General features: G+C 48.0%; 4 protein-coding genes and 1 long non-coding RNA gene across 6 annotated transcripts in view; 2 read left to right on the forward strand and 3 right to left on the reverse strand.

Annotated features, from left to right (window-relative positions):
• Positions 1–1,750, forward strand: part of Gm46963 (predicted gene, 46963) — a 23,438-nt gene extending 21,688 nt beyond the window's left edge. The window contains exon 4 of the mRNA XM_017321863.1: positions 1,663–1,750. Within this exon, the coding sequence (XP_017177352.1) occupies positions 1,663–1,733 (71 nt within the window). The 3' untranslated portion in view covers positions 1,734–1,750. The remainder of the gene's footprint in view (positions 1–1,662) is intronic.
• A 315-nt stretch (positions 1,751–2,065) lies between these two features.
• Asprv1 (aspartic peptidase, retroviral-like 1) lies at positions 2,066–3,602 on the forward strand. The gene has a single exon (NM_026414.2). The coding sequence runs from the start codon at positions 2,066–2,068 to the stop codon at positions 3,083–3,085; it is 1,020 nt and encodes a 339-aa protein (NP_080690.2). The 3' UTR covers positions 3,086–3,602.
• Positions 3,603–20,935: 17,333 nt separating this feature from the next.
• On the reverse strand, positions 20,936–43,126 carry Mxd1 (MAX dimerization protein 1). Of its 2 annotated transcripts, none has more exons than XM_006505670.4 (6): positions 42,828–43,126; positions 42,430–42,526; positions 36,963–36,992; positions 26,977–27,091; positions 25,334–25,493; positions 20,936–24,968 (listed from the first exon to the last, which is right to left on the reverse strand). In XM_006505670.4, exons 1-6 carry the CDS (start codon positions 42,898–42,900, stop codon positions 24,763–24,765), a joined length of 681 nt encoding a protein of 226 aa, XP_006505733.1. In that variant the 5' UTR covers positions 42,901–43,126; the 3' UTR covers positions 20,936–24,762. The 2 variants fall into 2 exon arrangements, with proteins under 2 accessions (XP_006505733.1, NP_034881.2); NM_010751.3 differs by having other exon boundaries at positions 20,936–24,971; positions 42,828–43,051.
• Gm38850 lies at positions 27,846–36,956 on the reverse strand. The gene is made up of 2 exons (XR_869220.1): positions 32,347–36,956; positions 27,846–32,200 (listed from the first exon to the last, which is right to left on the reverse strand). It is a non-coding gene; the product is annotated as a predicted gene, 38850 (long non-coding RNA).
• A 5,934-nt stretch (positions 43,127–49,060) lies between the features above and the next one.
• On the reverse strand, positions 49,061–58,383 carry Snrnp27 (small nuclear ribonucleoprotein 27 (U4/U6.U5)). Its single transcript, NM_025665.2, has 6 exons — positions 58,339–58,383; positions 56,748–56,868; positions 55,483–55,595; positions 54,799–54,878; positions 50,114–50,178; positions 49,061–49,472 (listed from the first exon to the last, which is right to left on the reverse strand). Exons 1-6 carry the CDS (start codon positions 58,370–58,372, stop codon positions 49,418–49,420), a joined length of 468 nt encoding a protein of 155 aa, NP_079941.1. The 5' UTR covers positions 58,373–58,383; the 3' UTR covers positions 49,061–49,417.
• Between the last annotated feature and the right edge of the window lie 2,565 nt (positions 58,384–60,948).

Consider the following 60,948-nt stretch of genomic DNA (forward strand, 5'->3'; position numbering starts at 1 on the left):
GCTCACTCCCCAGGACGTCAAGCCTATCCACGAGCATTTCTCTGGCAGAAGGGGCTTCCCGGTCCTGTGGGTGGCTAGGCCCTGTCTCAGGACACGTGTGGTTCATTGCACAATTGCCTCAGAGACCCACCTTCTCCTTTCCAGCAATCAATTCCACTCCCTTGGGATTCTGGTATGCCACCCTGGCCCCACCTCAGTCAGGCAGCTGTGATGAGAGGTGTTTACCAAATGCATCTCTGTTGGCTCACCGGGTCAGGCGGGAGGTGCTGAGGGGCTTGCCGAGTGGTGGGGACCCTGGGGCTGTACAGAGGCAGGACAGAGGCCTCAGCTAGGTGCTGAGTGAATGATGGATGGTCTGAGAGACAGGGGCAGGCTCAGTCAGGTGCAACAGCCACAGGTGACCCACTGACTTGTTCTGACCTCCCACTCTGTGACTGCATATAGCTGGCCTGGGGCCCTGCAGAGCCCACCCTGTGTCCCAGGATAAGTTTCTAAAAGAGCAAGAGACAGTCATGAATGTCCAGTTGGTGTGCCCTAGCTTTGGTTCATTACAGGAGGACTTGTGAACAAACATAAGAGAGTATAACAGAACATGTGTTCAGCCAGAGGTATGTTCTCATGCCGGGGCAGGGTAGAGAACTCCTTGGAAAAGATAACATATGAACACTGACATAAAACTGGGATCCTTCTACAGTCCCTGTTTCATGCACAGGCCAGCTTGAGCCCTTGAGCCCACAGATTTACTCTGTGATTGTCGGGGACACAGTCAGGACTGTCCATGACCCCAACAGTGGAGGGGGTAAGGTGTCACCATGGTAAGCTCCTCTGGCCAGAGCCACCCAGGCCCTCTCCACTAAGCACAACTCCATTGAATCTCGGCTGCTTTTCAGATGAGGTGTGTGAGAGAGAAGGGTTGGAGCCCAGGGAGCTGGGAGGGAGGGTGGGAGCTCTTGGAGGACCTCCTAGAAGGCAGGGAGGCCACAGAGAGAGGATACAGTACTCAAGGAGCTGGGCACAGGGCCCGTGGAGACCTGGAGTCTGATCCTGAACTCAGGACGTCGCTCCCTGAAGTTCAAGATTTCTGCCTACCTACTTCTGGTTCCCATAGGCAGAGGCCTAGCCCCACCGTGGGCTGCCTCCAAGTTAGGAGTGCCCAGTAAAGAAGATGACCACAGTAAAATATGCTTATATAAAAGTGCTATGTATGAGGGAGGGTCCTAACTCACTTAGAACCAATCTGTGGCCAGGATGGTGAGGGGGGCCCTTCTGTGAGGCTGAGGCAGAATAGTCGTAAGTTTAAGGCTAGCCAGAGCCACACAGGAAGACCCTGTCTCAAAAAAGCAAAATAGATAGATGATAGACATGCAGATAGCTAGATAGATAGTAGATAGATACATGATTGATAGATCTTAGAGACAGGTAAATAAATAGCAGATATAAATAGGTTGATATATGGTATGATAGAAGTTGGAGACAGATACAGATAGGTGGATACCTAAGGATACATAATAGATGATAGATAGACACGCTATGAATAGGCGATTGAGACAGACAGGCAGACAGAGGTATACATAGGTAGGTAGAAAGGTGGACTACGGGCAGATAGGATGATAGATTTTTATGCTTTTTTGACTCTGGATCCCTCTCTGTTCTCTTCTCCAGGGAATTGTACAGGATCCGCAGTTAATTTAGAATGTATGAGTCACCTTATCAGTGCAGGCTGTGAGAGATGAGTGACTGCAGATGCCTTCTCTTTGCCCCAAGCAGTGATGGGGTGAGGCCAAAGGGGTCCCCTCTTCTGAAACAGGTAGAGACCTGCTTTCTGTCTCCTCTTCTCTAATGATAAACATCTGAATGTCATCACACCTGTATCCTCATCTGGGCTATTCTAGGGCATAGGCTGGGGAGGGTCCCGAGGCTCCATCCCCTGACCCGGGCTGTCTTACTCACTGGGTGGGCTGGCAGGTGTCCCGTAGGTACTGAGGGTGAGGCACCAATCCTGCTAGTCAGGCAAGATGCTGGCAGGAGGGCGGGGCTAGGGGTGGAGCTTCTAGAACAAAGGAGAATGAGGAACCCTGGGGGCCCAGGTTGGGCATCAAAAAGGCCCCTGCAGAAGAAGCAGAACACAGCCTGCCTCTGTGCCCAGCAGCCAGCCAGACACTTTGTACCGGCTCCCTTCAACTCGTCCAGGCAGGGCAAGAACACGGCCCAGCCGACAGAGCCCTCGCTCTCCAGCGTGATTGCGCCCACACTCTTCTGTGCGTTTCTTTACTTGGCTTGTGTTACTGCTGAACTTCCAGAGGTGAGCAGAAGGATGGCCACCAGCGGAGTCAGAAGCAAGGAAGGACGCCGGGAGCATGCCTTCGTCCCAGAACCTTTCACTGGTACTAACTTAGCTCCCAGCCTTTGGCTGCACCGCTTTGAAGTCATTGATGACCTCAACCATTGGGATCATGCCACCAAACTGAGGTTCCTGAAAGAGTCGCTCAAGGGAGATGCCCTGGATGTCTACAATGGACTCAGTTCCCAGGCCCAGGGCGATTTCAGTTTTGTGAAGCAAGCCCTCCTGAGGGCCTTTGGGGCCCCTGGGGAGGCCTTCAGTGAGCCCGAAGAGATTTTGTTTGCCAACAGCATGGGTAAGGGCTACTACCTTAAAGGGAAGGTTGGCCATGTGCCTGTGAGATTCCTGGTGGACTCTGGGGCTCAGGTGTCTGTGGTTCACCCCGCCTTATGGGAGGAGGTCACTGATGGTGACCTGGATACTCTTCGTCCTTTTAACAATGTGGTCAAAGTGGCCAATGGGGCAGAGATGAAGATCTTGGGTGTGTGGGACACAGAAATTAGCCTGGGCAAGACAAAGCTGAAGGCCGAGTTTCTGGTGGCCAACGCCAGCGCAGAAGAGGCTATTATTGGCACAGACGTCTTGCAGGACCACAATGCCGTGCTGGACTTCGAACACCGCACCTGCACCCTGAAGGGGAAGAAGTTCCGCCTGCTCCCTGTCGGGAGCTCCTTGGAGGATGAGTTTGACCTGGAGCTTATTGAGGAAGAGGAGGGGTCTTCTGCACCGGAGGGCTCCCACTAAGAAACCCCATTTCTTGTTCCCAGCATTGGTAGGGGGACTTTGTGTTGGGGGGAGCAGATGTCCTGGGGGGTATCATCCGGCCTAGCCAGTCTTTACACCGGTTCTCAGTTTCCCTCCTTCTACAGGGGCCTTGCTTTGCCTTTGTTTGGGGAGGGAGGCCAGCTTGGTGGCCTAAAGCAGTGTCCCCAAGGTCTGCAAAGACTTCCAAGGCTGGCAGGAGCTTCTGAGGAAGCCAGGAATGTCAATCTTGAGAGAGGACCCTTTTAGATCCCCTGAAGTATGGCTCAGTCACTTTCACGTCCCCAAGCCTGCTGAGCTGAGCCTGGTCTTGGCTAAGACCCTCACAATCCAGATGCTTGGAGGAGACTGGCAGCTGCTCTGGGAGTCCTCCCTGAGTCCTCCCACCTGCACAAGGATGCTCCCTCCTGTCCTGTCACTTGCCTTGAATCTCATGGAGCCTGTATCAATAATTCAATTATTTCAAAACACCAATAAAGATCTGTTCATGGAAAAAAAATGTCATGTGCTCGATAGTTGTGACAGAGTTGGGAGGGAGAGGAAAACACAATCCTCGAATGCTTGGCCTGGGGAGGCAAAAGAAAGCAAGCAGTTCAGTGGGGTCTTGGGTTTTCTAAGGTGGACTGCAGATATCTGAACTTCTAACCCTCTCATCCTTCTAACGCCTTCCGATTCTGCTGTTTCAATCTACAATATTAGCATTCGAATTGTCCCTTATGCTCAAATGTGACCAAGGCTATCTTGTGAGGTCTTTGGCTTGGCGATCAAGACATTTCTGCCAAACAAATAGGTTCTTACTGGTGCCCAGGGAGCCTGGCTTAGAGGTAGAAATAGGGCCAGGAGACAGGCATGGGCGTGTGACGGGACCCTGGGAAGGTCTGGGACTCTGGCAGCTGGGGGCAGCTTGGCTATGGGGTAGCTCATTTGGGGGAGGGGATGGGAGGGAGGTGAGGGCATTCCTAAACCTGGGGTGGGTTTCATCTCTTGTTCAGCTTGGGTTTTCTGCCAACTCCCAGCCTCCTCTGAGACTCTGAAAACTCACCAGGCGTTGGGGAGTGGATTGGGTGCTCCAGAGAGGAGCAGATGTGTCCTGAATTGTGGAGCCCACGCCTTGAAAGCTGAGCCCAGGAAGCTGGCACAAGGCCAGAAGTTCAGTTGTGCAAAGGGTCTGTAGCCAGTCCCCTGCTGGGACTTGGGGGCAGAGTTTTGGGGATCCTCTGTTTTCCTTGGTGATATTGGGAATTGAACCTAGGGCCTCACACGATGCTAGGCAACTGTTTCACTACTGAGCTATACCTCCCACTACCTTCTAAAACACCTATTATATTCCAATGTAGTGGTTCGTTAAATGGCCTAGGCTGGCCTTGAGGTCATTCTGTAGCTCCAATGGGCATTAGACTTGTCATCTTGCCTGAGTTTCCTGAGCACCTGGGTTAACAGGCCTGTAGCACACACCTGGCTGCTGTTTTCCTGCCAGGCCCCTTTTTTCCAGGCTCAAAGGAGTGGCTGGCTGCTGGCTCCACCACCTGTGGCCCTCTGAGCAGGAGGCAGGAAGCCTCTTCCTGAGAGCTAGATGTCTTCTGAGCCAATCACAACAGCAATGCCATTCTCCTTGGCCTCTCTTCCCTGGTACAAGGCTGACTCAGGATCTAATTCCTAGGGTTCACTAAAGCCTGCCTCTGGGCAGCCAAGCCCAGAATGAACTGGAATTAGCCCCAGAGCATGGGTGTACAGGTGTGGACAGGAAGCCTGGACCACAGAGGGTGGTCGCATTGAGGACCTAGGCCCCGCCCCCTCATCTCTCTGGAGATCTAAGGAACGTTGGTGTTGTCCTGGGCCTAGCCTTTGTCTCTAGGGCACAAACCCAGTGGCACCTCCCATGACCTAGTTTTCTCTAGGTCCTTCAGATCCTACTTGCTTCTTTCTAGGCCAAAGGAAGGTGGGTGAAGAGTGGGTGGAGGTGAGAAGGGGACCTAGGAATTGGGTAGCTGGGCCAGAATTCTGGGACATTAACTCAAAGTGTCCCTGCCCTTCTCTTACCCAGAAAGGGGCTGAGCTCTGTGCTGGGTAAATTCTTGTGGGCGTCCCTGCAACTTGTGATGATACTATACCTTGGCCTTGAGTAAGAAGGGCCTGGGCTGGCAACTCTCAATGAGGAGACCTCCCCCTCATGCCCCTGAACTCCCCGTGCCCACCCACACCCAGGAAGGGCCTTCAGAACAGCCACCATCAAGAAAGGAATCACGTGGTGCAGGAGGCCTACCTGGACTAAAGCAGATGTTTCATAGGCGTGAGACTGATTAAATGTGGTTGATGGCGGAGGCTGTGGCTGTGGCTGTGGCTGTGGCTGTGGCCGTGGCTCTGCTGTAGAACCTTGCCTAGCATGCAGAAGGAGGCCCTGGGTCCAATCCTCAGTATTCCGTAAGCTGAGTGTGGCGATACCCACCTCTAACCACAGCACACAGAAATCAGAACCAGGAGAATCAGTGGTTCGGGGCCAGCCTTGCTACAAAACCCGGAGTTCAATCTAGGCTGCCTGAGACAGGGAGGTCCTCAGACTACAAGAAGACCAACTTGCTTTCATGGACCAAATTCCAGGGCTGCTCTCCAGGGATCGGGACCCAGGTGCCCAGAGCAGAAGCAAGAAGAAAAGCCAGTGGGTTTGGCCACAATCCTGGGAGATGCATTTACAATTCATTTACAGGTTGTCCAATCCTGGACACGGCTGGCTTCCCAGTGGAGGATGGAGTGTGGAATGAAGAGGAAGGCTGAGATCTGGAGACATTGGGAGGTGCTGGGGTGAGGAGAAGCTTGAATCTTGGTGGTACACCAGACTCGCACGGGGAGACTGGCAAGAACTCACCTGCTCTTTCAGTGTGCAGCTGCCTGGACCAAATTACACTGGTGCTTTGTCTTGTGTGTGTGTAAGTCACAGCAGATACGCACATCAGGCCTGCCTGGCATCTTGACTAACATAGACTCTCTGGCTCCACCCAGACCTAGGCTAGAGCACAAAACTTCAGTGCCCCAGCCTGGGCCACCCTTCATTAAGGAGCCATTGCCTTACCTGTTGAAGATTCCTCTGATCACAGCTCCACCTGCCAGTCACACCCCCACACACACACACACACACAAGTAGGCTAGATCGTGACGAGTGCTTTATTCGGTATATGTTTAATGTTTTGTAGAACTTTTGGAATAATCTCAGGGTTACAGAAAAGTTGCAAGAAAACAAGTTCACATCGTTACTCGTGTTAACTTTATTATTAACTTTAGAATTAACTTTATTAGTCTCCCCCACACAGAGGAGCCATTGGAAGACTGCAGCTCAGAAATACTGTTAGCTGCTTATTTAAAAAAGACTTTCTCCATATAAGCATAACAGTTACCAAAAATCAGTAAATCATATATGTGTGTGTTTGTGTGTGTGATGCACATGCACGTGGTGGCCAGAGATCGATGCTGGTTGTCTCTCTCCACGTTATTGTAAAACTTTTACTACTACATTTTATTTTTATGTGAAGGTATTATAGAGCTAATTCTCTACTTCCGCCACGTGGGATCTGGGAAGTGAACTTCGGTTGTCAGACTTGGTGGCAGCACCTTTACCTGCTCAGCCATCTCATCTATTCCACATTATTTTTTTGACACAGTCTCTCACTGAACCCAGAGTCCATTGGCTAGACTGGCTGCCCAGAAAGAAGATCGTGAACTTCCGGTCCTCCTCGCCGCCATACACCCAATGTATGATTTATGCTGTTCTGAGGATCAAACTGAAAGCATTTGCATCTAGCTAGGCGTTCCACAACCTTAGCCTTTAGGTCACCTTTCATTTTTGTGAATGGCAATTCCTGAAGAGAGGCTCCGTCTTCAAAGGCCAGATGACTGCTTAAGACTTCAGTGACTCGGGGAGGTCGGAATGTTGTAGGAGCAGAGCCTAATTAAGATTTATCTTGGGCTATGTTTTGCCTACTAAATAGCCATTTCATCTCTCCCTCTGTCAGACCTAAATCCTCTGGGACTAACAGATAAAAAAGCTTACCTTAACCCTAGTTTCCTGCCCATCAAAGGGCTAAGAGTTTCACCAGACAGCATCGAGGCTTGTAGCTGAGATCTCTCTGCTCTGCCAGCAGCGCCCACTTCATGTTTCCACCAGTGTATGTGAAGGGTCTTGATCTATGATTTTCTTTGCTCTGTTACTATGAAATCTTCATGAAACTGCTTCCACACTGAAACATGGAATTTGTGCCCCACTCATATTTAGCTCCAGAATAAACTCTCTCTCCATCCTCTTTGAGGTAATAACAATATTTTTGCCTTGAGGATAACTTGTCACTTGCTTAGGCTACCCCCATTTTCATGACTTTGAAATGTCTAATACCCTGGCTGGCTATTTCGAAGCATGGCCTTCACCTTGGCTAAGTCTGCTGTTTTCTCATCATTATGAATTTGGTGGGAACACCCAGGAGAGATGGTGTGCCTTAGGCATCATGCAGGGATGTAGGCGCTCCTAGAGCCTGGGATACTGGCTTGTTTGCTTGCTCAGGGTACTGTCAGCTAAGTTTCTCCACCCTTGGGTGACTACTTTTCCCTGTAATGAGTCAGTACCCTATAAAGACCACCTGAGGCTCCGTAAATGTTTCTCGGTAGATATCTCGGTTTAGTGATCCTGCAAGCTGGGCCACTTTCTGTGAGGACGTCCCAGTGGGGATTTTCCAGCTCTGTCCTCCTTTTCCTGCTGGCACAGGGTTTCCCCACTGACAGATTCACTCACGGGTCCCTTCCATTGCATTGTTCAGCTGCACCTGTCTGACCTGGACTTATCCTTAGGAGGTATCCCTGTTGATTTTGATGTCTCAGTTGTTTCAAATTTGGCTGGGGGTTCTCTCCAAATTGGCTTCTGTCTTCTTGGAACATTTTCCAATTGCAATTGGAGCCCTCTTGGATGTTGGTAACACAGCTATAATCCTACATGGTGAGGCAGGGGCAGGAGGATGTCTTTGTGGTCAGCTGGGACTACATAGCAAGACTTTTTTTTTTTTTTTTAAATAAAAAGGCAAGCAGTTGTCCCAGAGTTACCATGAGAGTCTCTGTGTGGGCTTGCCCATTTTGCATAGTACTAGTTATACAGTGTCTTAGTTAGGGTTTACTGCTGTGAACAGACACCATGACCAAGCTAAGTCTTGTAAAGGACAACATTTAATTGGGGCTGGCCTTACAGATTCAGGGGTTCAGTCCGTCATTATCAAGTGGGAGTCAGGCATGATGCAGGCAGAGCTGAGAGTTCTACATCTTCATTTGAAGGCTGCTAGCAGAATACTTGCTTCAAGGCAGCTAGGAGTAGGGTCTTAAAGTCCATGCCCACAGTGACACACCGATTCCAATAAAGCCACACCCCCAAATAGTACCACTCCCTGGGCCAAGCATATACAAATAATCACATACACATATACCCTTGCCCACAGCCCTCTGCTCTTCTGTCATTTTCTTTCAGATGCTGGCCAGAGCACGCTTTCTATAACGTGACCTCCATGCCAGCTTAACTCCCAAACACAGCCTTTCCTTTTTCCTCTCTCCATCTCTCTTCTCAGGTCAGCTGCTGAGACATACGATTTGCCTGCTTTGGAGTGGTTTTTCTTTTAAACATTAATAAAATTGTCTGAGAGCTTCAAACAGTACAAAAAAGTACATACACAAACAACAATGACAAGAAAGGTCCTGGAGATGTGGCTCAGTTGGTAGCATTCTCGTCTAGCACGCACAAAGCTCTGGGTTCGATCTCCAGCACTGCCTAACAGAGGACAAGGCAGGGTACTTCTATAATCCTAACACTTAGTAGGTAGAAGTAGGAGGGTCAGAAGTTCAAGGTCATCGTCTATATGTTAGTGAGTTCAAGGTTAGCCTTTGATATATGAGACACTGCTTCAAAAACAAAAATCAGAGTCCTTATTTTTCAGTACAAGGTGTTCCAGGTTCTGTCCTTGCCTAGCATATTTTTTTCCGAAAAGGCTTTGCTCCTTCCTTAGGGTCTGGTATTCAGACGCCAGAATCTAGGATCACTTCCTCTTTGCCTTACACACTAACCCTAGGTTTTCTTAGTGGTCAAAGCCAAAGAAAAACATATAACTCACATAGCATATTTATTGATTAGGAATTATTATGATTAGCCAAGCCCATCTTTAATCCCAGCACTCAGGAGGCAGAGGCAGGTAGATCTCTGAGTTTAAGGGCAGCCTGGTCTACAATGTGAGTTCCAGAACAGCTAAGGCTACACAGAGAAACACTCTTTCAAAAGAAAAAAAAAAACCAGAAAGAACATCTCCTCCAAATGTGTAGGAGGGCTGGGTCCAGCCCCTGCATGCTCTGGTTGGTGGCTCAGGCTCTGTGAGCTGCCATGGACCCAGGTTAGTTGACTCCATAGGTCTTCTTGTGGTGTCCTTGATGCCCCAGCCTGCTCAATGCTATGCCCAACTCTTCCACAAGACTCCCCAAGCTCCATCTGATGTCTGCCTGTGGGTGTCTGCATCTCGGTTTTCATGTGGATCCCCTAACAATTGGAGGGGAAGCTGTCTCTGTTGCGTGCCATTGGATCCCCTTCCCCAACTGGACTGCGTCACCAGGGAAGTGGGAGAGGATGTGCTTAGTCCTGCTGTGACTGGATGTCCCAGGGTGGGGTGGTACCCAAGGGGGACCTCCCTTTCTCTGAGGAGAAGGAGGGGGTAATGGGGGGGATTTGTAAGGGTGGGACTGGGAGGAGAGGAGGGAGTGGGGTTTGTGATCAGGATGTAATAAATAAATAAATAAACAAGAAAACAAAAAATATTATTAACTGTGTGTATTTGTGTCTTCATGTGGGCATGTGCACAAATGTATATATTCCCAAGGAGGCAGAAGAGGGTATTCGATCCCCCAGAGAGCTCCTATTGGTTAAAAGCCACCTGTCACAAGTGCTGGGAACTGAACCAGGGTCCTTTGCAAGAGCAGCAAGTTGTGCTGACCATTGAGCCACTGTTCTAGCCCCTCCCACGGTATAGTTCTGTATTTCTTTCTGTATCTATCAGGACTATGGGTTCCCATTGACCCAGTGCAGTTATCTCCAGTGTCGTCCATCTTTCTAACTCTTTCCTTTCTGTCTTTGTAAATTCTTCTGCTCACAGGGAGGGACCAGGTTCCAGGTTAATCTGCTCAACTCTGAAATACTGACAGGAGTTTCCAGATTGCTCGCCTCAGTCTATGAAAAACCGACCCAGAAGCAATTAATTTCACTTCCTTGGTGCCTCAGGGCATGGGTGGCCCTGGGCAGCAAACCCAAGGTGGGGTGACAAACTCTGAATGCAGTCACGAGACAGGAGCTTGGCCTCACGTGCACAGAGCTTGCTTCAGGGCCAACTCCCAGAGGTCCCTTATCAGAAGCCTGAGACTACTGGAGCCAGACCAAAGGGCACAAGTGCTTCTCCTCCCAGTGGGTGCTCCAGAGAGTGACCTGGCCTGGCCTGGCTGGTCCCCTGCCACCACAGAGATGGCAGAATCAGGCAAATCCACTGGTGCCAAGCAGCCTTGGGTTAGACCTTCCTGGCCAGATTTTGAGGGGGCCACTGTGACTGTCACTCATTTAATCTGCCCTCAGGGAGTTGGGTCAGAGGGGAAGCAGCAGGCCTTGTGAGACTCCCCATGTTTGTGTGGGAGTTGGGGACCAGCAAGGGCCACATTGCCTGCCTGCGGCTCCTTAGAATAGACTTTTACAAGGACCAGCCAGGTTTCGACCAACTGAGAGGTGTGAGAGGTTACTGGAGGAGGGCAGAGACCAGTGAGGCGGGCCTCCTGTGTCCTTTGAGGACATTCCAGGTGGCCGTGGAGGTAGACAACATTCAAACAAAACCGGTGTTGTAAATCATTTCAGATTTTTTTTTGGCATAAATAAAAACAGAGCTCATACCATAAGTGCAGATGTCAGCAGTAAGTGACCCAGGAAGTAGTAAGATGGGTAGGGTAGGGGAAGGGATGAAGAAGAGAGCTAGAACACTGAGATGAGGGGGGCAAAGGTCCTGCCCTCAGCCTCGAGTTTATTCGAGAGGGGAAGGAAAGTGACTTTATCTTAAAGCCAGCACTGGCTTTTGGCACAATAGATAAAGAACCCATCAAGGCCCTGCTGCTGCCCCACTGAAGAATCATCAAACAAGGGCAGAGGCAGCATTAGCTCGTCATCTTTGCTATCCCATTCCACTGTACAGTCCAGACACTCAGGAAAGACTAGACAAGGCCTGATGGAGGAGGTCATCTGCTTGGGCAGATAGTCTGTTGGGAGAGACAGGATAATGAAAGAAGCTATTTGATGAGGGAAACCTTCTCAGGGGTGGCTGTCTGATGAGGAGGCTGTCTGATGAGAAGGCTTCTGATAGGAATGGCAGTCTGATGGAAGAGGCTTCTGATGGGGGAGGCTGTCTGATGGGGGAGGCTGTCTGATGGGGGAGGCTGTCTGATGGAGACTGTGCTGGCCCAGGTTCAGGCTGAAAGGCTGGCAGGCAGTGGGCAGAACTGTTGTGGAAGAGCACTCAGGGGGCCATTTACAGGTGGCGAGGTCCTGGCAATGGTGGCTCCTAACCACAGCAGTGGATATGCTGGCTGGAGAATGTTTCTATTCTCACAAAAACATCTCCAGAGATGTTTTACACACACACACACACACACACACACACACACACACACACACACACACACCAACAACTGGGGAAACTAATACAGCAGGGGCTATTGTGATTGGTATTGCTCAGATGTGAAGGACCCCACAGCCTTCAAGCCAGTCAGCTGGACACGTGGACAGTGAGAGTAAAGAGGCAAGAGCTCAGGCCGCTTGCTTCAGGCCACAGACAGGCCTGGGCCAGTAAATCTCAGATGCATGTTAACTGTGGCTGGAAACATTTGCTTCTAATTAACTTATGAAAATAGAAAAAAAAATCCCAACAAACCAAACAAGCAGAGGAGACATAACTGGCTTTAAAAATCAACCCATAGGGGGAAAATCCCTAGTATTGTCCCCAAATTCCAAATCTTTTCCTTTAATGGCTTCTTTTTATTTCCATGTTAATTCTTTAAAGGTTTAAATTCTTTTTAGTGGGTTTTTTGTTGTTGTTTCTTTGTTTTCAATGATTGAAGCCATAAGTGCTCATCACAGGGAAACTAGAAAAAACCGAGCCAGTCCAAAAAAAAAAAAAAGGAAAAAAAAAAAAAAGAAGAAGAAAAAGAAAAAAAAGAAATAAAAAGAAGCATTAAGAAAAAAATTCCTAAAAAAAAAAAATTCCTAGCATTTGGAGGCTGTGGCAGGAGGATAGCTATGAATCTATTGCTAGCCTGACCGTCAGAGTGAGACCCTGTCTCAAATAAATAAAAGCAATGGGTAAGCTTGTGAGGAGCCGTGTATCCATGCACCCTCTGTAGGTCAGACATGGCAATTCCCCTTCTCCTCTGTAAACATTGTCTGTCTGTTCATTTGGTCTGTCTTTTCTTTCCTTCTTTCTAGATAGGGTCTCACTATGTAACTCAGGCTGTCCTGGAACTTACTACTGTATAGACCAGGCTGGCCTTAACTCCCAATTCTTCTGCTTTGGTGATAGGATTGCAACACACCCAGTCAGCCTGCCTACCTGCTTTCCCTTCCTCCTTCCCCTCTCCCTCTGTTTTTCCCTCCTTCCCCCCTCTATTTCTCCCTCCCTCCCTCCCTCCCTCCCTTCTTTTCTTCCTCCCACCCTCCCTTCTTTTCTTCCTCCCTCCCTCCCTTCTTTTTCTTCCTCCCTCCCTTCTTTTCTCTCTCCTTCCCTCTCTCTCTCCTTCCCTCCCTCTCTCCCTCCCTCCCTCCCTCCCTCCCTCTCTTCCTTCCTCTTCCCCTCCCTCCCTCCCTTCCTTCCTCTTCCCCTCCCTCCCTCCCTCCCTCCCTTCCTCCCTCTCTCCCTCCCTCCCTCTACTTCCCTCCTCCCTCCCCTCTTTGTTCTGTTCTTCTTCATAAAAAACACTATGTCGCTTTCTGTTTTTGAAGCTCACCCCTTAACCCACCCTCCCGTTGGGGACACTTAGGTGGTTTCCACTACTTTGCTGTTTCAGACCAGTGAGAAGGATTGTGTCCCCAACCACCTGTGACACAGACAAAGCTCACGTGCTAAGTGGAAGGAGCTAGACACAGTGGACACAGTGACTCCACTTACACAATTTCCCAAAAGAATTATGCAAAATTAAACCACAGTGCATAGAGCTGCAACCTCAGGAGGCAAAACAGCGAGGCAAGAAATGATAGCCGCTCTCTGGTGAGCCTGCGTGTCCTGCAGGCTGGTGGGAGTTCTCGTGGGCAGGGCACTGACGGCCTCAGGAGGCTGCAGTCTCGGTTCTCCACACTGCTGTATCTTCCTTTATGTATGCACGCGGCATCACACTAAATGTTAACTTTTAGATCTGCACCCTCCCCACCGCCCAGCTGTCCTCAGACTTTTGGGCCACTCTCCTGCCTCAGCTTCCTGAGTTCTGGGATCCCAGGTATGCACCATGCCAAGCAAGTATTTACTTTTTAGTAAAAGCCTCACTCTCATTGTTTGGGTCACATGGTCATGGAGACTATGGCCTATCTCAGGGCTGAGCCTGAGGTCTCTTCTGAGGGCAGTGTTGCCGGGCACGGCCTGGGCACCAGGCTTTGTTCTGGGTGCTGGGCAGAGCCTCTGGGGCATCCCTTCTGTGATCAGAGCCTTGCTGGAATAGTCCCTTGAGAAAAACGCAAGCTGCCCTGTGAAGATAAGAGAGAAGCATGACTCAGAGTATGGGGAGAGCAGACAGAGTGATGGGCAGGCCAGGAAGACCGTGAGTTGACAATTGTACTGGCATTCAAATAAAATGAGGGAGGAGAGGAGGCGGCTGTGCAAAGGTCCTGTGGTGAGGCTCGCTGGAAATTCCAGGAAGAGGATGGAGAGGGGACGAAGGGGCCTGGAAGAAGTGTGGTGGCTACCTGCCTCTGAAGACACTGGCTGCTCTGCCAAGGGAACGACACTCTAAGCCTCTGGGAGGCTTAGAAATGGAGACAATAAGATCTGAGGCCTGGTCTGAAGAACCCCAGACAGTAGACAAGCCCAGGCAGAGTCAAGAGGCCAGCAAGAGGCTTCAGGAAAGATCATTTGGTCTTAAGCTGTGACTCGTAGCCTAGGGGCCAGGCTCATGGCCAGCACCCTCATGCCAGTCTCTTCCTATAGTCAAGGGCTCCACTCCTTCTCTCCCTGGAGATGGGCACTGAACTTGCAACACACAGCAGACTCTCTCTCTCTGTCTCTCTCTGTCTCTCTGTCTGTCTGTCTGTCTGTCTCTCTGTCTGTCTGTCTCTGTTTCTCTCTCTGTCTCTGTCTGTCTGTCTCTCTGTCTCTCTCTCTCTGTCTCTGTCTGTCTGTCTGTGCCTCTCTCTGTCTCTGTCTGTCTGTCTGTCTCTGTCTCTCTCTCTCTGTCTCTGCCTGTCTCTCTGTCTGTCTCTGCCTGTCTCTCTGTCTGTCTGTCTGTCTGTCTCTCTCTCTCTCTCTCTGTCTCTCCTCCCATATGCCACAGGGGTCTCCTCTGGTCTTGTCTAAGGTTCCCTCACTGTGTTCTGTCAAGAACTTTGTAAGAGGTTGGAGATGGTTCAGTTGCTAAAGTTCTTGTCTGCTATGTGAGCACTAGGGGGTAAGCTCAGATTCCCAGAACCCAGAAAACATTCAGGCAGCGTTAACACCCGCAGCGCAGGTGAGTCAGAGGCCAAGGGAACTCCCAGGGTTGCTGGCAAGCTAACCAAGCCAATGGGCGCGTGAGCTCCAGGTTCCTCGAGAAACCCTTTCACAGACATCAGAAAAGTATCTCTGGCCTCCAAGCACACGAGAACACACATGCATGCATAGTTGCAGACACACACATGTGAACATGTACACCGTCCTTACCCCCACACCCCTACCTCCCATGGTGGACAGCAATTGAAGACACCTGACGTGAACCTCTGGCTCCCCCGGGCACAGGTGTGCACACACAGTGAGAAAAGCATACAACCTTTGGCTCCTGGGGCTTTGGGGTTTTGGAGGTGTGACCTGGCCTCCCTGGGGTAGCTGATATGGGAAGGTGTACCCCGTTTCCAAGGTGATATTGATCATGGCAGGGCTGGAGCAGGAGCCCACTTGTGGCCTTTCCTGAAGATGCCTGCCTCCCAGGCAACGGACGTGAAGAAGTGTTGACACTGCCTTCTTTTCCCTCGCTATTTGAGATGTGCAGCCCAAGTTTGCCTTTAATTCATAATGTAGCTGAGGCTGGCCTTGAACTCCTGACGGTCCAGCTTCCACATCCCAAGTGCTGGGATTACAGGTGTATGCCACCACACATGCCTTGTAAGTGACTTTCTAACACTTCTAACAGCAGAGCCAAGGCTGGCTCTAAGACAGGACTCCACTGACTGGCCTGCAGCCCAGGGAGGCATCGTGCAGCTCCTGGGGTGGGGTGACGGGTTGTTCCTTTTTGCTTCTGACAAGTGGCTCTGTCTCTCTGGCCAACTTAGCCACATTCCTAGTCTCTCTGGGAATCCACCCTCCAGGACCCCCCAGGAACTCCCAGGACCCCCGGGAGCTCCCAGCCTTACTGCCGAACCAGAGTTTCTTTCCTGGGCAGCTCCCTTCCACAACTGAAACAAAGCAACAAAAGGTCTCACTCGCCAGACACGTGACCCCGACTGAGTCATGTTATCAGCGTCACAATCCTTAGCTTAGTAAAAAGAGAGAGACCACAGCTCTCTCGTTCACACAGCGATCCTTGGTCTCCACAAGGGTAGATCTAAAATAACTCAAAAATTACATATCTTGAGCCTGGTAAGCCTTTAACCCCAGCAGAAACAGGAAAGCAGAGACAGGCAGGTCTCTGTGAGGTTGAGGGCAACCAGGTCTGTATCCTGAGTTCCAAGACTATAGTGACATTCTGTCTGTCTCCAAAAACCTAATTAAATAAAAATAAATTTAAGCTGGGCAGTGGTGGCCTGCGCCTTTAATCCCAGCACATGGGAGGCAGAGGCAGACCGATTTCTGAGTTTGAGGCCAGCCTGGTCTACAGAGTGAGTTCCAGGACAGTCAGGAAACCCTGTCTCGAAAAACTGAAAACAAAAATTAAAATTAATATATTAAAATATATGTGTTATATTAATATATTAAATGGGAAAATTCAAAATAAGAATTAAGATCCGAGAAAAGATGGGGGGAAAGTATTCACATTACAGGGCCTCAGGCAATTCCTGAAGGACAGGTGTGCATCTGGCCAAGCAGGAGGAGAAAGATCTGCTTCCTGAATCAGCTTCTCACACCTCAGTCAGTTCTTCAGGGGACGCTCCAGCATTTCTACACAGAGTCCTGGCCCAACCCTGAGGGACCTGAGGGAAGGACCGAGAGAGCACCTTTCTCTTCTTCCTCAGGCTCTGGCCAGCTCACCTTTGTCCATAGCTGCTCCCTCTGGGTCCCATGATGATGTTCCCTCTCATCTCCGTTTGCACTTGGCTGAGCTAAGGCCTGCAGTTCTTCATCATCTCTGCCCCTGCAGCCGCACATCCCTGGGCTGAAGAGACTTCACTGAAAGTCCACCTAGAGATGCAGCCCGAGTAGGCGTTTCCTGAGACAGGGTGAGACAGGGCCCTGCTGGTGCAGTCGTCCAACCTGGGGCCACCCAGTGTGGGCTTCTGAGAAGGCCTTTGTCCTCACCCCACCACCAGTGTGCTACACTGCCTGGCTTCTGGTGGAGAGAGACTCCTTTTGCCTTTCTGAAAGTCTCAGAGGTGAGGTCTCACCTGACACCGTTCCCCTCCCCACAGCCAGTGCCCAAGGTCTGTCCCCAGTCACCCTCTCGTCCACTCCTTATCAGTTTAACCAACCATCTTCTGTTCACTGTCACCTAAATGGCAGAGTCACAATGGTGTATTTGAACACCCCTCCAACCCATACATACACACACACACACACACATACACATACACACACACACACACACACACACACACACGCACACACGCACCATATAATTTCCCCTCCATTCTATTTCTCACCCAGGTTTGACATAGTCCGTTTCTGAAAATTCAAGTGGGCTGGGGATGGCTTTGTGGGAGAGGGTTTGCTCAGCATGCGTGAGGCTCCAGGCTTAATTCTCTAGCACCTCAAATGAAAACAGCATATCCCTGAACCTGAAGTGGTGTACGTATGTGGCCACGTTCAGATTGTGCTTGGCCGGGGTCACATGGCTCACCTGCGTGGTACTGTCTGTCTGGAGGCTCAGAGATGAGGCCCTGGCCTACTTCAGCTTGCATAACCCAAGTGTCTGAAAAGAGCTGGCTATTACTCCCTCATTACAGTCGAGTCCAGCACTCAAGACTCCTGGCCCAGGTCCCCAGTGGGGAAGGCAGAGCAGGTCTTGGGGCCTGGAAGTCTGTGTACTTGACTGTCATACAGACCTGGTTTTTATGTCTGAGATCTAGGTCCTGAGGGTCTCTTGCTCCCTTGGCCTGTCTGATTGTATTGTGCCTGAGGTCAGATTGGCTCGATTCAGTGCAACACCCATCTTTCAGAATGGGACTATGGTGGAGGTGAGGTGACAGTCCCTCAGTGTCCCGCTTTTCCCCACATGAGCTTTCCAGCAGGCACGTGTTAAGACTCCCATCCACCTTGGCCTCTGTGCATGGCTGTGTTGTTCAGCCTGGGGTAGTGTCATACCTCAGACTGTCCCTTCCTAGTGTCCCTGACAGTTCACAGTCTCCATTGTCACCCTCCCCTCTGCACAAGGGGAGGTCACACACCCATCCAATCCATTTCTGTCCACAGCCCTGGTGAGGCCTTGGCTTCTGTGCTGGCTCTGGCCCTTTCGACTCTTTGGATTGGTCAGTCCAGGGACCACTTGCTCCCTGCTCTGTGTCTGCCAGGGGCCCTGCTCTGGGGAGCCTTCTACCAGTCTACCAGTCTGGTTCTCCTGTTCTCCCCGGGGGACAGAGCCAATGTGGCCAATATCTCAGGATTCTTTTCTCTTGGCTTCATGCACACCGTTCCTTCAAACTCAGCCAGTCATCTGCCTCAGTTTCCCCAATGACCACCCATGGAGCAGCAGAATCGTGGGTGGGCAGTGTGGATCGGCACCTGTTCACTCTGGGAGAGCCCACTGTGAACTCTTAGCTATTGGAGCAATAGACAAGGGACAGCCTTCCAGAAGTTTCCTCAGAAGGGCCACAGTGATATCTCAGAACAGACCAAGGTAGTGCTTGCGAATGGGGACTCTAAGGCCCGTGGAAGCTGATGGCAAAGCTGGTTTGAATAGACATGTGTTCCCCCTGCCCTGGGGTCCCATTGCCAGCAAGCCCTCGTAGGATCTTCTCAGATCAAGTTTTCATGGAGGGCAACACCAGCTCTTGGAAATCTCTGGGTTCTCTGCTTCATTTGTGGGAACCTGAGATAGAGAACAGCTTACCTTGTTCAAAGCCTGCAGAAGACAGATGCTGTCGAGGGACTTGCTGACAATGGACCCAGAGAGGGCGGGAGGGGGAGACACGTTAAGCTTCCACTTGTCATCACCCTTGCTGTGTATGTGGGGCAGATGTCTCTCACACCCTGGTCTTTATATCTGTGAAATGGGGGGGATGTAGCACCCACCTCCCTAGATGGGCTGTGAGTGCCTGATTGTCTGAGCACCCTTGGCACACACTGGTGCAGGGCCTGCCTCCATAAATGGGTGGAGCTGGAAGCAGCACTGTCTTGGTGTGGTGGGGGCTGTTTGGGGTGAACGTTGCTTCTCAGCCATCTCCAGTTCTGAGAGTCGTCTCTGGGGTTTCACTAAGCCTGGCGCTAAGGAACCCCACTTTTGTGGGTGCTGGGTTTAGTGTAGAAGCCTGGTCAGAGGTGGTCCCAGAGTGACACTCAAGGATGTACTGTTGTGAGAGACACACATTCTAGGCCAATCTCCCAGAGGAGAGCTAGCAGGAAACTCCCTTTCTTTCATGTTGTAGAGGCTTCTGGGGAACCCTAAAAACCTTTCTGAATCTTTTGGTGTTTTTTTAAGAATCAGAAGTTAAAGGTTAAATTGGGTGTGGTGTTGAACACCTGTCAATTGCAGCTACTCAGGGGCCAACTGGAGCCACAGAGTGAGGCTAAAAGAAAAAAAAACCCAAAGTAAAACAAAACAAAAACTCATTATTAAGGGCTGGCTGGAGGTATCTCTCAGAGACAGAGTGCCTGCATAGTACGTGTGAAGACTGAGTTCTATCCCCAGGATTACAAGAGAAAAAAGGGAAGAAAGGAGGGATGGGGAGGGGGCTGTTTTCTTCACCCAGAACCGAGTGCCACTGAGTGAGAAAGGACACATGGGGGAGGAATCAAGTCCCAGGTCAGGCGCCCTAGTAGGGCACTGACTGAGGGCTAGGCTCTAAGTCACTAGCTCACTCCTGTCTCCAGCTGTGGGATGGAACCTGGCTCAGAGGTCTGTTGTGTTTATGTGAAGAATGTAAATGACCAAGAGGTGTTACCCATAGTGGACATTGCAGGTCAGCAAGACAGTTTAGTAAAGTGGCTTGCTGCCAAGCTGTGTGACCGGAGGTTGAATCACAGGACCCGCCTACATGATAGGAGAAAGCCAACTCCTGCACAGCATCCTCTGACCTCCATGTGCATGCATGTGTATGCTGGGGCACATGTGTGTACACGCTCACACACATACAGAACAAATAAAGGAAGGTGTTTGAGACAGGGTCTCTCTAGTCCTGGCTGTCTATGTAGCCCAGGCTAGCCTAGAAAGCTCAGAGAGATCCACCTGCCTCCAGAGTGCTGGGATCAAAAATATGTACCACCACACCTGGTAATAAATGTTTTTGTCTGTTTTAAAGAGAGATTGACATTATAATCTGGATGCTTTCTCCTCCTGTAGATAGCTAAACTGCAAGTCTCTCCTATGGTTCTCCATGGTGTCCAGCCCGGGTATAGAGACTCTTCCCAATTGACTCTCCTGCGCAGTGGGCACCCACCCTCTCCAGCGAGCTCTCCTTCCCCAGGTGCTTTTCTAGTTCTTGGCTGTGTGGCCTCAGCACAGTGCCCGGCTCACCAGGTGCTTACAGAAAGCATGGCAAGGAATGTCACGTGGGAGGGGACACAGGTGCTCTGGCAGGGCCAAGGAACTGGCCCACGATTAACTCTTAGCAAATGACCCACTGAACTGGGTGTGGTGATACATATCTGTCACCTCAGCACTTGGGAGGTCGAGGCCAGGGGATCAGGAATCCAAGGACATTCTTTTTCTAATTAATTACTTTAGTGTTCTGTCTGCATGTATGTGCATCAGATGCACACACACACACACACACACACACACACACACCTGGTGTCTACTGAGGCCAAAGAGGATGTTGGATGCTCTGGGTCTGCAGTTAGAGATGATTATAAGTCACCATGTGGATGCTTAGGAATTGAGCCTGGGTCTTTTGGAAGAGGATCAGGGTTCCTAACCACTGAGCCATCTCTCCAGCTCTATTCTGGACTCCTTGGAAAATCTAAGGGCAGCTTGGGATATATATTCTCAAAACATCAGAAAGAGAGGAGAGGAGAGGAAAGAAAGAGGGGGAGGGAGGGAGAAACAGGGAGACAGAAAGAGAGTGAGAGTGAGAGAGGGAAAGAGAGGGAGAGAGAGGGAGAGGGAGAGGGAGAGCGCGCGCTGAATGGTGACACTTTCAAAGTCATCACCACAGAGTCTCAGAGTGAACTTGCCATGAAATTAAAAGAAACAAGAAATTTCATCAACTCAATCCTTCTCGTGGAGTCTGAGAAATGGGACACAGGAAGACCAATGTTTAATAATGAAATAATTTATTTGTTAATGGACGGACACATAACTTTACACACAGCATGGAGTCTCTAAATCATGATGGCTTCTAAAAACACGTGTACTAACTGCAGCCCCTCCCCCCCCAGCACCATTCTCCAGTCTCAGCAGAGGTTTACATTGGCACCATATTTACAGAAAGAAACATCTGGAAACGCGCTTCCCATTCTTCACCCGCGGCTCTCCTGCGGAGGCCGTCCACCTTTAGAAAGATAGTCCCCCAAACTAGCCACTCACAGCAACATACCAGAGCACCAATTCTAGGGACAGCGGTAGAGGCAAGCTTGGTTTTTTAGATCAAAGCTAAAAAGAAGAATGCCCTCTTCAACCCACTGCCCTCCTAGGCAGAGTAAGAACTCAAAGGAAGACATCCAGGCATATCCCAGCACAGAGCGCCTTCCTGATTCTCACCGTTTGATTTTGAGATATGCTAAACAGTCAATTTCTTTGGCCATCCACGAGTGGAATCTAATGGTGCCAATCAACTATTTCTTTTAGAAGCCCACAGTTAAAGAAAAGTATTAGAAGTATTGATGGATCACATCTCACACCACCTCAACCCAGGATCTCTGAAAACAAACCATGCTGCAGACTACAGTGCTCTGGGCACACAGCATGAGAGAGGCCAGCACACGGCAAAAGGCGCTGCGCTGGCTTCTCCCAGAAAGCACTAAGTCAGGAGTAGCAGCCATTGAAGTACCAAAGAGACAGAAAAATAGCAGGACACACAGAGGGATGGTCAAGCAGGGAGACAAAACACTGTAGCCAGGAAAGAAACAGAAAGCAGGATGTGGCTGATAAATTACAGACCACAACAAAAGTGGTATTCCTGCCAATACAGCGTGGTATAAAACCTTAATGTGTCTATATATGCTCTTCAAAAAATAAGTTCTCTCTTGAAGGGGCAGGGAAGAAGGCAAGAGGGAGAAAGTCCACAGAACTCATCGTCAAGTCCCCAAGATATTGCTAGAAGGTTTTGAGTATCATATGCCATCTCCTGTGTTCTTAGACCCCAAACACCCTTGGCCCCATCAGACACGGGGAGAAGGGCCACAGGAAACCCCGCTTCTGCCGAACACAGCAGGGGTAGGTGAAAATGCTACTTTAAAAACAAACAGTAAAACTATTGCAGGAGCCACTGGAGGGTTGGGCCTGCCCAACTCAGGGATCCCAGCTGGAGACATTCTAGCCTTGGGTCCAGAGGGAAAATCAGGTCCTGTTCACGACCCCCCAATGGCCTCACCAAGCCAGCACCAGTTCTTCAAGGGCAGAGGCACTGGTCGGTGCTACTGATTTCAAGATACCTGGCTAGCCAAAGAAAACCCGGATCACCACTTGTTGGCTGCAGGGCAGACATCCAAAGCCATTCTGTGTTTTCCGGACGACGCGGACAATTTCCTTGTGGCATGGGATGAAGTTGACAGCAAGCTCCTGTGTTCCCACTTGTATTGCGACAGTGTCGTTAGGGTACAGCTGAGATTTTAGTTTCAGAAGGAACTTTCACATATAAATATCCAGGGGCTTGACTGACTGAAACACTTCTGCTCTTGTACACTGTCAAAGTCTTAATGCTGGGGTTCATACCTGCGTCTTCCTCACCCCCCACCCCAACAACTTTAATAGAAAGGTTTCTCCTTTTGCTTAAGCAAACAAAAACCACCCTGGAGCCTAGCTCTTGGCAGACATGCTGGTGATGAGTGAAGGAGAGACTGGGTGGGAATTAGCTGCCCTGGGCAACACCTGCAGGTCCCCAAAAGCTACAGTTTTGGTCAGAGAAAAGCCTGCCTACCACAGTGACTCAGTCCAGCTTCCAGAGTCAGGCCTGCCCTTGGCAGTTAGCCTGTCAAGTGCTCTAAGAATACAGAGATCTACCACACACCTATGCAAGGACCAGACAAACAGGGTGAAGGTCAAATAATCACTGTTTTATGTTGGGACAGTACACTTCATATTTCAACTGAAAGACAAAAAATAAAAAATAAAAAATAAAAAACAGTTTAACGCAAAGGCGCAACAATGAAAGCACAGAGAATGGCGGTGTCTCTCAGACACCTTCTAAGTGGAATAAAGATGTGTAGAGGTTTGTTCCCTCCCCTGGGCAGCCCACAGCGTCCTCCTGTGGTCCTGACTTTCCGTTGCCTTTGGGTGCAGTGAACAGACCTGATGCCCTCGAGATCTAACGGGTGGGGATCCAGTGGCCCTCCAGGCACAGCTGTATCTAGAGCCAGGCCTGCCAGCTCCCTGGACACCTGCACTGTTAGGCTCTGGAAGGGGCTTTACAAACACAAATGGTGTCCAAGCTGTGTTTCTGGGCTACATTTCAGCTGGTATTTGAAAAACACTCCAACAAGTTAAAAAAAAAAAAAAAAGCCAAAACAGGATTTTGGGACCATCAAGGAACACATGCCGTCCACAGTGACCTTGTGTGGCTGGGACTATTCTCTCTGCCAGGGTGTGTTTGGACTTGAGGAGGGGGTGTGTGACTGTGTAGCTGCCTGCTGCTGAGTCAGCTGTGGAGCCCTTAGGTGACACCTGTGGATCTCAGGACTGTCCCATTACCTGGTGACACAGGTTCGGCCGCAGAGCGCAGTCTTTACAGGTGGTTCGGATTCAGTGAAAAAGACTTGCCAGAGGCTGAAAACATCCAGACTTCAGAGTATGAATGCAAAAATATTCAGGGGAATGAATTAATTTTGTAGACAGCTACGTACAAAGTTTCTAGAACATCTATAAAAGCAGTCATAAGAATTTATATTGCATTACATTAGTTTATATAAAATGAATAAATAGTATTTATAGGTGTTGTGTGTCTTATGTACATACACATGTGCTCTGGTTTACCTTAAATAAAAATACCACAAGGGGAAAAAAATCATCCTTTAAGCCATAGACCTGGACGTCTCCAGAAGGAGAATTCCAGATGTGTTCAAAAATAACTTAGCAGGAGGGTTCTGGTGACATGAGGAACCCTCCCGTTCACTTGCCACAGAGAAGAAATGTGGCCTCTTTCTCTCACAGATAGTGGCTACTAGCTCAGCCAGTGCCAAAACTCAGTTATTGCTGGGAATCCGACAGGGGCGCAGGTGGGAGGGACCATGGGGACAAAGAAGCAGTGACTTTTGTCATGTGGACAAGGAGATCTCATCTATCTCTGAGGTAGGACAATGTTCCAGAGACAAGGAGCATCAACAAACTCGGGGCATGGGGGGGCCTTGAGACACAGCACACACCAAGCCCCCAGAACAGCACGCAGGGGGCACACTGTTCTCCTGAGCTGCCGAGTGCCCGCTCTTAAGTAGAGCCGCCTCAGCACTGCGACCGGGCCGCAGCAGGGCTTGCTGGAGGTGCTCCTGGCTTCTCAGTGCTCTTCGGTTTTGCTTTCAAAGCTTCCTTTGGGGTTTCTGCGATTGAGTTCCCTTTGAGAAGTTTGCTTGCTGTGGTTTCCTATGTGCCAGACAAAGCTCCAACTTCTCTCCTGGGCGAGTATCATCGTGAGCCAGAAAACTAGGAAAGATCTCGTCAGCTGCAGGACAGTGCACAGGGGGCTGCTGAGAGGTGACACTTGCTTGGGCTAAGGATTCTTGGGTGCTCTGAACTGACTGGAATGTGCAGTCTCTCAGTGCCGACATGTATGGACAGAGAAGCGACTGACTGCACTCAAGACCACAACCCTATGTGCTTTCTGCAAAGTGGACAGAGCTGCTATTGGTCAAGGTGGTACATGAGGTTTGCGTGCAAGGGCGTCTGGACAGGTCCGGTACACTACCTAACCCGGTGAGGTGGAGAGGACTCTCCTATAGACTGAGGCCCGCCTTGTGCCCGTCCTGGAGCTTGGCTCTTTTGACAGTGGCACTGGAGTAGCCCTCGTCACTGCCCAGGCTCTGCATGCTGCCTCGCTCGTCCGAGTCACTCACGCTGCTGCTCCAGCCCAGGTCCCCATTGAGGTAGTCTGTGCCCTCCACATCCACGTCCACGTCCACGTCTACGTCCACGTCCAGTTCTTCTGCAGGATGAGACACAGCCCTCAGTGTACCTCAGAGTTCCTTCATCCCTCCTTGGGCTTGGCTACCTAACTCTTACAGAGGGGAGGCTATACCAGCCCTGCTGCTCAGCTCCCGAGGGCCTGAGCCCTGTCTTTTTATAGTTTTTACTGCACTTTCATCTAGTGTGTATGTGCACAGGTAGAGGCTAGAGAGCCACTTTTAGGAGTTGGTTTTCGCTTCCACTGCTATGCCCAGTTCCAGCTCAGGCTTAGCTGCAGGCACCTTCACCCACTGAGCCATCTTGACAACCCCTACGAGCCCTAGCTTATCTGCTCTGGGGTTGGCTCTGTTGCCTGAAGCCCTTCTGGTAGGTGCGACTCACCTCTATCAGAGTCAGAGCGCTCCGAAGACACCACAGAGCCCACGCTGTCCATCCGAGTCCTCTCGGCACCCAGCTTCTCCAGCCGCCGCTTCAGGTGCCGCTGTTCCCGCTGAAGCTGGTCTATTTGGTGGACAGCTTTTCTGTCACAGTCTTCAAGTTTCTGCAAGTCAAAGGGGTGGTTGTTGGAGCCAATGGGTATTCTACACAAGCAAAGAGCCTGTACCTGCCCCAACAGCAGGAAAATGCGCTAAGCATCCCTGGGAGGCAGGTGGTGTGTCCCTTGTAATCTCTCCTAGAGCAGGAGTTGGCTGGCCAGTCACCATGGGCTCTGGCTAACGTCAGCAGTCATGTGCTGTGGGGCTGGCCTGTCATGGAGATGCAGGGAGAATTGGACAGTTTCAACCACCATCTGAACACCTCTCAGAACTGAAAGACACATGGCACATGAGCTACAAAACTCTTCTGTTTAAAAAGAGGTTTATCCCAGCACAGTCCCCAGTACAAAGTGAGTTCTCATGCTACAAAAACCCCAACTAACTTCTGTTGTTACCAGGAGAGCAGAGCCATGTTAAAGTCCTGGCTTGGAACTGTCCAGAGGCATCTGGACATATGATTCCACAGACGACTTATTCCTACAAATCTGCCCCCAGCTCTCCAATTCGGCAGATAATTAACGAGAGTGTTTAATTGTGGCGGTTTTGCTTCCAACTGAGGCTCTCCCAGGGCTGTGTGTACTCAGGCTGCTAGCTGTTAGTAAGCTGGTATGTGTCGAACCAAGCTATTGCTGAATGGTGATGCTGGCTCTGGCTCAGTAGCACACACAGAGTCAGCAGAGAGAGATCAGGTGGTGCTTGGGACACATGTATGTACAAAGACCTGGTTCCCCCATGGAGCTACATTACAATTCTGGAAACACCCAGCCACCACATAGGACACTGATAGATGTGGCCCATGTCAGTCAGTGAGTCAGGGATCCCACTCAGGAAAGGGCAGCGGAGACTTCTGGCACTGGGAGCCAGCCCTGTACAGAGACCTGCAGCATGAGGAAAGGCTATGCATAAAGAAGTGAGGGCAAGGTACCACAGAAGGAATGGCAGGTATGATGGCCCTGCCTCTAGAACACAACAAGACAGGAATGGAGAGGGCTGCAGTAGGCAGCATACCCTGCCATGTGGCTACAGGGGCAGGAGAGTGACAGTTTGTCCCACGTCCCTGAAGCATTTAGAGTAAGTGAGCTACAATGGGTTTGCTTCCTAGGGTACAGCAGATGTGTGTGTGTGTGTGTGTGTGTGTGTATGTGTGTGTGTGTGTGTGTGTGTGTGTGTGTGTGTGTGTGTGTGTGTGTGTGTGTGTGTGTTATACAGCATGTAGGAGACTGTGGGTTCTCCTTCAGGAGAAAGTGGTGGGTGCAAACAGGGGCAGGTCAGGCTGTGAAATGCTTAGGTCCTGGTGATGGTGGGGAGCCCAGTGGCTAGAGGCACCAGGGCCTGAATTTCTGACTGGACCCTTTAACTGGGTTTGGGAGGCAGGTGGGAGGAGCCCAGAGACCATCCTGGAGACACATTTCCATCTATCTGTCCTTCATGCAGTCCCAACACCCTTGCCAGGTCAGAAGGGGCGGGGCAGCAGGTCAAGGCACCTACCTTTATATGCAATTTGGCTTTTGTCAGCAAGCTCAGAGTGGTGTGTCGGCTTGACTCAGGGCCCAGCGGTACCAATCCCTTTAGCTTCTCTAGGCACAGGCGGAGGTGAGCACGCCTGTAGAAACAGGAGCACAGAAGCACTTGAGACTCCCACAACAGGTTCTGAAGTGCATGAGTGCCCAGCCCAGCAAAAGCTGGAGCCAGCAATGACAGTGTGAGAGGTCAGGCACTTGCGCTGAACCCAGTGAGGAGCAGGACTAGGGGCTTCCAGGTTGATTCCATTTGTAATTCTGGGCATAGGTATAAGTAAAATCTGCTCTATTAGGATCTTTTTAAAGTCAGGTACTCCTGAGTCAGAAGATGACATGCCCTGAGAAAAGTCCTCAACCTGCATTTCTCTTTCTAAGTCACTGAATATATACCATTGTATCATTGCTGTGCACAGAATTTAAGTTTGGAGTTATTCACTGAGGCATAGAGATATATATATAGAGAGATAGAGACAGAGACATAAATTAGCAAAGGTGGACACAACCCAACCAGCCAGTGCTGGGAACTGGTCACTAAGCTCAGGTATAGTCACATAGGAGACGACTATGCCATTTGAAAAAGCCTGAGCCGGATCTCTATGGCAGCGATCTGAGCTGAGGACGCTGTCTGCACAGACAGGGCAGGAAAGCAAGAATCCACATGCATGTGCTTCTGTGGTCATGAGTCTTCAACAACTCATCAAAACCAGTGGTAGTGGCTGAAGAGAAGGCAGGCAAGCAGGAACATAAGGAAAGCTGGGAGGTTTTTTACTGAAAAACTTTTGGTTTTAGGTTTAGGTTTTTTTGACTGTACAAATCTGTTATTCTAACAAATATATATTTTTCACATATGGGACAAGTTTATCCTGGGCAATGCTAACAAATGTGTGACTGGGAGGACCCCTCTCTCATCCTAAGTGTGCTGGACAAAGGCCAATGAGGAGAGACCACAGCCACACCAGATCCTGTGTCACAGCGTGACCAGAAGCATAAGAAACCCCAACCCTGGACTTCATACTTCAATGAAACCTAGACTTGGGTCTTCACCCTGGGATGGAATACGAGAGACAGGCAACTCTGAGGGTTCCTGTGTAGGTCCACCACCTCCTTAAAGCCCTCCTGAGCACAGGGAAGCCTCGTTTTGGGGCTTCCCTGCAGACTGTGTCTGTCCCTCAACCCTTCTTTCAAACTCTTTGGGAAGCAGAGCTGCAGCTAACTCACTCACTGAACGAATGGATGATGGCGTCAGCAGTTCCAGTGGACTTTAAGCTTCTCGAAGACAGAGTCCATCTCTGTCTTCTACCCAGAGCCTGGCCTTGGACAATGCCCATTCCAGCACACAGCCAGCTAGACGGAGTGCCTGCAGCCACGGGGAACAGTGCAGGGCCTCCGGGGGCAGCACTGGGAAGTGTGGCTCAGATCTCAGTAGGCACCAGCTCTGAGCTCAGGGAGCACACCACCCTGAGGTGGCAAATGGAAAGGTCTGGATGCTGGCTGGCAAGAGCTGCCCTGTGGACGAGCCCACACTAAAGACTCAATAGCACCGGGGCCAGGAGGAGCAGAAGCTATGAGTACCAATCATGCTGTCAGAGTACTGCAAGCTACAGTGCACATGTAGGAAGTGCTACAGTGAAACTGAAACTGGCCAAGTCACACACTAGAAAATTAATACCAAGGACACTCCGTGAGGGCTGGAGGCAGCTCAGTGGTTAGGGCACTTGCTCTTCCAGAAGACCTGGATTTGGTTCTCAGCACCCATGTTGGGCAACTCACAACCAGTAGAATCTGATGCCTCCAGTCTCCACACACAACTGCACTTACATGCACATACCCACACACAGGCATGCATCTTAAAAATCTAGAAAGGAAAAAAATATGAAAAAGTACAACTGGTGACTATATGGTTACTTGACTGACTTGCACCTCTCACTCTAAAGTTTACAGATTAATTAATTATATAAAGATGCTTATCAGCCCGCTCACTACGAAAAGACTACAGGGAACAAGTCTATTATACTGTCCTCTTGTGATGTGGTCACACCTGTGACTGTCCCCCTGGGCCATCTTACTGTCACATTAGACAGTATTCTGTTACCAAGAGTGGCCTTTAGCTCCTGTCCCAGCAGGAGAAGGTGGTGCTAAACACTGGCTCCTGTTACCCCTTCGGCCTGTGTCTAGCAGAACCACACTGCCTTGAGCCTAGGTAATAAACTTGGCCAGCTGCAGGCCCCTCCTCCAGAGAAGTGCTGTAGCATGTATAGACAAAAGGCTTGGGTCTATAGCAGCTGGAGAAGCCACACTTCTACACTTATCAGCCCCCCTCCTCTAGGTCAGCAAGCACCCAGGCTATCTATCTATCTATCTATCTATCTATCTATCTATCTATCTATCTATCTATCTATTATGACTTTCACCATTCAATTGCTAAATAACTCAACTTTAGCAGAGGGGCAGGGTGGAGGTTGCTCTGCCACTTAGTTCTCATGTGACCTGGAACTCCACCGCCTCAGTTTCCTTATCTGTAGACCGTGGGACAGAGCCTACCCTAGAGAGCCTCTGTGATACTGGGAGCAGAGGGTCCGATACATTGTATCCTTACACAAGGCTAGCGGTATTGGACAAACACTGCTTCAGTCTTCTCAAGCAGCAGCAAGCTCAGGGTCCTCATCAGCAGGAGTGAGCGATAAAATACTCAGAACTGACATCTTGTGTCCTTGAAACATCTAGTAAACAAGCTAAGCCTTCTGTGGAAATACAGATATTGCTTATGTGGCAGGAAAATATGAACAAAGCCTTTATAAGCTAGTGAGGGTAACGAGGTCCCTCTGAGGTCACGTGTCTCATGTGGCAGCAGGATCCAGGTCAGGAGGGAGGCATGTGCCTCACTTTGCAGGCTACAGGCTCTGGCGTTCTGAAACACTCCCCTCTTCCCCCAAGGCCTTCACAAAGCAAAAGGTGGACTCAGACCTCGATGCACAGCCACACACACTTGGAGAGCTTACAACTCCTCCCAAAGCAAGAGGAACGGTACCACAGTTAGGAGTGAAATTAAAACAACCCGAGAAGGACTGACGGGAAGAAAACTATCAAATATTGCTGAAGGACAGGAAAATCTGAGTGAATGGAAAAAGCTCTGCACATTCCTGGCGATGACCCCTCAAAGCAAGAATGCCAGCCTGCTTCAAATTTAATACAAGTCCACAAAAACAAAATCCCAACATTTTTTTTTAAATGTTGGAAAATTCGCCTAAACTTTATCTAGAAGATTATGCGTGTGCGACGGGTCAGCATTTTGGAAATAGAGGAGGAGCTCGCTGCACAGATACTGAACCCTTAGAAAGCTGCGGTGACTAAAGACAGCACTGGCATGGTAGCACACCCGTCAGGAGAGCAGAACACATGCTCTGATGAGAGCTGAATTCAGCAGACAAAAGACAGGGCTGCAGATCCTGGGACGAGTAGGCAGGACCTGCCCTGGGAGTGGCCCCCATCAAAACAAACCCAACAGATTAAAGGCCTAAATGTCAACCACGCTCACGTGCTGCGGTGCTGTTAGTTTTGCTCAACTCTCCTCAGGCATGAAGGGTGGAAAATCAAATTGCCAAGTGAGAGAGAAAGGATCCCAGAGCTAGCAGTGCCTCACATTAGTGATCTGTCTCCCCAGGAACAACTTCAGTGTGAAGACCAACACTGCAGGCAGGAGCTGCAGACTCCAGTGGCCACCCTGAGCTTCTGGACTTAGACGCTGTCAAGCGCCGGTGTGCTTGTTAATACCTTTATCTTCTGTAGGGCCTAACGCTTAGATATGAGCCCTGCAACACGCTGAGCACTTGCTGGTCAAGGGGCAGACACGTGAGCATGGGTGGACATCGTGTGGCAAATGCTTGATTCTGCCACCTTTACTCTGTTAAGAGTTTCTCGGGGGACTATAGGACTTCTTTCCTGGTGCTGCGGTGATGCTGGAGACTATATGCTGGGGGACTATAGTACTTCTTTCCTGGGTGCTGCGGTGATGCTGGAGACTATATGCTGGGGGACTATAGTACTTCTTTCCTGGTGCTGCGGTGATGCTGGAGACTATATGCTGGGGGACTATAGTACTTCTTTCCTGGTGCTGCGGTGATGCTGGAGACTATATGCTGGGGGACTATAGGACTTCTTTCCTGGGTGCTGCGGTGATGCTGGAGACTATATGCTGGGGGACTATAGGACTTCTTTCCTGGTGCTGCGGTGATGCTGGAGACTATATGCTGGGGGACTATAGGACTTCTTTCCTGGTGCTGCGGTGATGCTGGAGACTATATGCTGGGGGACTATAGGACTTCTTTCCTGGGTGCTGCGGTGATGCTGGAGACTATATGCTGGGGGACTATAGGACTTCTTTCCTGGTGCTGCGGTGATGCTGGAGACTATATGCTGGGGGACTATAGGACTTCTTTCCTGGGTGCTGCGGTGATGCTGGAGAAGAGGAGTCCCTGCCTCAGAGGTGTTTAAAATCAGTCCCCACTCCTGAGAGCCCCTGAATGCTCTCCCTTTGCCTCTTCTTCACCCACAGGGCCTCCAGAGCTCCCTGCATGCAGCCTCCGATAATCTGCTTTCCTCTCTAACTGGGTCACACATACACTAAACTTTCTATGTGCCTAGTTCACTACTAAAAATAAAAAGACACCAAGGTTTCTGTTTCTCCCCAAGCACTGGACCACAGAGGTCACACCGTGCCCGTCCAGCTGACGGGCTTAAGGCTGTGGCACCTGTGGGAGCCCGGCCTCACTCAGCACTGCTGTTTTCCTTAGGAGGTGCCTGTGATTTCTATCCAAAAAGGAGAGGGTAGGCTGTCAGTACTTCCTCTCCCACCATGACATGGTGCATGCACAGGCTTAAGTAGCACAGACCCCTTCAGGATCACTGGGTGTACATATGCTGTACAGTTTGAGGTCAGAAGAACCAAGTCTTACCAAGGAATCAAAGCCTTCTTGAGAGTGAGTAAAGGTCTCAACTGGTTTTGTGTTGAGAACAAAGCCTGTGAATTAAACAGAATATCCAGGTGAAGACTGAAGGAGTAGTTCCTCCTTTTCTTCTACAGTGATGTCTTGATCAAGTGCTATAGTGATGTGTCACTAATTTGACTGAAGCCCCAGAAGAATCCTCATCACCATGCAGACAAATCTTGTAGAAACAAAGGTGGCACACAGATCCTGTGGCACAGAAACAACCGTGCCTCAGATCTGTGCAGAAGACAATAGATTGTTTACTAAAATAAAAAAAAAAATAGGGATTTGTGCCCCTTTAGTATACCTTTTCCAAGCTTTGTTTTAAATATAAAATATATTCTAATGAATACCTGTTAGGTTTATCTCACTCTGTGACTACTACTTCCGGCAATGAAGTCAGAGGGTGCCCTCAGAGTCCCAGGAAGGAAGGTTGGAAGTTGATAAGCAAACAACAGGTCTCTTCCCCCAGTCTCCAAAGGCAGATGGCACCCACTCCATGGGATGTGTGGAAGATGGTTCTAGTGGCCCTGGACTTCAGCACACGGTCAGCAGAGCCTACGTTTGCACACCAATGCCTGTGGTGGATGGATGACTTCTCTGAATGTGGTCAAGGGTGGACAGAGGTAGTGAGAGTGGCCCAGTGCACACCACACCCTGGCCCAGTGCACATCAGGCCCAGTCCTGTACACTCTATGCCTGATCCTTTCAATAGAAAGAATCTGGCCATTTGAAAAGTCAGAAACCCAGGAAAACAGGTCTAGGGACCTACAGTCGTCAGAACATTCCCTAGGGAAACGACTAGAAAGGTTTCTCATGCCAGGCCAGGCATCACTGAAATCCTTCTGGACAAATTGAAAATATAGCACAGACCAAGGCTGCAAATTTCCACAGAGCACACACACAAATCTGTATCATCCCAGAAAACATGGGTGTCTGCTACTGACGACAGGTGCCTGCGGCGGCACTAACTCCCAACCCATTCACTATGGCTGCTGGGTCAGCATCTCCATGACCACAGCGCTTCCTGAAAAGGTCTTACCCCAAAGTAGTTCCCAGACAAGAGAGCAGAACCAACACATGGCACGCAACAGGAGACGCAAAGGATTCTCGTGTTCCAAAGATCAACCTGTTAACTACAAGAACCAACAGCATCCCATCTGCACAAACCCTGCACACTTTTTGCAAGAATTGTGTAAGTCTTATGGGGAAACGCTACAAAGCTTTGCTTTGCTTAGAGACAGAAAAGAGATCTAAGTAAATTAAGACACACACCAAGTCCTGGATGGAAAGAGCTAGTAGCTTAGCATATTAGCATATGTCCTGGAACTCATTCTGTAGACCAGGCTGACCTCAAACTCAAGTATCTGCCTGTTTCTGCCTCCTAAATCCTAATAAATGGGAGGCTGAAGTAAAAAGACACCCAACTTCAAGGCCAGCCTGGGCTATATAGCAAATCTTAGGGTATCCTGGGCTACAGTACTGAAGCTCTGTCTCAAAAAGGGAAAGAAACATTGTCTTTAAAAAGTTGCCATGGGGACTGGAGAGAAGGCTCAGTGGTGGACTACTGGCTGCTCTTCTAAGAGGACCCAGTTGGGTTCCAGCATTTATGTGGTACCTTAGCACAACCTAGTCTAACTCCAGTTCCAAGGGATCTAACACCCTTTTCTGAACTCTGTAGGAACCAGGCACACATGTGATGTACATACATACATGCAGGTATAATACTCATACATATACATTAAAACAAAGAAGTCTATAAAACACAGCAACAACAAAAGCCTTGGTTGTAAGCAGGAGTTAAGTACGCACAGGGAAATTTGGCCATCAGTGAGAATACTGGTTTCCTGAAGGTAAATGATAACCTGGACAGTTACACGACAGATGTGCTGTTTATGTATGTCTTTGATCCTGTGGAACTGTAGGTGCTCAACGAACACTGTCTCCATTCTACACATCTTGCTTTCTTCTTGTAGACACCAGGTATTTACTGTTGTGCCCCAACCTAGGGTTAAGGTTTGTTTTGAATGTCTAAGGTGCCACAAAACCCAAGTGTATTCAACTCTGCAATACAAAGCAGGTGGGGGAATCCCACCTTAGAATTTCTTTTTGGGTTGCTTTTATTTTGAGAGCCCTCACAATCTTTTTATATGTGGTTATGTGGAGTGGGGAGTGCTTAACTCAAGTCGTGTGATTGCTGGGTTTGGGCCCAGCATGGCATAAATTGGGCGTGGCTGAGCATTCTTGTAATCTCATCATCCCAGCAGGAGGATCAGAAATTCAAGGTCATCCTGGGCGATACAGGAAGTGTGAAGCCAGCCTGGGATATATGTAACTCTGTCTCAAAAGGGCAGAAAAAAAAAACAAGGCTCAAGTGTACTAGGGACCAATGGGGTGGCTTTCTTCTGAAAAGCTACCAAAGCCAGGTAGCTACCAGAGTAGCGACTGAACCCCAATTCAAGAATTTCTTAAACCAAGCAGGCCTACAAGGGAGACTGAGAAGGGCCAAAAACCGGCATCCTCTTCCCCTGGACTGCAGTGAGCAAGGCTTGGCTGAATTAAGCGATGGAGGCCTCACTTCCTTCCCTTTCAGACCACATGCTATACACCAGGCAGAGACTTGTTAGAACTCTGCAAGCAAGACCCAATTCCAAGGGAACGGGAAGTGGGAAAGTAGAAACGACTCCCTGCCTCGAGCAAGGCCAAGTGCAGATGGGAGCAGCCTGTGGCCTGTGATGCCAGTGATGACTTCAAGTCACCTTCTGGGACTCTGTCTCCATGGCCCTTCTCGTGCCACAGCAGCAGCCCTTTATGGACTAACAAGGTGTTTCTGAGTTCTTCTCCTTAGACAGACTTGTCACTTCTGTGGCACGGGTCTGGCTGCTGGTTTCACACCCAAGTGTGAATTTGTCTAGTATCCCACACAGGGCTCAGGTCTTGGACCATAGTAAGCAAAACTAAACATCCCTGAACTATTTAAAACAACAACAACCACCCATGCACTGTTGCATACACACACACACACACACACACACACACACACACACACACACACACACACACTGTGTAGCAATCTCACAGAGGAAAAAGGCATAAGATAACAGAAGACTCGGGAGTCTTTGCTCAAAGGATGCAGTCTGGTTTTCTTTTGCAGTGCTGGGATGGGACCCAAGGTTGTGAATGCCAGGCATGCACTCCACCACGAAGCCCTGGCCTAAAGGGCTAAAACTGGATAATACAAATAAATGCCTACATTAAAAGGTCTGAAAGAAGAACTTGAGGCAGACACAAGAGAAACTATAAGGATGAAGAAAGGAGGCCACGGCTACCATCTTTACCCAAAGAGCATTCTGCTATATAAACCCCGAAAGCATAAAGGTAGCTCTGACTTTAACAGCCAGCCACAGTCACAGAGCAACGAACAGGCGAGAAGGCCCACACTGTCACACTCACTGGAAATCCTGCAAGGGAACAGAGCTGTTGGTTTGATTTTCTTCCCAGTTCCTGCCTGCCTGGTAAGGGTCTGTCTGGTCTGTCTTTTCTTGGATGAAACTTATAGCACAATTCTGACCTGACCTGCAGAGACAGGGTCTTTAGAGAGCTTGGGGAAAGCTGGGCCACTATCACAGTAGACCTTCCTGTTCACACAGGCATTGAAAAGGCCACCTATCTGGGTGGGTGGCCTGTATTTCAGGTGGATGGATGCTCAGATTGAAGCAGTTCCATGGTCTCAATCCAGCTACGTGAGAGCCACCTGGGGAGCTTTGAAGGATTCTAGTGCACAGCCTCAACCCAAAGCTAATAATTCAGAGTCGCTACCTGAGGGCTGGGGCACTGTCTGTTTTAAGGCTCCTCAAAGCATTACAGCATCGTAGAGGCCTATAGTTATGATTGCCTTTGCCTTCTTTTTTTCCCTTAAAGAAGTCTATACTGCCTGGCTGTAGCTGTGGATGTCTTTAGTCCCTCTAGAGGCAGAAGCAGGCAGATCTATATAAGTTCAAGGTTAGCCTGGTCTACAGAGGAAGTTCTAGGGCATCCAGAGTTAGACAGAGAAACCCTGTTTTAAAAAAACAAAAACAAAACCAACCAAACAAACAAATAAACAATGTCCTTACTGGAGCTGGGCAATTAGCTTTAGAGCCTCCATGGGGAAGGAGAGTTGTGAGTGGAGTGTAGGACCCTGCCACAGTATTGGTCCTAAGAAGGCAGGGTGGACACACAGGCCTCTGCTGCACTGAACTTGATTCACCGTTGCACATTTGCACGCTTCCCATTCCCATTTTATTTTATAGATTCAGTAGACATAAGCAGCTGTTCTCTGCCCCAGAAAACACACGCATATATGTATAATGCATCTAAGATATTTTAAAGAATTAACTATAAGTTTTGCCAGTGAGTCTAAAGTGCAGCAGAGCTGAGAACCACTAGGCAATGTCACTGAAGGATGGACAAGTTGATCTGGAGACTAAAGGTTCCGGTCAGGAGCAGCAGCAGGCAGGAGAGTCAGCTGCGCTTGGGGCGGGGCAAGGTGAGGTACAGGTGGCAGGCCCCTCCACACAGACAGTACCTGGACCTCTGCTCACCATCTTCCCTACTCTCCATAGGCACAGTTGCCTGACGGTAACTGCAGGTGTGCATGCATGTGCACACAGTGCACACAGTCATATACATGTGACTCAGGCAGGGCTGCAGAGAGAACTGAGTGTGCACACCTCGGTGTCTGTGGGAGTCATCTGAAGGTATTCCCTGGGAGTGCGTGGGGGAGGGCAAGCAAGTGCTTCATTTCCCAGGTGATGCATGGGCACCACTGGGCCGGAGTGAACTCTCAACTCAGGGGTCACCATTGGGAAGGAAGATGGGGGTGGGAAGACTGAAAATGTGATGAGAAATACGGGTGAAACTCCCAGAGCACCTCCTCCAAGGTCCCCCCAGACTCCCAGAGAACCTCCTCCAAGGTCTCCCCACTCACCTGTTCTTTTCCATTTCATTGTGAGTTGATCTGAAAGAGGAGCAAGAAAATAAGATTACTTTTGTTTTTTTTTTTAAAATAAATCAGTTATTCTTGTCTTTTTTTTTTCTTCTTCTTCTTCAATTATTCTTGCTTAAACAATGATTTCAAGCTGGGCTGTCACCTTTAATCCCAGAACTCAGGAGATAGAGGCAGGTGGACTTTTGGGAGTTCAAGGCCAGCCTGATCTACATAGTGAGTTCCAGGACAGCTAGACTTACATGATGAGACTCTCTCAAACACAAAAGTGACTTCAACACCAACCTAACTGAACTTTGTGTGAATGTGCATCCGTGTGTATGTGTGTGTGTGTGTGTGTGTGTGGTGTGTATGCACACTTCAAGCTGTTAGGCTAGACTAGTGGTCAGAGAGCCCTAGAGATCTGTTTCTATAGCTGCTGTGCTGGGGTCAGAGATGTGTGCTCCCATGTCTGAGTTTTACATAGATGTTGGGGACTCAGGAGCGTACTGTAAGCACATTACCTACAGCGCTAATCTCCCTAACCCCCATTTTAACTTTTTTCTACAGAGTTGGTAAGAGAAGGTAGATAAACAGGGGTGGGTTGGGGAATGGGGGATAGGGATTCCCTGGGTTTTTCTAATGGAGTCTACTTGGGGAGTCAGATAATTGAAAGTGTCTAAAATATAGCTCACGGGTTGGAGAGATGGCTCAGTGATTAAGAGCATTTGTTGTTCTTTCAGAGAACCAGGGTTCTATCCTTATTACCTACACAGCAGCTCACAACTGTCTGTACTCCACTTCTCCAGGGGATCTGACCCTCTCTTCTCACCTCTGTAGGCACCAGCTATATACAAGATGCACATGACATACATGCATGCAATACACTCATATTCATTAAAAGGTAAAATAAATATAAAAAATATAGTTCAAGGAACTCCAGGGACTTATTAAGAGGTATGCAGCCTTTTGTAAAGAGGAAGAGGGTCACTTACAAAACACACTGGTACAGTGTGATGTGCACTGGAGTTTCATAACACCTTTAGGTTATCTGTAAAGTCATGTGGGTGGCACCATACCCCCATCCTACGTCCTAGGGGCAGCATACACTAACACATGATGCTGTTTGGTTACAACCTCCTATTTTAACTGGTAAAAAACCCCTCCCCTACCCCAGCTCCCTGAGTGAAATGCCTCATGCACAACCTCCACAAAGAGGCCGCTGCCTCAGCGCAGCGAGGAAAGCAGGGCCTTACAAATCCAACAGGAAGGCAGCAGCAGGCTGGCAAGAGCAGGAGTTGAGATGATAAAAAAAAAGGCCAGCTTTGTCCTCTCTGGTACTGTAGATGAAATAATTGTACTACCTCGCCCTGGGCTAACCCCTCTGTTAAAAATGGGAATACAAATAATTGCCAATAATCTAGAAAAGAAGAATGGATCAATGAGGGAACAGCTATAAAGGTGACTGGCAAGGCCCAGATGAAAGGCATGCTGGGTTGGAAATCAACCATTAGTGCTCATGGCTGCCCCTGAGGACCAGGCCTTGCCTTGGACTTCACAAACAGTTCTCTATAACCATGGAAGTCAACCTGATTCCTTCTACATCTGAAAGCAGCTTCTTCATGACGAGGCGTGGGTGAGGAAGCCCAGTTTTGGAAAAGGGCTCTAACTGGCTCTGGTTGGGAATTCTGTGACCCAGGAGGTAAAAAGCCTCAGGTCAGCCATGGCAAGTGCTCAGCTATGGATGGCAGCATTGGCACCACAGCTAAGTTCACTCAGCATAGATCAGGGAGAGTGTGTGCCTGGGTGGGGGCAGAGGGTTGTCATCAAACAGGGAATTTCTAGTCTAGCACTAACATTTCTCTTCTTGGGGTTGGTGAGGAGGCTCAGCAGATAAAGGAACTTGCTACAAAGCCTGATGACCTGAGTTTGATACCCAGGACCCACCCACCTGGAGGAAGAGAACCAACTCCTGAAAGTTGTCCTCTGATCTCCACAAGCAGGCATGGCACGTGTGCTCCTACACACATACAGACAGACAAATAAAACTGCAATCAAGACAACCTTTTCTTCTATGAGCACATGGGGAAATGGTGCTGGCTTTAAGGTCTGTCTCTAGCACCTCCAAACCAGTCTCTGATTGGTTCACTAGGCTCTTCGGCAGTCTTCTCCTTTACAGCCTTCATGTGAAGGTGGGGACCAATCAAACACATGGCTTTAAGCACGTGGTATTTTACCTTTAACTGGGAATTCTAAGTTCAAAGTCTGACAGGGCCTTTTTTTTTTTTTTTTTTTTTTTTTAAATGGATAAAGTGGTTAAGACTTCCCTGCTTAACTACAGAGGAACACAACCCGACACAGAAGGCTGAAGGAGAACAAGCACACAGGGCACTTCTATCAGCGCTTTCTGGATTCGTTGAAGAGCTACAGACAGACAAACTGATGCTTTTTATCTATATTTTAAAAATGCTGAATCCCCAAGACAAACTTTATCGACAAGTCCTGCAGGAAGCAGAACTCTTTCCAATTTTTAACTCAAGTTTTAGAAATGACAGGTTTTATTGATTACTGAAGAGTGTTGAACATGTGGTGCCTTTTAAAGGGGGCCGGCCACCTAACAGGTGTGAGTGACGCGTGCTCTCGAGGCTTGCTGAAACTGAGTTAGTCATTAATAAGAAGCAGCCACCCCCATGATGGGTGAGCACTGAGGTTTTAATTAAGGCACGGGAGAATACACAGCTACCTTCCCGTGTCAAACCATTTTCCGTGCAATCGCTGAGGACTCGATAACTCTAGATGGCCAATGAGGTCAATCTTACCCTAGAGCAGCAAACCCTAATAAAATGATAACTCAGTCAAATGCAGCACGTCAAAACGGCTGCTTATGTTAGGTCAGCGTCACAGGCACTCCTAATAAAATACTGCAGTGGCCAAGTCCCTGACTTCCTCTTTCACACCAGTGCCCGAGCCTGTTTTACTCACGCTAAGAAAAATACTTCTAAAAAACAGCACAGGCAGAGACATGTGTACACAGTTCCAACTACTTAAGGAGCTGAGGCAGGAAGGTCGTTGGAACCAGAGTTTGGGCTTAGCCATGGGCATTATGCAAGGCTTTTGCCTGTTTTTCTTTCTTTAGTGTGGAAATTGAATCCTGGGCCCTGCACGTGCTAGATAAGCACTCTACACTGGGGTACAGCTCTCAATTTCAATTCTAAATAACAACTAAGTGATCTTAAAAACCGAAAGAAAGATCCTATCTTTCTAATCCAGTCGTTATCTAGATGATTCCAAAGCAACTGACATTCACTACACTTTTCTTTCTTTCTCTTTCTCTTTCCAATCAGTTTTAAAACAAACTGCATTTCTGCTCCCCCAAAAAGTTTGGTATCATGGGTGAATCTTATTTTTTCTTGTTCAAAGCCAAGTATTCCCTCAGACTCCCCAAGCAAAGAACATAACGTTTTAGCCAGAATATGAGCATGTTACTTTCCCAAGAGTTCTGTGAACTAGGAGCATCTCCCCGCCTTCTCGATTCAGTTAAGATCTTGTGGCCCTGAGCAGAAGGCTGATTGTGACAGACATCCAGCTACTCTCTGATGGCGCTCTCCTCCTCAAGTGAGGGATGAGCCAACAGCCACGGAAGAGATCACACCTACATAAAACTACCTGCTCAGACTTTAATCCTGGACTGAGAGACCCTTACACTACTGACTGCATCACTGGTAGGAAAGTACATGAGCCGCTCTCACAGACCTGTCTCGAGGAATGGGAAGCAAGTCTCTTAGAGAAGGGTTTACAGCTTTTTCAAAACTCAGGAACTAGAGCCACTTTCAGGAGTGCTGTAAGCTAAACACAAGAGAAGGACTCCAGTGCTGGGCTTAGCAGTTTTAGCTCTCATGATCTCTTAATTATCTTCTGGGACCAAGTCACTTCAGCACTGCCTTTCTATTCCCCATTCCTCAGCACCACTAGCGACCTTCCCACAAAGCAGGAAAAACTAGTGTTGAGGTATTAGAGCCTAAGACTGGTAAGGCGGACAATTCCTCCCAACTCACGTGTGGTGATAATAACGGCAAAAGTGGGATACACTAGTACAGAGACAACAGACAGCACACCACGCCTTTGAAGTCCTTCTGTTACAAAGGCAGCAGAGCCTTTTCTGATGCTGCTGTCTGACTCACGTCAGTGTGCGCATGCTCCTTCAAGGCAGCGATGCCTGTGTACAGTGCTGCTGACTACCACCAGGCTATGCTAGATGAGAAGACAAGGAAAACCCACCAGGTAATTACCAGGTCAGGTCCACCCTTCCGGTGCTTTAGTCAGGAGCGTGGCCAAGTGTGCTGCTCAGTCTATGATCACAACACTAAGGACTAGGAACGGGGTGAACCAAGGACAAGGTGGGTGAATCTGAGGCGTGAGTGGGAACCTCCTGGGGTGTAGTGGTCTGTATTAAGCCACAGGGGCTACACATATAGTGCTTGTGGGAGTTACTCATGAGAAGGAGGGATGAGGATTCTAAATTGATGAAAATGTCATTTTAGTTGATAGGCAGAAAGACATAATTGAATAGCTCAAGATACACAGACTCCTACCAACTTGTTAGTGGTTTTGTTTTTGTTTTCTGAGACAGGGTCTCACTGTGTAGCCCTGGCTCACATGGAATTCCCTAGGTAGATCAAGCTGGCCTCCAAATCACAGAGATCCACCTGCCTGAGTGCTCCTGAGAGTTGGGATTAAAGATGTGCACCATCATGCCCAGCTACAACTAGTATTTTAAGAGCAAGGAGGGGGACATAGGGACAGTAACAAAGATGAAATGTTATTGTGGATCAGGGACTGTGAGTTCCCAGCCATTAACTAAACACTGGTGAAATTCACAGCTTTTGAGGGCTATGAGGTAATCTCTGAGGCTAACAGGAAAAGGCTGCAACTTGCTGACATCTTAGTGTAGCATGCATCTTCTCACAGAAGTGGGTTCTACCCTCAATCACTCTGCTCAGCCACCAGGAAGAGAGGTCACAATTGGGTTACCAGGCAAACTACTGCATTTAATGTACACATTAAATATAAATTTCTACCACCTGTGTCAGGCCAGATACTTCATTTATAAAATCTCTATTAACAAGCAAAATCAACTGATACCATGCCACATTTTGAATTAAAGGAAACTCTTGCTTGTAAAGCAGGCAAACACAGTAACCCTGCTGCCAGACCTGCCTGGAGCAGCCACAGAGCTTTGCTTTGTTCAGACGGTAAAAAGCAGAATTAATCTTGCTTTAAAAAGTCACACTGAAATGTTAGACATTCCTATTTTTCTCCTCTGTTTCCTCAACTTAAAAAGAAGGACTGCTTGGCACCATGAACACATTACTGAACCCTCAATGTATCTGTAGGGCTAGAATCCTGTAAGTCAACTAACAATCAGCCTTGGTCATTTTAGCTACAGAGAAGGGGAACATTGAACAGTTACCTGCTACTGGTGCTGTTCTTCTTGGGCTTGTTCCTCCGTTTGAAGGCATCTCTGTCCTTGCTGTATGGCAGCATGGAGGCATACCCATGTTCAGCTTCTAAAAAACCGAGGGGTCCCGTTAATAAGTGGGCCCAGAGCAACTGACACCCTGTCCCCGCGTCCGTCTGTCTGTCGGAGTCCGGGACACCGGGCGGGAGCAGGCAGGCGGAATTCTGAGAACAATGCCTGCTCTTTCCTGGCGTGGACGCCCTCGGTTCGGAGCAGGTGTGGAAGGTTCCAGCTGCTCGCCGCCCCCCGCGCTCGGCTTTGGGGCGCGGGCTCGGGGGTTGGCGCTCGCGGCCGGCCCGCGCCCCAACCACCCCAGCGGCCGCCCGCCCGGCCCGCAGCCCGCCGTGCACCTCTCTCCCGCCGCTCCAGGTAGTCGGCCGCCTCCAGCAGCAGCTGGATGTTCATCCCGACGGCTGTCGCCATCCTGCACCCGGCGGGCCGCCTCTCCGTGCCCGCGGGCCACCGGCCGGGAACACCGAGGAGCCGCCGCGCTGGCCAGCCAGGAGGGGCAGCGATGGGACAGCACGGAGACAGGAGCCCAGCCGCCACCGCCGAGTGTTTATCCCGACTCGCCGCCGCCCGCCCCCGGCCCCGTCCCTTGACAGGCCCGCGGCGGCGGCGTGCCTCATTGGGCCGCCCGCGGCCCGGCCCGCCCCCGGCCCTCCGCGATTGGGGAAGTGCCCGCGGCCCCGCCCCAGAAGCCCGCTTCCCCCGCCGGTTGGCCGGGCTTGACAAGGCCCGGGCTCCGCCCCCCACGCCCCATTGGCTGCAGGACTCGCAACTCCGCCTCGTGCTTCAGCCTGCCTCCCATTGGCTCTACGCCGATAGCCGGGCCCCCTTGGGCTCTCCGGGTATTGGGCAAGTACAGTATAGGGAATGCCGCTGCGCCCGCGCCTCATTGGCCTAATCCTCGGAAACCTCCCGGCTACGATGACGTCACCTCTCTGCCCAAGCAGCGGCCCACTCCCGTGCTGCTGATTGGCTACAAGGCAGGAGGGCAGGGCGGGTCCCCGCCCACTGGCCGCCGACCTGTTGCCCACTGTCTCCGGGGAGAACTTCAGGCCTAGCTGGGGACCTCAGCAGATGGTGGCACCTAGCTCCCACCCCAGGGGTTGGGGGAAAACAGCCGGCTCCCGTATACCACACTCGCACCGAGTGACCTGGTGCATAGAGTAAGGCTGAACCCGAGGCCATCCCTTCCATCCCAGAGGAAAACACTTCAGAGCAGGCCTCTCCCCAAGGCCACCAGCACCCACAGGAAAGCTCACTTTGTAAACACAGGTCCTTGAGCATCGCGACTTTTGAAATGAGAGCTTATTCGAGACTTACAGTGTAATGTCAACATATTCAATTTAAATGGCAGGAATAAAGCTAATGGGTAAGAAGTCTGAAAACTGAAATGAGCAGGGGAGTTTAAAATGAAACGTATGAGTGTTGTCAGTATACAGTTTTAGCTTTCTCTGTATGCATATGTCAGGTAATCCACCTAGAGGGTTCCCATCCCTCAGGACAACCTGTGAGGGTTGTCATCCTTAGTTACATTTGCACATGAAGAAAGAGGCTCAGAGACAAATAACGTTCCTGTTTCCCCTTGGCTTGGAGAAAGACCTGAACCCCTGTAATCTCATCCACAACTGCCCAGGCAATCCTCTGACTTATAGTTATACAAAAACAAGACGAAACAAAACAAAACGATCCCAACAACAATAACAACAACAAAATGGCAGGTATCCAGAACTGCAGACAGCCACAGAACTAAATTCAAACCGCCATTACACACAACAGATTTGGGTGCGATGGAGAGGCCATGTTCCTGGTATGTTCAAGGATCCAATCAAGGGCTCTATGCTGACACACACACTGAAGGCAGTTTTTCATGAGGACATGGAACTTGGAAATGAGAATGTGGAAAAGAACCACTTGGAATATTTTAAAATTGTATGCTGTTTGTTAAATAAGGTTAAAAATTAAAGTATCATATGCAACTATTAAAGTAACCAACTTAATATTCATAAAATGCTTTGTTTCAGCCATTTTAACATCTTGGGTTCCACACTTTCATATTTCCTCCCAAGTTTACTGTGAATATATAACATCTTTTCAGTCTTCTCTTTCTGCTCTCAGCAACTTATTTCAATCCAGTCCTATTTCAGGATCATAATTCTACCCCTACAGTCACTCTAACGGAAAAGCCACACATTTCTTTTTAAAGGGGTGGTCAGCGTTTGAAACCCAAGCCAGAGAGACTATTTAAAGCAAGTAAGTTAAGCACAAACACGTCTAAATTCAACTCCAAACAAAAATACTCAATCACATAAACACCAGAGAGACTAAGAAATATGGCAATCTCCTTTCTTGGTGGCAAGAATAGGATTGCTTACACCAACTAGGACTTGCAGTTAGGAACAGAGTATCTAGCGCCATCTACTGGCAGTGAAGCAGTAAGTGGAAAACAAAGGGTGAACCAGCTCAGTCCTCTCCTATAACCCAACATGGTCAGTCACTATGGAAGCATGAACTGCTAAGTAGGCCTTGCCTCCCAAACATGAGAGTTCTAAAATGTGTGGGCCCCAGCTCTACGCCAATAGTTTAATACAAATGATGCATGTGATAGCACAAGAAAGGTGCTTTTCAGCATGCAAGATAAAACTAGGAACTGAGTAGTTAAATGGAGAAACCCAACTGTATGTATGACATGGTTGTCTATCTAGTCACTCAGTCCCACAGTCTGGCTCCCGGCCTCCCATGGCTCCAGCTGGGTGGAGGTCATTGCCAATGCTGAGCTCATCTCATATGGGACCCAAGGGGCTGCTTTGTAGAGCACCTCAGAACTTCATCCTCCACAGCACTCAACTGCCTGAAAGGCCTAGGCTGTGGGAATTAAAACTCTCTTCACAACCAAGTTTATAAAGACAGTATGAGATGAATTTTGTCTTCTATGTTTTTGAGGAATTTATGTCATTTCTTGGTGTAGCAAATATCCAAACAGGACATTTTTGTTTTAATATGAACCCTTTGCTGATGTTGCTTTAAACATTCAATGTCATGGCTTCTCTCATCATGACATTAGAATCTTCAAAACTTCTAATAGAGAAACACACACAAGCACACATACACAAATGTATATTCACCCATATACTATATTGCACAGAACACAGAAGAGGGTATCGGAGCTCTTTCAAGGTAGATTTAACTTACACAGGCACTGAAAGCTCTACAAGGCTCCATATTAATTCAGCTGTAAAATTATCTCTGGTTTTTTTTTTTAAGGCAAAGAAAAAGCAGGGTCTGGTGAAGCACAGCTATAACCCCCAGCACTCGGCACTGGGGCAGGTACCAGGTCCGTGACTTCTGTGTAAATGGGGCTCAGGGCTGGAGAGCAGGCTCAGTGGCTAACAGTATACTATACTAGGTCTTGCACAGGACCTGGGTTTAGTTCCCAGCATCCACACCAGGTGGCTTACAGCAGCCTGTAACTCCAGTTCCAGGCGACCTGATGCCTCTTCTGGTGACTGCACACACATGGTACACATACAGAAAAGGAGTCACCTATACATACATACAATTAGAAATCAGTAACTGTTAAAAAGGGAATCAGTCTTATCTCAGTTAATGACTAAAATACTTTCCAAAACCAAAAGACAAAAACCAGAAGAGGCTCAGTGAGAAAGCTGACAGCACTACATTCCAATTCTAAAGGCACCAGGCCCTCCACAGGGCTGGGGGGGGGGGGAACGGACAGCAGTAAACACGGCAAGCCCCACCTCTCAGAATCAAAGAGCCAGCTGGCAAACATGGTCGACCTAAGCTGTGCTAGGTGCGGTGAAGGGAAGCAGAGGTGGGCATGGAGGGCAGGTACACCTCCTACACTGCAGGGAACAGACAAGCTTCAACAGGTCATTATCAGCCCAGCACTTTTACTTCTACATAGACAGGCCAGGGAATTGAGAATAAACATGTGCTCACTGGGAAGGCAGGGGCAGGCAAGCAGATCTCTGTGAGTTTAAGCTCTAGGACTGCCAGGCTACAGAGAAAGACCTGCCTCAATAAATCAATAATAAAATGTGTTTATATAAAAGTGTACTAGTATCCATGGAATATTTTTCACAAAGGCAAAAGCATTCTAAATGCCATCTGCTGTTGTTGAAGTATAAGCAAAACAAGGTATAACCTCAGGACGGAGTATTAGTTGTAAAAAGGAAGGGGACACCAATGCACAGTGTGGATGACACCGAGTGAAAGCAGCCAGACAGAACAGCACATGGCTCTACTTATAGCAAACACCCAGAATAGGCACATACTACAGACAAGGCGTATGTTAGTGACTTGTGGGAGGAGGGTTGGGAATAGAGTAGTAAGAGAGTTCAAGGTTTCTTTGGATGATGAAAAGACTCTAGATGTGCACATACTAAAACCGCTGCCAGCTTTAACAGAGTATGTTTTATGAGCTATGAATCTTATCTCAATAGAGAAGGAATATGAGCACATCTAGAGGAGAGGGAATGTTCCAGAGGAATGAAAAAAGTGGAAAAACTAGCCTGGCCTCAAAGAATAGCAATGAGCACAGTAGATGTATTTCGATGTGTCCAAGTACAGTGAGCTAGGGTTCGAGTCCAGATCAAACAGGACTTGGGTGCTTTACACGTGGAGCCTGCAGCAACATGGACGTTATTCTAACAGTATCACTAAGACCAGGCAGACATGTGCTGATGCTTGCTATTGGGTGGAGAGTAAAGAGGCACAAGAGCAGAAAGGGGACTTTTCTGGAGCTTCTGCAGTAGTACAGATAAGAGTGCAGGTCTGGACTTGCAAGCTTGGTGGTAGGAGTGACCAATGGTCAAATAAATGTCAATCAGATGCAGGGCATAGAAGAGGTTGAGGATGACCCCAAAATTTGAACGAAGGAGTAAACTGTTACTAATGGGGGAGCCTCAGGAAAGATTGCAGGAGGGAAGCAAGGGCTCTCACATTTGAGGTCCTGATGCTGTAGGCATCATCAAGGCTTTAGCTTAAGGGGGCCCAAGATGGCATGCATACCCAAGGCCATGTGGGAGACAGTTAAAGGCCCCTGGAGGTAATGAGTCAAAGGACAAAGCCCTGGGCATGCCAACACACAGATTCTTAGAAGATCTGACACTAACTGTGCCTCTGGAAGAGAGCAACCTGTTAAAGGAAAAGGTCCTAACCATCCTGACCCCCCCCCCCCAATTTCCTCTTAGATTAAAAAAAAATCTAACCATTATGCTAAGTGAAATAAGCTACCTGAATATTCCATGTTTTCGCTTCCATGTGAAATCTAGACTTAAATTTAAGTACACATGTACATACATGTGAGTCGGGTCATGAATGTATGAAAGGGACTATGAAAGGGAAGAAAGAGATCTGGAAAGGGTAGAAGAGAAGGTACTGGAATATCCATCATATGAAAGCAGAGGGAGGAAAGAGACCACCAGCAGGAGGAGGCAGGGATGGGGAGAGCAAATAAAAAACAAAGCAGAGTGATATAGACCATGAAAATGTCCAACAAGACCCATTACTATATATGCTAAGCAAAAAATTAACTAGGATATTAAAGATAGTCAAAAAAACAAAATAAAACAAAATCATGAGACACAAATACTTTTATATAAATGTTTAAAATTCCAATAGATTAGAATAATCTGAATGTTAGCATTAGTGGGGGCTATAATACCACAGCCACAGTCCACCTGCAATAAAACAGAGGGACTTTACCCACGCTGCCCAATGAAGGCTTTGCTAAGAGCAGTGGCACGGCCAACTTCCCTCTGAAGCTGACACATATAAAAACATGTTCATGCACGTATAGGTTATTTCTGAGTGGACATGCAATCCCTTACTAGATACCAAAGCATCAAAAAAGGTGGATCCATTATGGTACAACTCAAAAGCCACAGGATGCCACATCTCTAGACAACATGAGCGTAAAAATGTCCCTAGTAAAGCCTGGTGTAGTAGCACAGACCTTTAATCCCAGCACTCGGGAGGCAGAGGCAGGTGGATCTGAGTTGGAGGCCAGCCTGGTCTACAGAGTGAGTTTCAGGACAGCCAGGGCTACACAGAGAAACCCTGTCTCGAAAAACAAACAAACAATTAAAAGTGTTAATAAAAATGAGGAAAGGGTTAGGGGAGGGCTGTATGTGCATTTTACTTATTATCTCATGGGTGGGATAAGAAATATACGTCCATAAGAGCCTGAAAAGACACACAAAATGTTTCTGTTGTAGATTACATGGGAGTTGGCTTGTTCTTATGCTGTCTGGTTCTACTAAATCAGTTTTACAGCAAACATGTGTGGCTTGTGTTAATGAACATAGTAAATGATATTTTGGGGTGAAATGAAGAATATACAAAAACCCAAAGCTATACATTTTCCATTCTTCTAGTTTTTAAACTACCAAGAACCAAGATATCTCATCTAAGCTGGCTTGGGGACAGACTGGTAATCCCAGCAACCCGGAGCTAGAGGCAGGCGGCGTGCCCCAATTTCAAGGCTCATCTCGGCTACATAACAAGACCTTGTCTCAAAACAAAACAAGTCTATGTGTAGAAAAAGAAATTATCCAGGGAGACTCTTTAATCTAGTAATAAAGATATTTGTCAAATAAATATAAAATGGGTAGAAACATTGTTTTATTGGGGAAATGTATGCAATTCACTTTCAGTTTTTAAGAACACCTAGCAAGCATCCAAGAAGACAGCACACACAGTTTCAAAGGAACAAGGACAGACAAAAGGGCTGGTGGCCATCCCAGGGACATTGCCTTGAAAAGTAAGTAAACTGGGTGTCATAAATAAGACTTTCTTACTTTATAAGAAGGAAGAATCAAGATCCTGTTTTGATGTGTATTAAATATAAAATATAAAATACTCTCTGACCCAGACGAGGGTGGGGGAAATCCTCCATCCAACACCTCAAGTTTCATGCAATAAAATCCAGAGGTCTGTTGAATCCGCCTTTTCGATTCATGTACTGCCTATGATAAAAAGAGAAAAGTATTTTTTAAATTCTGGACTCATTTTAAAAGTATAATAAAAGTATACTTCAAGAATTCAAACTAATAGTACCTTTTCAAATGGCAATATTTTATTTGTGTGTGATGGTGTGTGCCTAGAATCACCAGCATTGTAGGGGTAGAGGTGCAAGGATTGTGAGTTCAAGCCCAGCCTGGGATATATAGAGACCCTGTTCTCAAAAAGAGAGCCAAGGAGATGATGGTTCAATGGGTAAGAGTGGCCTTCTAAACATGAGGAATGTAAAAGACTGGAAATGGCTGCATAGCCTATAACCTCAGCAGTGGGAAAAGCGAGCTCACTGACCAGTCTTGCCAGAATTATGAGCTTCAGGTTCAGAGACCCCCACCTCAATGCAATAACGGGCAGAGCTAGTTGTTACCATGTAAATTGGAAGGACATTTTAACACATCAGAATCCAAACAACAAAGACAGTATATTTCATAGGAGCCAATCTTGGTGGCAGATGCTTGTAATCCCAACATTTGGGCAGCAGAGGCCCACGTGCAAACTGTGGAAAATGTCAACATGTCCTACATGCAATAATCCTGTAGTAACATTCCTTTCCAAGCGCAAGCACACACAGCTTGGGGAGCATGCATACCTGTACTTCCTCTTTTGAGACACGTTGATGGCATAGGCATTTACAGAGCCGTCTACCTTCTTCCCCTGGAGAGAAACAAGACGGCCACATTAAATACCTGGCTCATAGAGGGGATCCAGTGGGTGCATCTTGGGCGGCCCCAGAGGACAGCCCATGAACTTTCAAGTGTTACACCTCTGTTCATACCTAAGTATCAATACAGTGTACAAATAAGCAGTCATTTGGGGCTGGGAGGTACTCAGTAGCAGTGCGCCTGCCTCACACGTCCAATCCTTAGCACCACAAAACAACCAATAAGCATTCAGGTTTCTTTTTCTTTTTTAAAGATTTATTAATTTATTTTATTTATATGAGTACACTGTAAATATCTTCAGATACATCAGAAGAGGGTATCGGACCTCATTACAGATGGTTGCTGGGAATTGAACTCAGGACCTCTGGAAGAGCAGTCAGTGCTCTTAACCGCTGTGCCATCTCTCCAGCTCAAGCATTTAGCTTGCATGTGATGTGCATGGCACCAGATTCTAACTTCCTTCAAAGACTCTTTTGAGACGAGATCCAAGTTCTCATTTACACACACTTTAACCTTGGCTCATAATGTTCTCAAATCAAGCTGGGACAATTTTCTGTATGTTTAATTCCCATCTCTTGCACAGAGATTGACTCTAACTTTTGAGTCAGGAAGTGGGACTTGGAGCAGGCACAAGCTGAGCTGGTGCTGTTGGCTTTCCAAATGTCCATCTCCCTCCTCACTGTGGTCCAGACTCGACACAGCCACTTGCCCCCATGCTGTTCCTCTTGTCTGAGTTACCTTCCCTGCCCCCAGACAGCCTTTAGCTATCTGGGTGTGGTCCACTGGTCAAGGTTTAATCCCAATGATCCGGCTGCTGACAGCACTGTCTTTTCTAATCCCTGAATAGTATCACTGTCACTGTGCCTTCCTTGAAACACCACACGTGTTACCCTGCAATACTGTGCTTTCTTCTCAAACTGAAGCCTGCTGCTTTTTGCTTGTATGTTAGTTTCAGATGGACTCTAGCAGCCCAGGCCAGTCTTAGTACGTAACTGACAATTACCTGAATCTCCTGATTTCCCCTGCCCAAGTGCTAGCATTATAGGCATGTGGCACCAAATGTGGATTGAGGCTGTAGCTAGCTTCTTGATGGAGGTTGTACTCTCAGGCCCTAGGCCACTGTACTTGCAAAAGTTTAGAAAAATGCCAGCTTAATATGTCACTAACTAATGCAACAAAACACGCTGGCTTGAGCAAGCCTCCTCCGTTAGGAATGTGGCTTCTGTGCGGCATGTTACTGAACATCTGCACAAGGACAACACCAGGGATTCTGATCACTGAAGTCTGTACAGCTGAGCCCAGGCATTTGAAATGGGATCTAAGATAAATATTTGTGATTATTTTTCTTTCTTCTTTCTCATGTATGGAATTATGTGTGTGTGTGTGTGTGTGTTCATGTGCATATGTGCAGAGGCCAGAGCTCTATGTTGGTGTCTTCCTCTGTTGCTTTCCGTCTTTTAAATGTTTTTACACTTATCTTCTGAAAGCTGTTCACACGCATACACCACTGAGCCATCTCACTGCCTCGCTACCTTACTTGAGACTAGAGCGCTCACTGGATCTCGTCAGTCCTCCGAGTGGCTGGCAGCATGTTCCAGGCATTTATCTCCCTATCCTTTTGTGTTTGTCCCCGATCCGCTGCTGAGGGCTTTGTTTTGTTTTGTTTTCTGTCGGTGCCGGGATTCCAAAATCAGGCCCTTAGACTTGCCCAGCAGCACTCTGTGAACTGAACCGTCTCCTTAGGCCCACTTTGTACTTAATTTTCTACTCCTATTTTCATTGACGTTTTTCAGGAAAGCAGCGATACTGAACAAACTCCTGAGGCGCTATCATTTGAGCTCCTAAGAACAGGCAGTTTGAAAGACCTCAAGAGACTAGCCTTACAACAGAACATCATGCCCATCTTCACACCGAGTGCAGTCTCATTTTTTAGGAAGCTTTTGGAGAGCTGCACATTACTAATGCTGTTCTCATGCATGTGGGAGAAAAAATTATTCGTTAGTAAAAGTAAGCAAACTATGAATGTTTAATAGAAGGAGAGTGAACAAGCCGAGAGACTTTGACTGACAGACATGAAACCAAGTGCACATGAACCAAATTAATACCTATTTGAAGTGGCTAGAAAATAACCACTATGGACTGGGCCGGGGCTCAGTGGTGCATAAATGACCCATCATGCATTGAGCCAAACCAGACTAGAGACGAGCCCTGACCCAAGCTGCTCTCATGTTATGCTCCACTGCATTTTATGGCGTCTAAGAATGCTTACTTAATGTCTCCTTTGCAAGCAAAGCTCTTCTGACTATAATAAGTCAGGGTCTGGAGACTTTTACAACCCTCAGGATTTACAAATTTGAACCAGGCAATGACAAGACCAATACTATTCTAAGAACGTAAAATGATAATAGCGTCACTCTGTAAGTACTGCTATTTGTTAGATACACATTAATGATGATTTAATACATGCTATAAAAAATACTCTGAATAAAAGGAGGACTTGAGTTGGATGTGCTGCCACACCCCAGGATCATAGGACCTGGGAGGCTGAAGCAGGAGGGATCATGACTGTCTCAATCAACAAGACAAAGAGCAAAGGCTTCGACACAGGGTTGACAGTCTTAAATTCTAAAATGGAGCTTAGATAACCACTGCAAAAGCAAGAGCTCAGAACCAAAGACAATTCCCCAAAGGAAAAAACACAAATGGTCAATAAACATCCATCTTTAATCATCAGGGAAATGTAAATCAAAACTACTTCATCTTACCCTAAGCAGAATAGCTATTATCAAAAGCCAAATGACAGGCTGGAGAGATGGCTCAGCAGGTAGGAGCACTTACTCCTCTTCCAGAGGACCCAGGTGTGGTCTGAGGACACATGGCAAGTCCCAACAGTCTCTAGTCCAGTTTCAGGGGATCCAGTATGCACTTTTAGCATCCTCAGGCAGCAGGCACACATGTAGTACATGTATACACCCACAGGCAAGGCACTCATAATATTCAAAGAAAAAAAACCCAAATCAATCTTAAAAAAATAAAACAAATAACAATACTGGCAAGGCTATGGGCAAAGGAAACCCTTCCTCACTGCTAGTGGGAGTATAAACTGGAACAATGCAAGTCGGTATGGAGGCTCCCAAAACAACTCAAAGCAATACTACTTCTGCCTTGGCAATGAATTCCAACTCTCACATCAGAGATACTAACTCACCTACGTCTACTGCTATGGTACTCACCACAGGCAGGAAACAGAACCAGCCCAGATGTCCATTAACAGACAGATGGATAAAGACAATCTGATAAATATACACAATGGAATTTTATACAGCCATGAAAAATAAAATCAAGGAGGCAGTGGTAGCACACACCTATAATCCCAGCACTCAGTAAGCAGAGGCAGGTGGATCTCTGTGAGTTTGAGGCTAGCCAGATCTACTCAGGTAGTTCCAAGACAAGGACAGCCAAGGCTACCCAAAGAAATCCTGCCTTGAAAGACCTAAACCAAACCAAACCAAACCAAAATAAGAAACAAACAAAAAACCCCAATCCGAACCAAACAGAAAAATCCAAAATCAACAAACAAACCCCAAATCATCTACAAGAAAATGAATGGAACTTGAAATTATTATACTAAATGAAGTAACCAGATTAAAAAAAATATGTTTTCTCATGTGCAAATCCTAAATTTTAATTTTTTTATGTATGCAGATACACATACATATGTTGGGGAGTAGATTGGTCATGAAACTAGAAAGGGGATTATAAAAGAGGGAGAGATCTTTGGGAAGAATGGGAAAAAGAAGTCCGCAGAACACAAGTGATGGAAAGTCAAATGGGACTAATATGGGGAGGAGGAGATGGGAAGGCGGGGCGAGGGGAGGTAGGGGTAACGAAAACCCACCCCTCAGTGCCCACTATTTATTTATACACTGAAGAAAGGGAAGGAGAGCTGGCCCTTACTTCTGTCCCTCGGATGCAGAGGTAAGAAAATCAAAAACTCAAGGTCTTCCTTGACTATGTAACAAGTCTGAGGGAGCCTGGGCTAAGTGCTATCTTGTCTTGAAAGAGAGAAAGAAAGAAAGGGAGAAAGAAAAAAGGAAGGAAGGAAGGAAGGAAGGAAGGGAGGGAGCTTGTTGACCAGAAGATTCTTGCTTCTTAATCCCAGCACTTGAGTTAGTTAACTCTAACTAAGGCAGAGAAAGCAGCAACAACAACAACAACAAACCCGGTTTGAAACATCTGTAGGCTCTACCCCTTAAGATGGATAGCTAAGGGCATAGAGTTCCTGAGTCTGTCCCAAGCCCCAGCACAGCTAGCCTGAGGCAGACACTATGGTCGCTGGTCACTGCACTGAAGTCTCCACCGTGCACCGTGCCCTCCTACTTGAAAAGCACACGCTGCTACGAGCCCTTGAAGCCTGGCATGCTCGGCTGGGCATGCCCAGAATTCGGCTTTAGTGCTTTCTCTGCATGTGTTGATACCCTCAAAGACTGTACAACAAAATAAGTTGTGCCTGTGGAAGAAGTTATTAGTGACAGCAAAAGAGTATGGAAAACCAGGACAGGAGTGAGGGGAAGTCACCCTAGAACATGTAATGGCTCCATGTTTTACTTACTTTTGTGGAGTCAAAAGAGGCAAATCCCATTAATTTCATCATTTCTATTTCTTCCTCTGTTTTACCCTCCAGGTCTTCCTCTGCCAAAATAAACAAGTTTTTGAACTCTTACCGTTATGAATGGAGATGCACAGAGTCACATATCTATAAAATGAAAAGCGTAGCAGCGGACTTGTACACTTTTCACCTCACAGAGAACAAATGAAAAAAGGTGATTTTAACAAGAAAAATTCCTATCCAGTTTGACATGCCAGAGTGTCCATCCTGTGATCTCCACAGACCCTTTAACATCAGATGAGACATTGTTAAGTTTTGAAGATATTCCCAAATAAATTTTTTTCATGTTTTTAAAAATACCTTTCCTAAATCAAAACATACACTGGACACTCACTACTGTATAATCAAAATAAAATCTTCAGAGCATACACAATGAGCCCTATAAAAGGTTAATATTTGCATGCTCAGAATTAGACTTTTTTTTTCCAGACAAGGTTTCTCTGTGTAGTCCTGATTGTCTTGGAACTCACTTTGTAAACCAGGCTGGCCTTGAACTCACGAGATCTGCCTGCCTCTGGCTCTGAAGTGCTGGGATTAAAGGTGAGTGCTACTACTGCCTGGCTTCAAAATTAAACTTTTAACATGACTGAAATTAACTAGATAAGTCTGCTTATCCAACAGCATTACCAGTGATCTGCCGTTCTTTGTTCTTTATTTCTTTAGTTTCTTTCTTTTCCTCATCTCTTCTTTCTTTCAGTCGAGAAGGGGAGGGAGATGTGGATCTATGTCGTCTTGGAGACCTAATGTTTATCAAGTGAAGATGTTAGGAACACATATGCAAGGCAATTCTGTCGATCTGCACAGTCTTCCTTGAGCTTCTGACAGGGGAAGTCCAAACAAAGCCAGGCTACAGAGACCAGAGCTCATCCTGTACAGCAGACAGAGGAAGGCTCTACCTGGTCTCTCTAATGGTTGGAAGAAAAACTTTTATCTAAAAGTTATCGATATGGCCAAGTCTAGAAAAGCCGTGAGACCTAAAAACCTTCCAAGTTTCTGAGATGAGCCTGAAAGAGAGAAGGAGCTATGGCTAAGAACAAGCACTGCTCTTGCAGAAGACCCAGGGCTGATTCCCTCACCAACAGCTAACTGGCCTCCATGGGCACCTACGGACTCGCACACACTGGAGCACACACACAAACACACACACAAGGAATATTTTAAAAGAATAGTAGTAGGCCCAGTGAGATGGTCCCAGAGGTAAAATGCTGGACAACCTGAGCTGATTCCAAGGACCCATGCAGGACATGGGAGAAAAGTGACTCCCAAGTTATCCCTGACATTCACATGCACACCTGCACACTTTCAAATGCAACAGAAAATTTAAAAATGAACACACACACACACACACACTTCTAAATGCCTACTGATGTCTTTGAAGAGTTCGTCAGTCCCTGTGGGTCACCTGTTGCTGAGCACATACTTAAATTTCTTTACCAAATACCTTTCTAAGGGGATTTCATTCATCATTCCTGTTGCTCTTATAGACAATTCCCTAGGGCTAGAAGATTGGCTTAGAGGTTAAAAGCACTGGCTGCTCTTCCACAGGAAATGGGCTCTAGGACCTACAGCACAGCTCGCAACAGTCTGAAACTTGTTTCTGATGCACCAGGTACAGACATATATAAAGGCTAAACACCCACACACAGAAAATAAGACTAACATCTTTTAAAAGACTATGCTCTGATACACTGTAATTAAACTATTTGCCATGAGTAATGCTAGCTTTAGAATACTGTGTGATTAAACTCTGCCATTTCATAAAACCAGAGTCCCTTCTAAGTGATAAAGGCAAAGTCAAGGGCATCTCCTGGGCTCTTTGTTCTCCGCATCCTTGTAGACAAGTTTCTCAGTTTTTCTTTCTTTGTTTTGTTTAATTTTCTGTCTACACTCACCTGGAGCGTCTTCGGTGTGGAGATCTTGAGCGGCTCCTTCTGCGATCTCTCTCCCTGGACCTGGACCTTTCTCGGCGTCTTCTTTCTCGATCCCGAGATGTGGACCGGGACCGCCTACGTTCTAACAAACACAAAAATAGCAGAGCTAAAGGTTAATTTGAACACCTAGAGCTGTCATAATGAAGTATAATGCAAGCCACTACTAGTAGTCACAATGAACAGTTAAAAAAACAAAAAAGTCAGCTGAGCATGGTACTCAGGGAAGAGGCAGGCCCTTCTCAGTGAGTTCCAGGCCAGTCCACGAGCTCTAGAATAGGCACTGCTAAGTGACAGAGAAACCCTGTCTTAAAAAAACAAATGCTGGGCAGCGGTGGCACACGCCTTTAATCCCAGCACTTGGGAGGCAGAGGCAGGAGGATTTCTGAATTCAAGGCCAGCCTGATCTACAGAGTGAGCTCCAGGACAGCCAGGGCTACACAGAGAAACCCTGTCTTGAAAAACCTAAACAAACAAACAAACAAACCAAGAAGTAATTCTTGTGCATAGTGGCACACACCTGTAACACCAGGACTGGGGAAGTGGAGGCAGAAAAAGCAATCATTCAAGACCAACCCCTGTTATGGTAAGGCCCTGTTTGCCATGCATCTGTGAGGCACTAAGTTCAGTTCTCTTGATCTCTCTCTCTCTCTCTCACACACACACACCCCTACTAACATTTCAACACATAACATCACTTAAATTACTTTAAAGTCAAACAATGTGGTGTATTTTAAAATCACCCATATTTCGACCGTTTATACAATAGCCTAATATCCAATTAGATTATCTTTTCAGTCAGAATCGTATTTTTAAAACAAAGTTCTGTGTTTTCTGAAAGCATGGCTGTGTATGAGGCTATCCCCGCCCCCTTGTTTGCTCTACCATGTCTTGTACTAATTAGTAAACTGGCCAAAGTAAGGCATAATGCTACACAATAGGTATTTCCCAAAGGAAAACCAATCTATTGGACATTTACTGCACTTCGAAGGCTCAATTTGCTTGAGGCCCTGGTTGCCTAGTAAGATAATTGAGTATTAGTTGAAGGTGAGCCTTGTTCTAAACAACTAGAGACTAATTCTAATCCCTTAACATGGCTGAGGATACAGATATCCTCTGAGTTTCCCCAAAGTCCCACCTTACACGGCCTCAGTCCTATGCTCTCTGTCTTATGTACAGAAGACATTAGGATATGCGGTCTCAAATTCTAAACACTTCCAACTAAAGACCCAGGCAGGGCACCGACATTTAGAAAGCATCTGTGAGCCAAGGCAGGTTGAATGTTATGGAGGGTGACGTTAATTCTCACACCAATCCTTCACGGTAAAGTTACCTACGATGGTTACGGGGACTGGACAGAGAAAGGCAGGCTGACTTATGATGTATGCACGGTCCCCCAGGAGCTAAGCGAAGGGACTGTGGAACTCTAGTTCAGGGCAGGGCTGAGGAGAGCAGGTCCCGGCCTCGCCCCGTCCCGCACTCTCCCGGGCCTTCGAGGTTAAGGTCGTGGGTAGCACCTGACACCGTCCCTAGCCGTGAGACTTTCTGGACTCACCCCTACGCGGGGAGCGGCTACGACTTCGACCCATCGGAGTCCTCCTCCTCCTCCTCCGACCGCCCCGGAAACAACCCCACAACTTCCGGAGCAGCTGGAAGTTGATTTTTGCAGGCCGGCTGGAAACTAGCAGAGCGCGTGGCGAGGGTTCCGGCGGCTCCAGCAAACAGATGACTTAAGTCTTGCCCTGGAAGTCGCCCCAGGGCCTGAAGTTCCTGGAAGAACTGGGCGCTAATTCCGCTTCTTCAAGTTGAGATTTCTTTTTAAATCTTGTCGCGATTTACCCCTTTGTCCTGCTGGAGAACTCACCTGTGTATCGCTCCACCCAGCACAGTTCTCTCTTGTTTTCCCAGCGTTCCTCTACACGTATAAAATACATCACACCAATCCTTTCTTGTTGTGGTTTTTCGAGACAGGGTTTCTCTGTGTAGCTCTGGCTGTCCTGGAACTCTGTAGACCAGGCTGGCCTCGAACTCAGAGATCAGCCTACTTCTGCCTCCCAAGTGCTGGGATTGAAAGAGTGTCTTACAACGTCAGGCCACACGAATTCTAATCGGCATGAGCTGTTTTTGACTTTTGCATTTAATTCTTAAGTCAGCTTTATGTTGGCGCAAGTGACAGCACTGGGATTGCACCCTAAACTACTATGGCGGTTTGAGAGAGTTCGTTTTATTTTTGTATGTATGTGGGTGTCCCTTGTATTCCATGCAACTGGCCATTGAGAACCTGACAGTAGGCACTGAGAAAGTGAGCAGCAAACCCACTGCATTCTCCCATCTCTTCAGCCCCAACTACTGTTTTTTGTAAGTAAAAGGCTCCATCCTACTCCCGAAGGGAACCTCCCAAATGTTGCCGTAACCTTCAAAATGAAAGGCTTTATGAGCCGCGCGCTCGCGCACACACACAAGAACGCGGCTTCTTGCAGTAAAACATGTATACAGCGAGTGGGAAAGGCTGCAGCCTCTACTGATGGAACCAGTGCTCTTGCCAGCCTTTGACGGGCAACAGCTGAGGACAGGCTTCTAGAACAAAAACTTAGGAAGAGGCAGAAGAGGCTAGTTTTAGTTTGAAAACACTTGGTCCACTAGTCATCATGTTAAGGAAAAAAAAAAAAAGGTAAATAAATAGACTTTTGTACAGCCTCTTTTATACCTGATCCCAACTAAACTAGAATTTCCACCATGCGGCCTGACTTCCATATTTTTGAGATTATGTGTCAAGCCGTAGGAGAGCACTGGGAATCTCCTGTCACTTATAAGGAAGTTTTAGGGATAATCTTGGATAACCACTATGGACAGCTGAAGTCACTGTCCACAGTGCAAGAGGGGGATTTGAGGAAGCCAGAGCACTGTATTAGAGGTGTGAGAAGACAGCAAAGTGACATGGGGGCTATGGGTGATCAGAGACATATGCCCCCTTCTTCCCACCTCCCCTTGCCAGGCTTTGGATCTTAGGTAATGAAAACACTTAGCACAGCCTCTTCAAATTTTCAAAAGTGGCTGGAAAGTACGATGAAGTTAGTGTAACAGACATTTGTGAATGCCTGCTGAATGTTGGATCCTGCACAACTGCAGCACTGGGGTGAAGGAGGGATCATGTGGGCTCTGCCAAGAGGCTTGCCATCTTCATCATGGAAGCAGATGACAGGCTGTTTTCATATCATGGATAGTATCCAGTGTGTTAGAGAGGGATACAAGGCCACTGAGCCGAATTTGATCTTACAGGAGGGTTTCTGGGAATAATATTCCCGAGAGTTGAGATTACCTACTGTGCTATTGCACTGTGACATGAATACAACTTTGTTCACACACACAGAGGCACGTACAGGCATGGTGCCTAGCACTTTTACCTGCTTAGCCATTACACACACACATCAAACACACACAGATATCACACACACCACACCCCCACACACATATCACACACACACACACCATACACACACCTACCTACCTACCTACCTACCTACCTACCTACCTACCTACATACATACCTACCTACCTGTTGGCAATGCTTACTGAGAGAGTAAGGGTTTGTCTGTTTGCAACATTCATAACATGATGCTGTCCACATAGAAGACAATGAAAGGGTGCTTCCTTTATTACTTGAGGGCTCTTGTGCCAAGGAGTAACATGGGACACTATCTTGCCCCTAAGAGCCACCTTATTAATTCAGTGGAGCTCCTTCTGTGTGCATTTATTCCCCTCTGAGAACATGATTACACGTCAGCTTGTGAGAAAGCCCAACCTCTACGATCAACACAAGCCAGGCAAGAGGTCAAATGCTTTCCATCCTGCACTCTAGAGGCAGTAACAAGTGGGCTTCTGCATCCTCCAGACCAGCCTGTCTACATACCAATGTGAGGCCAGCTAGAAGATACATAGTGAGATCTTGTTTCAAACACATGCACACCAAGTTTAGAATCAAATATGTGCATGGATACCTGTTAACATGCTAACATTTTTTAAAAAGATCATACACACACACACACACACACACACACACACACACACACACACACCAGAGAGAGAGAGAGAGAGAGAGAGAGAGAGAGAGAGAGAGAGAGAGAGAGAGAGAGAGAGAGAGAATGAATCAGAAAAAGTATGATGA

This window comes from Mus musculus, chromosome 6, assembly GCF_000001635.26.
Source record: "Mus musculus strain C57BL/6J chromosome 6, GRCm38.p6 C57BL/6J".
NCBI lineage: Eukaryota > Metazoa > Chordata > Mammalia > Rodentia > Muridae > Mus > Mus musculus.

Coding starts and splice junctions, on each gene's coding strand:
- Mxd1 (NM_010751.3), bottom strand. CDS start 42,900: ATGGCGACAGCCGTCGGGATGAACATCCAGCTGCTGCTGGAGGCGGCC. Junction 36,993..42,429: donor AAGAACAGCACCAGTAGCAG/GTAACTGTTCAA, acceptor CTCCTCTTTCAG/ATCAACTCACAATGAAATGG. Junction 27,092..36,962: donor AATGAAATGGAAAAGAACAG/GTGAGTGGGGAG, acceptor CTGTTTCTACAG/GCGTGCTCACCTCCGCCTGT.
- Asprv1 (NM_026414.2), top strand. CDS start 2,066: ATGAGGAACCCTGGGGGCCCAGGTTGGGCATCAAAAAGGCCCCTGCAG.
- Snrnp27 (NM_025665.2), bottom strand. CDS start 58,372: ATGGGTCGAAGTCGTAGCCGCTCCCCGCGTAGGG. Junction 54,879..55,482: donor CAAAGAACGGCAGATCACTG/GTAATGCTGTTG, acceptor TTATTTTGGCAG/AGGAAGACCTGGAGGGTAAA. Junction 49,473..50,113: donor TCTCAAAAGAGGAAGTACAG/GTATGCATGCTC, acceptor TTTTTATCATAG/GCAGTACATGAATCGAAAAG.